This window comes from Molossus molossus, unplaced genomic scaffold, assembly GCF_014108415.1.
Source record: "Molossus molossus isolate mMolMol1 unplaced genomic scaffold, mMolMol1.p scaffold_m16_p_9, whole genome shotgun sequence".
Classification (NCBI taxonomy): domain Eukaryota; kingdom Metazoa; phylum Chordata; class Mammalia; order Chiroptera; family Molossidae; genus Molossus; species Molossus molossus.
This window is the reverse complement of record NW_023425403.1, coordinates 3,946,269-4,015,209: the sequence shown is the minus strand read 5'-3', so window position 1 is coordinate 4,015,209 and position 68,941 is coordinate 3,946,269. Positions and strand designations below refer to the sequence as shown.

At 53.8% G+C, this 68,941-nt stretch overlaps 5 protein-coding genes across 7 annotated transcripts in view; 2 read left to right on the top strand and 3 right to left on the bottom strand.

Annotated features, from left to right (window-relative positions):
- The window catches only part of LOC118622913 (zinc finger protein 596-like), a 15,146-nt gene extending 6,285 nt beyond the window's left edge, over positions 1–8,861 (top strand). For 2 of the 3 annotated variants that reach the window (XM_036250500.1, XM_036250501.1), the window contains exons 5-9: positions 2,879–2,965; positions 4,719–4,845; positions 5,558–5,650; positions 6,482–6,564; positions 7,013–8,861. In XM_036250500.1, the coding sequence (XP_036106393.1) occupies positions 2,954–2,965; positions 4,719–4,845; positions 5,558–5,650; positions 6,482–6,564; positions 7,013–7,660 (963 nt within the window). In that variant the 5' untranslated portion in view covers positions 2,879–2,953 and the 3' untranslated portion in view covers positions 7,661–8,861. The remainder of the gene's footprint in view (positions 1–2,878; positions 2,966–4,718; positions 4,846–5,557; positions 5,651–6,481; positions 6,565–7,012) is intronic. The other variant, XM_036250502.1, reaches the window with a different exon arrangement.
- A 15,049-nt stretch (positions 8,862–23,910) lies between these two features.
- On the bottom strand, positions 23,911–27,448 carry LOC118622994 (ubiquitin carboxyl-terminal hydrolase 17-like protein 6). The gene is made up of 3 exons (XM_036250561.1): positions 27,424–27,448; positions 27,106–27,198; positions 23,911–25,430 (listed from the first exon to the last, which is right to left on the bottom strand). Exons 1-3 carry the CDS (start codon positions 27,446–27,448, stop codon positions 23,911–23,913), a joined length of 1,638 nt encoding a protein of 545 aa, XP_036106454.1.
- Positions 27,449–34,108: 6,660 nt separating this feature from the next.
- On the bottom strand, positions 34,109–38,000 carry DEFB107B (defensin beta 107B). Its single transcript, XM_036250560.1, has 2 exons — positions 37,859–38,000; positions 34,109–34,251 (listed from the first exon to the last, which is right to left on the bottom strand). The coding sequence occupies exons 1-2, from the start codon at positions 37,998–38,000 to the stop codon at positions 34,109–34,111; spliced, it is 285 nt and encodes a 94-aa protein (XP_036106453.1).
- Positions 38,001–42,938: 4,938 nt separating this feature from the next.
- Positions 42,939–46,305, bottom strand: DEFB105B (defensin beta 105B). Its single transcript, XM_036250441.1, has 4 exons — positions 46,202–46,305; positions 45,848–45,889; positions 43,388–43,554; positions 42,939–43,289 (listed from the first exon to the last, which is right to left on the bottom strand). Exons 1-3 carry the CDS (start codon positions 46,269–46,271, stop codon positions 43,430–43,432), a joined length of 237 nt encoding a protein of 78 aa, XP_036106334.1. The 5' UTR covers positions 46,272–46,305; the 3' UTR covers positions 42,939–43,289; positions 43,388–43,429.
- Positions 46,306–50,466: 4,161 nt separating this feature from the next.
- On the top strand, positions 50,467–53,635 carry DEFB106B (defensin beta 106B). The gene is made up of 2 exons (XM_036250559.1): positions 50,467–50,515; positions 53,409–53,635. The coding sequence occupies exons 1-2, from the start codon at positions 50,467–50,469 to the stop codon at positions 53,633–53,635; spliced, it is 276 nt and encodes a 91-aa protein (XP_036106452.1).
- Positions 53,636–68,941: the final 15,306 nt, after the last annotated feature.

Genomic DNA, 68,941 nt, shown 5'->3' with positions numbered 1-68,941 from the left:
TGGCTGGGGCCCTGGCAGGCTGAGTTTGTAGCCTGGGCCCTTGACCTCTGGGCCATCCAGGTCTAGGAGAAATTGGTTCAACATTCTTCTGGCCTTGGGGCGGGCACTAGTACTCTCTGATGGTGATGATGATGATGATGATGATGGTGATGACAGTTTTTTAAAAATCAAATACTTATATTTAAAATGAATATATATTACATGATTTTTCTTCAAAAACAATTTGTTCTTTTATTTCTCTATATTACCATACTTCTTAAGATTATGTCCTAGCCTTTCATGTGTTAATATTTTCAAAAATAGTTAAAGCACATCCTATTTATAGGAAAATCAATAGTGAAGTTAAATCATTTATTCTGGGAAGCCCTAATATTTTGAAATGTAGGGTTTTTCAGTCTTTAATCATTAGCTAATTCCGACTAAAATAAAACTGTGGTGAACTGTTTTTCTGTTTCTTGGAGGTAATATGTACAGATTCTATATGCTTGAAAAATACGTCCTTTGAATATATATTTTAAACGCAAACATTTCTACTTTTATGGAGTCAGCCTGGTACTCACAGCCTGAAAGCTGTCAGTAGATCACGAGCCTCTTAGAAATAAAGAGCAGGATGGACCCCTTGCTTTGGCTTCTCCACAGCGTTTCCCATAACCAAAACCCATAAACAGCGAGGCTTTGGGGAAGAGATGAAGGGGCTTTTGAGACTTTTAAAAGGAGAATAATTAAGGACATAATCTGTTGGTAAAATAATAGACAAATAGATCATTGACACACAATAGAGAGCCCAGAAACAAGCCCACACAAATATAGTCCAAACAATACAATGGAGAAAAGAGTCTTCAAAAAGGGGAGCATAACAACTGGAAGTCCATGTACAAAACAATGAATCTGGCTACAAACCTTGTATCCTCTTCAAAAATTAACTGAAAATATAATAGACCTAAATGTAAAACACACAATTATAAAACTACTAGAAGAAAACATCGAAAAAAAATCTAGGTGGCTTTGGGTTTGACGTGGCTTTTTAGATTAGATCAGTACCAACGATGAGAATGTATAGGTCCAAAAGGCAAGGAGAAGATTTTGAAATATTTGTGGAGCACGGAAGAATGATTTACTTCACAAAACATAGTAGAGTTGCCAGATATGTTTGAAAACCACTAGGAGTAGTGACTGTGTTTAGACAGGTCAACCCTAGTCGTCTGTTTGAGATCATTCCCGGAAAAGGCTAGAACACGGAGTCAGGATCTTGATGGGAAAGTGGTTCATAGTCCAAGGGACGTGGGAGAAAGCGCTACCTCCTAAATGTCTGATGAGATGAGTAAGTGCTGGACAGGAGAAATGAGGGCTGCAGCCTAATGTCTGGGAGGCAAAGTCAGTCCCTGGACTCCCCATGTGGCAGAGAACCCAAGTTGGAGGGGTGATTTTGTGGAAAAGTAAGCAGAAGAGGTTTTAGTAGCAGGGTGGGGCTTCTGATTATTAATATCAAAGGTGATATTCAGGAAAAACCTAGGTATGGAGCGCCATTGGCAGAGAGGCTGAGGACCTGACCGGGGGTGGATGCCATTGGTAGAGAGGCTGAGGACCTGACTGGGGGTGGACGCCATTGGTAGAGAGGCTGAGGACCTGACTGGGGGTGGACGCCATTGTGCAGAGAGGCTGAGGACCTGATTGGGGATGGACACCATTGGGCAGAGAGGCTGAGGACCTGATCGGGGATGGACACCATTGGGCAGAGAGGCTGAGGACCTGATCAGGGATGGATGTCATTGGCAGAGAGGCTGAGGACTTGATTGGGGATGGACACCATTGGGCAGAGAGGCTGAGGACCTGATTGGGGATGGACACCATTGGCAGAGAGGCTGAGGACCTGATCGGGGATGGACACCATTGGGCAGAGAGGCTGAGGACCTGATTGGGGATGGACACCATTGGCAGAGAGGCTGAGGACCTGATCGGGGATGGGCACCATTGGGCAGAGAGGCTGAGGACCTGATTGGGGATGGACACCATCAGGCAGAGAGGCTGAGGACCTGATCGGGGATGGACACCATTGGGCAGAGAGGCTGAGGACCTGATCAGGGATGGACACCATTGGGCAGAGAGGCTGAGGACCTGATCAGGGATGGACACCATTGGGCAGAGAGGCTGAGGACCTGATCGGGGATGGAAGCCATTGGGAGAGAGGCTGAGGACCTGATCGGGGATGGACACCATTGGGCAGAGAGGCTGAGGACCTGATCAGGGATGGATGTCATTGGCAGAGAGGCTGAGGACTTGATTGGGGATGAACGCCATTGGCAGAGAGGCTGAGGACCTGATTGGGTAGGACACCATTGGGCCCTCCAAACGGGATGAGTTGGTAAAGTGTTGAGGTCTGTCATAAAACAGGTCCTTAGTTGCTTGGGGAACTTGAGAGCCGGAAGGGAGTGAGGGTCTGGAGGGCTCCAAGGAGGTTGGAGAACCCTTGCTAGTGTGTAAGGCCATGGTAATGACACCTGAGAAATTCCACAGTGCTTACCTGCAGGTGGAAACCAACATACATATGGCGTGAGTCAGGGATCTCTATGCTTTGGAATCAGGGAGGGAATTGGATAACTCTAGATGGCCTGGCCTAATTAACATACAAAGCGCAATACCTTTTGTATTCTTATCCATGAGGTTTCTGTATTTCTATTCTTTTCATTACCAACTCTAGTCGTGGTCTTCATTCTTTTGGCCCTGGGGGAGGAGGGTCCTCTGCACAGTTCTCATCGAGTGACTGCGTGTTTGTTGGGTAGGCTGGGAGTCACAGCCAGGGGGCACTGGGCTTCATGGCTGGAAGGTCTGGAAATGGTGCACCAGTCTGGGGTCTCATGTCTTCTTTCTCTGTCCCCAGCTTTGCCTGCTTCGTGCTTGGACTGTCTGTGAGTGAAAACCCAGAGAAAGTCACCCAGCAGCTGAGTCATTGACCATGCAGCCACCGGTGAGTGGGGAATGCCTCTCTACTGAAATCACACCGCTGTCGACAGCAGGGGGCAGGCTTCTCCTCCTGGCGTCCATGTCCTGAGCAGTCAGGAGTGTTCAGAGATGGGGGCTCCGGTGCAGCCTCCCAGGACTCAGGCTGTGCTGGGTCAGGAATGCCCCAGGGACTGATATTCTTGCTGACATCGTACTAATTTATCCAGCAGGTTGTGTATCTACAGAAGAGCCATCTTTTTCATTAGTAGCTTTCTTTCTCTAATTCAGTCCATGGCCTTCCCAGAAAGTAATTCATTCATTAACCACGATATGCAACAGTGGTGTGAGGGTGGCGGGTGGCGATGGAGGAGCCGAACATCACAGTCCAGCAGGGAGGCCGTGGCTTCATCAGGGAGGCCAGTCACTCACTCGGGCCCTGTGCGAATGTGACAGGGTGAGGGCCACGGAAAGTATGAGGAACCAATCATTTAATATTTTTCCATTTCAGAATTTAAGGTTCTGACAAAAGATATGTGCACTTTTGGAGAGTTCTTCAAAAGATTAATAAAGTTCTCATCATCGTTCTTGTCCCCAGTCATGCACGTTGCCTTTTAGTGATGACTTCTTTCCATACCTGGGAGCTGGACTTCACGCGTAGGGAGCGTCATTCCTTGGCTTCTGCTGAGCACGCGAGCAGGGAGAGCAGAGTAGACCTGGGAGTTTCTGAGGAACTAGACAGGTTGAAACCAGTCAGGAATCTTCTATTATCCTTTAGCTGGAGACAAGATAAAGCTACAAAGCAAACAGTGATAACTGCTGTTCGAAGTCCCAGTTGCAGTCGAGAATGAGAAGTGTCCTCCCACGGACGGGCAGGCTGGGACTGTCCTTCAGCACAGCCTCTCCGAGCCCCGGCTTGTGCTGCTGAGCATCTGACTGTTGTTTGTAGCGAACACCCGAGTCCTGTAGCAACAAGACAGACACACCTACTGGTACCAAGTCCTGCATAGACTTGTTCAGTTCTGGGGAATCCTGGAGATACCTCCAAGGACCGTGGACACTTCAGTAATAGACCCGTGCTGTGTAAGTTTACTTAGATAGGATGAACTTCATGTATCAGTTCATTGGATCTTTCAACACTCGTAACAAGTGATTAAACCCTTTTGTACACGAGGAGTCTGAGGTTCATCTAGGGCAGCGGTTCTCAACCTTCCTGATGCCGCGACCCTTTAACACAGTTCCTCGTGTTGTGGTGACCCCAATCATAAAATTATTTTCGTTGCTACTTCATAACTATAATTTTGCTACTGTTATGTCTTAGATGACCCCTGTGCAAGCGTCGCTCAACCCCCAAAGGGGTCACGACCCACAGGTTGAGAGCCGCTGACCTAGGGAATGATGTAACCACCGTCATGGTTTAAACCTGGCACATCATGGTGATTGTTCGCCGTAACGATAAGTCTAACGTTACCTGACATTAATCAAGAAGAGAGTTCTAGTTAGGAATCTTTAGGGGCAGTGTTTATAACCGTGTCTGGAAGTCATGCCGACCAGTTTTGGATGGTCCCGGGCTGTTACACCGTGCTCACGGGCAGTCCTTGTCAATGAAGCGTGTTTGTGCAGACCGCATCCGAGGGGGGGCAGCTGGGCCCTGAGAACCCAGACTCGGGCCCATCCCCCACACACCCAGCTCCTCCCCCTCCCCAGTGTTGTCATCTCCCCCCTCCTCTGCACAGAGGCGGGATTGGTCTGTCTAAAGCGGACTGTCCATGATGTTTTAGGAATCAGTGACATTTGAGGATGTAGCTGTAGACTTCACCCAGGACGAGTGGGCTCTGCTGGACACGCCCCAGAGAAAGCTGTACAGAGATGTGATGCTGGAGAACATCAGTCACCTGGTCTCCCTGGGTGAGTGTGTCAGCCTTTATGCATGTATACATGTGAGCAGGCAGGCAGGCGTTCGTTCATTCGTTCATTCATTCGTTTATTCACTCAGCAAGTATCTAGAGTAGCTTCCACAGCACGCTCCACTCTCTACCCTGATTCTTTCTTAGACCTCAGACCTATGTGGAAGTTGTCTCTTTTCCTTGACTTACACCTAGTTTGACACCCCACTAGAATGTAATCTTGATCCCCACTTAATGTCTTTCTTATTATAATCTCCAACACCCAGAGCTTAACTGGAACTCAGCGAATATTTTTGAATGCATAATAAGTTGATTAAATATTTCTAAATAATTGTTCTGTTGTAGTCACCATGCTGAGGCTTCAGAGCAGAGGAGTGTAATAACCACAGAACTTGATTATTCTTGTGGAGCTTATTGTTATCGGCATCTTTTTGAAAATAATGTTCAAGCCCCCTTGGAGACATCCCATTTGCCCATTTCGAAACAGCTGAGGGTCCTGCATTCTGTCTGAATCTGGGCATGGACTCAGCACCCAGAGGTCGCACCCCTGCGGACACGCGATCTGGATTTCTTCCCCATTTTCTCTGTTCAAGGTGACGGTGCCTGGGTGACCTCCAGTGATCTTATTCTTCCCCTGTAGCCTGTCCTGGACTTGATGACAGTGCACTTTGATTAGCAGAGGACTCAGATCCGCATACTTTCTCCACAAACAGGGTGTGGGGTCTGCAGATCCGAGCTGACTCTCCAGCGGGGGCAAGAAGAGCTGTGGACTGAAGGCGCTGGGACTCTCCCTGGCCGGTGGGCAGGTGAGCGGCAGGTGCTTTGGGAGGATGGTGCCCACTCAGTGAGTGCGCGTCCTCACAGTGCCCAGGGAAGGCGTGGGGGGAGGCACATTCTCCCCGTGCCATCACTGTCCCTGCGCATCAGCTCAGTGCGTCCTCACAGTGCCCAGGGAAGGCCTGGGGGGAGGGCACATTCTCCCTGTGCTGTCACTGTCTCTGCGCATCAGCTCAGTGTGTCCTCACAGTGCCCAGGGAAGGCCTGGGGGGAGGGCACATTCTCCCTGTGCTGTCACTGTCCCTGCGCATCAGCTCAGTGCGTCCTCACAGTGCCCAGGGAAGGCCTGGGGGGAGGGCACATTCTCCCCCTGCTGTCACTGTCCCTGCACATCAGCTCAGTGCGTCCTCACAGTGCCCAGGGAAGGCCTGGGGGGAGGGCACATTCTCCCCGTGCTGTCACTGTCCCTGTGCATCAGCTCAGTGCGTCCTCACAGTGCCCAGGGAAGGCCTGGGGGGAGGGCACATTCTCCCCGTGCTGTCACTGTCCCTGCACATCAGCTCAGTGCGTCCTCACAGTGCCCAGGGAAGGCGTGGGGGGAGGCACATTCTGTTGCTCTCGTTCTGATCCTCTCTTTTCGAGGGTTTTCCTCTCTTACCTACTGACAGCTCATCTCTGTTTTACTTTTTCATGTTTCAGCCCAGAAAGTCTTTGCTAATTGTCACTGCCCTGGAATGTGTTCCTACCTCCTAGAATATTCCCCATCAGAATGCCAATTTCTGAGACATAGGCACATGGGCTTGTACTTCCAACATTCCATTCCCCTGATGTCGTTCTGATTTTTTTTTCAATTATTTTAGGCAGGGAAAGTGCCACTGAAAAACAAGAAATGATAACCACACAGCACAGTATCAGAAAGGACACATTTATAATCCTGCCCCTGGTAAGTCTCACGGGTGTTGGCCCTGGTCATCCAAATTGAAGACCTGGCGGGGGGGTGAGAACTGAGCACAATACCCTGGTTTGTGTTAATTTGGGATTAAACTTCTTCTGAGCAAAAGTTTTGGGTAGTTTGAATTTGGTGAAGAAATTAACCTAAACTCAAAACTAGAAGCCGAGATCATGATAGAAAGGACGGCGGCACTGAGCACTGCTTGTGCCTCGTCGTGGAGCACTGGCTCCTCCAGGCGGTCTCGGCTCTGCAGCTGGGACGCGGCAGAGGACAAAGCTTGTGAATGGAGGGGGGTAAGGTGCGCTGTGTGCAGGGAACGCTGGGAAGGGTGTAATTGATACCATCACTGAAAGATGGACTTCTTACTCACGTTTGGAGAAGCGAATGTACGAACCTGTGCGGGCAGATCACTAACAGCCTTTCATCTCCTTCTCCGAAGCAGACGTCTCACCCTCCAGAGGGCCCCTGTGAATATGGTGATTTGGGAGACTTCACTCATAGCCCCACAGGGACTCAGCATCTGTTAACTCTCATGGAAAAGAAGCCCTGTATCAGCAAACAGTGTCAAAAATCCCGCAGTGACCAGTCCTGTCTGAGTCAACATAAGCAGATTTGCACCAGAGGCAAATCGTATGAGTGTCACCTGTGTGGGAAAACCTTTAGTAATTGCTCGAGCCTGAGACGACATGAGATGACGCACACTGGAGAGAAGCCGTACGAATGCCACATCTGTGGGAACGCCTTTATCCAGAGCTCCGACCTGAGAAAGCACAGCCTCACGCACACCGGAGAGAAGCCGTACGAATGCCATCTGTGTGGGAAGGCCTTCAGCCAGTCGTCCAACCTCAGGCAGCACGAGAGGACGCACACTGGCGAGCAGCCCTATGGGTGTCGTCAGTGCGGGAAAGCCTTCAGTAAGTGCTCCGCCCTTCGGCGCCACGAGAGGACGCACACCGGAGAGAAGCCGTACAGATGTCCCCTGTGCGGGAAAGCCTTCAGCCAGTGCTCCGCCCTTCGGCGACACGAAGGGACTCACACTGGGGAGGACATTGTGAATGCCTTCAGCAGGTGCTCCGCCCTGAGATGACATGGCATTAAGTGCGATGCATGTGGAGGAAACCTCAGTCAGCTGAACGTTTGCACACGCCAAGGACCCACCCGTCGGGGGGACCGTCTGGAGTTGATGGAAGATCTTGCGGACTCCTCGCTCATCTGCTGTGTGCAAAGGTAGATGGGAGAGAATCCGTTTCTGTGGCATCTCTGGCGAAACCTCCAGTCAGTGGTCTGACCGTGGGGACACGGGAACTCCCACCGGAAGCCTAGGTGTGCAGAAGTCTGCGGCAGCAGCTCTCTGCCTTGCACCAGAGAAGAGCCCTCGGTCTGCAGCCACTGGGAATGCTGTCATCCGTGGTTCCCGGTGAACAGTGAGCAAACCCCACGGGAGAACGCTTGGGTCTGTCATCGCCGTCCTTGCACCAGAGAAGAGCCCTCGGTCTGCAGCCACTGGGAATGCTGTCATCCGTGGTTCCCGGTGAACAGTGAGCAAACCCCGCGGGAGAACGCTTGGGTCTGTCATCGCCGTGAAGAGACATTTAGCCACGCTCAGGCACGGTGTGCACCAGAGACTGGTGGAATAGTCTCTAAAACAGGATGCAGGGGCCAGAACCTCTTGAGAATACCAACCAGTTATCCTTGGGAAGTGATTTGGTGGAGCTTATGAGAAGTCCTTTATTCGCAGAGGAACGCTGTGGCTCGTGGACACTCAGACTGCAGAGCACTCGGTGTCACGAAGGACAGTCTCTGGTGATCAGCCGTCACGTCAGCTCTGCAGCCCCCACGGAGGAGAGCAGCCGAAACTCACATGGAGAGACTTCGCTGCATTTCACAGCAGAAAGCTCGCTGGGGAAAACTAACCTCCAAGAGCGCCTCTACCAAACTGTCCAGGAACGGAGCCAGAATGCTGAGCAGAACTCTCCACAGGAAAACGTGGCACACAGTGCAAGATAGCGCGATCTGGGGACAGGAGATGCAGGACTTTGTAAGAAATTAGATGAAACTTCTTCAGTAGGTCATTGCTGGTGAATAGTGAACAGCAGACCCCGTTGCTGAAAACATCTGCGCTGCAGTCCTGTTCCTTACGTGCTGTGAACCTGCAGACGTGAGTCTGCGCTCCGCGGCTGTGGGTAAGTTCGGCCTGTGTCTCTGAGTCTTTCTTTCTCCCACAGCCGTTTTCACACAGCTCGCCGGCAGCTGTGCCCTGGGGGTGCCAGCAGGGACCTCACCACGCCCGTGACAGGTTCCCAGTGTGCTCCGACCCCAACCCAGCGCGGCCATGGGGCAGCGCCAGAAACCTCTAGTATAATCTGTTGGACGGGCCCTTCCAGGCCAAGCACTTTTGGATGATTTCCATGATGCTTCTGACTTGGATCAGGTCCACCCTCAGCCCCACCCTGCGTCTTACTCAGACGAGCCCTGACTTGCGCACACACCCATACCCAACTGAGCCGCTGCTGAGCTCCCCTCCGCGACCCTGGACAGAAACCCCCAGCAAGCAGAGGCCCTGACCTGCCGGACACCACATAAGCCTTCTTATCCGTTCGTTAATGCACCTCCCCCAAGGAAAAGCGGTTTCACAAACCACGAGTGATTCTGTGCGGCAGGGTGGAGACAGTCAGGTCGTGTGTGAGGAGGAGGAGCGAGCGAAGTTGCGCATCTTGGCACCTGCTGGAGAGGCGGAGCTCGTGACCAGGAAGGGACACGCGCAAGTGTCCACAAGGGTCAAGGAGCAGTTCATGATGACAGACCCCGTGGTTTTTCCACTGTCAGCCCAGGAGACTTGCTACTGGTCCTTTCTGTGACTCAGCTTCCTCTGTTCAGAGACGGAAGTAGCCTAGTGCCTTTATCTTGGAGTTGTTATGAGCACTAATGTACTGATGATTGCAGGTGGGGGGCACTTTGTGTTTGCAAATAAATAGTTTACAAATTCCCCTGAGATCTGGGTACCACTCTCATTTATCTCAATTTCACATTGAAATCTTTTCTAAAATAAAATCAGGTTGTATGATTACATATCGATCTCCTTAAGACAACATATAATTTACCCCCAAGCTGTAGTTGACTTCAGCTGTGTCCCTGGGCAAGAACTGAAGGTGAGACCTGTCTGGTGCCAGGAACCACACCCCTCCCAGTGTGTCTCCAGGAGGGGAGGGCAGGTCCCGTGCGGGCAATGTGTGTGCTGGTCCTGGGATTCCTGGGATCCATGCCAGAGGGGTTTGCCTCACTGACCTGCACGCGTACGAATGCTGAGCAGCTGCAGTGCGATCAAGGCCGTGGGGTGGACAGAGGACAATTACATACAGGTCGGCAGCTCCTGGGATGCACTTCCGCCGTGGAGATCCCTCCTGCTCTGGGCTCGGGGACGGGGTGCATGGGGGCAGCGCTTCCTGTACTTGTCTAAGTGGCCACCTTGGTTTCGAGCTCTGCAGGGTTTTTGCTGCGTTCCCACAGCCGTTTCCATCAGGTTGTACGAGTCTTTGTCTTGGCTTTTGTTTTTTTGTGGGAGAGGAGCATGGGAACCTCCAAGCCCGCCACCTTGCTGACAGCACTTTCAGTCTTGTTTTTAGAATGATTTTTTTTTTCATACCTAAAAGATGGGCATGTTCATATAAAAAATAAAATGCAGTCATTTGGTCTCCAAAATGAAAATATCAAAGAACTTGAAAGGAAGACATCTTGCCAGACTTGCCATATATCATCATAAACATTTTTTAAAGGAAGTTGCTCAGCCCAGCCTGTATGGCTCGGTAGATTGAGCATCATCCCATGGACTGAGAGGTCCCGGTTCAATTCCCAGTCAGGGCACATGCCCAGTTTGCAGGCTCGATATCCAGAGGGGGGCGTGCAGGAGGCAGCCGATCAGTGTTTCTAGCTCTCTAAAAAATCAATAAAAACGTTTAAATAATAAAAACAAAGGAAGTTGCTCATGTAACAGAATAAACCAGCCTCCTTCACTGGGCCTATCACAAGGGGCTAGTGTGAGGTGCCAGGGTTTTGGTCATGTTCCTGGGGGGCCTCTGACCATTCCCCCCACATAGGGATGGAAAGGGCCCTTGGTGTGCTGCACGGGTCGCAGCCCTCACCCTTCCTGCAGAAGGCAGCTAGCTGACCAGCACAAGGGCCAAGTAGATGGGTTTGTTTCAGGGTAGCAGCCCCATTGGGCCGATGTGGGGGGCCGGTGGGCTCTTCCCTGAGCCTTGCAGCAGAGGCGGGGTAGCAGGGCGCGTCACACTCTTGCAGACACTAGCTGGCACCAGGACAAGCTGAGGATATCTGTTTACCAGTCACTAGTTGAACAGATGAATCTGCTTTCTTGTCATATTGTACTTTCATTACTGCGCATCGGTGAACTCCGTGCCACTCACTGTGGGGTTGGGGGTTTGGTGGATGAGCACAGTGTAACCTTGAGGTGTGCATTCCTATGGTCTGGCCAGCCAAGGATCCAGGTGTACATGCAAAGAGATAAAGTACGCATGTTGGGCCTGGAAAGTCTCCTGAAAGTATCAATCAGAGTATGCTTGATAGGGCTGGGCCGCTGCCCTGAATGTATAGGATTCATGAGAACAGACAAGGATGCATGTTGGGTTTGGAAAACCGCCCTGAAAACACCAGTGGGCTTATCACCTAAGCGTGAATGTGTCTGTTATCTCCTCCGAAATCAGCCGGAGACAGCTGGAACAGGAAGTAGGCTGGGCTTGGCTGTAAGGTCAGCAGAGATACCATCTCAAGGACCTAATTACCTAGATCACCATGTAACCTAGGGAACTGCTAATAAAAGAAATGGGACTGCATCCAGAGATCTGGAGCACGTGCTCCCGCGGATGCTCCCCGTCACTCAAAGCTGTGTCTGCTTGTAGTTCATTGTGTGGTGATGACCCCCTGCCCCCCCCCCCGCCCCCGGCAGGCGGAGAGTCAGCAACCCACCCCTCCATTCTCAGGTGATCCATGGAATGAGGGTTTCTACCCCTTGTGTGTTCTCTTATGACACACATCTGCACTCAGACAAGACCCCCCCAAATAAGAAAGTGGGTCCTCAGATCCCTTGAGAATTTCCTCTTCAAAACGTGTAAGACCTGGACATTCTTCAACTTAAATACGTAAGATGCTGAAGGACATTTAGAATCATCTTTAAAACTGGTTCTGGTGCCAACTCAGGGAGAAAGGCTTCCACGCATGAGTCTTCCTAGTCCTCCAGCCAGTGACCTCCTCCTTCCTGTGCCCGGAGCCCAGTCACAGGGCTGCGTGACCAGCCTGAACTGCAGCCAGAACGAGCCCCAGGTCCCAGTCTCATCCCCCCGGGGAGGCGGTCTGGGCGACCCCTGCGCTGTGCTCACAAGATTGATGTCACCGCTCCCGGTGACATTCAGAAGATCCCTTCCTCGTGTGTCTGCCTGAAGATGAACTGCACAGCCGTTCCCTGGGGAACACTAGCCCGGGGAAGGTCACCCACGGGGGTGCCTGACCACACGTGTGGACAGGCACCCGTTTCCTTAGTCCTTACTGAAGGGACTATTCCTAGGGGTTTTCTCACTTTAAAGATTGCTTTAATTAAAATGTTAGAAGTCCAACGAGATTAACTAGGAAGCAGTTACATTCTCCCTGTGGCCGCGGGGCAGAGCCCTCACCCCCAGAGCAGCAGGGCTGACGCAAGCCGACTGCGCCGTGTCTGCAGCCTGAAGACGCGTCCGCGAGAGGAGCCGGCAGAGCAGGTGCCAACGCGCCTGCCAGTAGATGGAGGGCGACGGGATAACAAAGTAATCACGACACTGATACAGTGATCAATTAAAACACTAAAGCGTGATGGGATATTCCAGTGGTAAAGTTCAGTTCCATTAATACAATTTACATAGTGTATGCTGATACCAGTAATGCTGAGTTCTGCAGTAATTATTGAAACTAATCCTTTATTAATATAAAACCAGTATTAAAAGTAATACATTATTAATGTCAAATTAGGATAGACTATTAATATATTCTACTTTACATTACCAATACTGTGTTAGAGTTTGATAAAATGTATATTTGATAAATTTTTAGTGGAATGCTCTCGTTTTCTCAGTAATATTTATATGGAAGTTATGCAAGGTATTATTTAGCCAACAACAAAAAATGATGTTTCTTCAAGTGTTGGCATTTTCTGCTTGATTTTTTAAATGACTTTATTTTTCTCAGGTGGTTTTGGGTTTACAACCGAACTGAGAGGAAGGTGCAGGTATTTTGCCTCTGCCTGCTGCCCGTCCCCCCATTCACTGTCTCCCCATCACCAACATCACTCAGCAGGGGGGCCTGTCTTACTAAGGGTGAACCTGCTGCCCGTCCCCCCATTCACTGTCTCCCCATCACCAACATCACTCAGCAGAGGGGCCGGTCTTACTAAGGGTGAACCTGCTGCCCGTCCCCCCATTCACTGTCTCCCCATCACCAACATCACTCAGCAGAGGGGCCGGTCTTACTAAGGGTGAACCTGCTGCCCGTCCCCCCCATTCACTGTCTCCCCATCACCAACATCACTCAGCAGAGGGCCTGTCTTACTAAGGGTGAACCTGCTGCCCGTCCCCCCCATTCACTGTCTCCCCATCACCAACATCACTCAGCAGAGGGGCCGGTCTTACTAAGGGTGAACCTGCTGCCCGTCCCCCCATTCACTGTCTCCCCATCACCAACATCACTCAGCAGGGGGGCCTGTCTTACTAAGGGTGAACCTGCTGCCCGTCCCCCCATTCACTGTCTCCCCATCACCAACATCACTCAGCAGGGGGCCTGTCTTACTAAGGGTGAACCTGCTGCCCGTCCCCCCATTCACTGTCTCCCCATCACCAACATCACTCAGCAGGGGGGCCTGTCTTACTAAGGGTGAACCTGCTGCCCGTCCCCCCATTCACTGTCTCCCCATCACCAACATCACTCAGCAGAGGGGCCTGTCTTACTAAGGGTGAACCTGCTGCCCGTCCCCCCATTCACTGTCTCCCCATCACCAACATCACTCAGCAGAGGGGCCTGTCTTACTAAGGGTGAACCTGCTGCCCGTCCCCCCATTCACTGTCTCCCCATCACCAACATCACTCAGCAGGGGGGCCTGTCTTACTAAGGGTGAACCTGCTGCCCGTCCCCCCATTCACTGTCTCCCCATCACCAACATCACTCAGCAGAGGGGCCTGTCTTACTAAGGGTCAACCTGCTGCCCGTCCCCCCATTCACTGTCTCCCCATCACCAACATCACTCAGCAGAGGGCCTGTCTTACTAAGGGTCAACCTGCTGCCCGTCCCCCCATTCACTGTCTCCCCATCACCAACATCACTCAGCAGGGGGGCCTGTCTTACTAAGGGTGAACCTGCTGCCCGTCCCCCCATTCACTGTCTCCCCATCACCAACATCACTCAGCAGAGGGGCCTGTCTTACTAAGGGTGAACCTGCTGCCCGTCCCCCCATTCACTGTCTCCCCATCACCAACATCACTCAGCAGAGGGGCCGGTCTTACTAAGGGTGAACCTGCTGCCCGTCCCCCCATTCACTGTCTCCCCATCACCAACATCACTCAGCAGAGGGCCTGTCTTACTAAGGGTCAACCTGCTGCCCGTCCCCCCATTCACTGTCTCCCCATCACCAACATCACTCAGCAGGGGGGCCTGTCTTACTAAGGGTCAACCTGCTGCCCGTCCCCCCATTCACTGTCTCCCCATCACCAACATCACTCAGCAGAGGGGCCTGTCTTACTAAGGGTGAACCTGCTGCCCGTCCCCCCATTCACTGTCTCCCCATCACCAACATCACTCAGCAGAGGGGCCTGTCTTACTAAGGGTGAACCTGCTGCCCGTCCCCCCCATTCACTGTCTCCCCATCACCAACATCACTCAGCAGAGGGGCCTGTCTTACTAAGGGTCAACCTGCTGCCCGTCCCCCCATTCACTGTCTCCCCATCACCAACATCACTCAGCAGGGGGGCCTGTCTTACTAAGGGTGAACCTGCTGCCCGTCCCCCATTCACTGTCTCCCCATCACCAACATCACTCAGCAGAGGGCCTGTCTTACTAAGGGTGAACCTGCTGCCCGTCCCCCCATTCACTGTCTCCCCATCACCAACATCACTCAGCAGGGGGGCCTGTCTTACTAAGGGTGAACCTGCTGCCCGTCCCCCCCATTCACTGTCTCCCCATCACCAACATCACTCAGCAGAGGGGCCGGTCTTACTAAGGGTGAACCTGCTGCCGTCCCCCCCATTCACTGTCTCCCCATCACCAACATCACTCAGCAGAGGGGCCGGTCTTACTAAGGGTGAACCTGCTGCCCGTCCCCCCATTCACTGTCTCCCCATCACCAACATCACTCAGCAGAGGGCCTGTCTTACTAAGGGTGAACCTGCTGCCCGTCCCCCCCATTCACTGTCTCCCCATCACCAACATCACTCAGCAGAGGGCCTGTCTTACTAAGGGTGAACCTGCTGCCCGTCCCCCCATTCACTGTCTCCCCATCACCAACATCACTCAGCAGAGGGCCTGTCTTACTAAGGGTGAACCTGCTGCCCGTCCCCCCATTCACTGTCTCCCCATCACCAACATCACTCAGCAGGGGGGCCTGTCTTACTAAGGGTGAACCTGCTGCCCGTCCCCCCATTCACTGTCTCCCCATCACCAACATCACTCAGCAGAGGGGCCTGTCTTACTAAGGGTCAACCTGCTGCCGTCCCCCCATTCACTGTCTCCCCATCACCAACATCACTCAGCAGAGGGGCCTGTCTTACTAAGGGTCAACCTGCTGCCCGTCCCCCCATTCACTGTCTCCCCATCACCAACATCACTCAGCAGAGGGGCCTGTCTTACTAAGGGTCAACCTGCTGCCCGTCCCCCCATTCACTGTCTCCCCATCACCAACATCACTCAGCAGAGGGGCCGGTCTTACTAAGGGTCAACCTGCTGCCCGTCCCCCCATTCACTGTCTCCCCATCACCAACATCACTCAGCAGGGGGGCCTGTCTTACTAAGGGTCAACCTGCTGCCCGTCCCCCCCATTCACTGTCTCCCCATCACCAACATCACTCAGCAGAGGGGCCTGTCTTACTAAGGGTGAACCTGCTGCCCGTCCCCCCCATTCACTGTCTCCCCATCACCAACATCACTCAGCAGGGGGGCCTGTCTTACTAAGGGTCAACCTGCTGCCCGTCCCCCCCATTCACTGTCTCCCCATCACCAACATCACTCAGCAGGGGGGCCTGTCTTACTAAGGGTCAACCTGCTGCCCGTCCCCCCCATTCACTGTCTCCCCATCACCAACATCACTCAGCAGGGGGGCCTGTCTTACTAAGGGTCAACCTGCTGCCCGTCCCTCCCATTCACTGTCTCCCCATCACCAACATCACTCAGCAGAGGGGCCTGTCTTACTAAGGGTCAACCTGCTGCCCGTCCCCCCCATTCACTGTCTCCCCATCACCAACATCACTCAGCAGGGGGGCCTGTCTTACTAAGGGTGAACCTGCTGCCCGTCCCCCCCATTCACTGTCTCCCCATCACCAACATCACTCAGCAGAGGGGCCTGTCTTACTAAGGGTCAACCTGCTGCCCGTCCCCCCCATTCACTGTCTCCCCATCACCAACATCACTCAGCAGGGGGGCCTGTCTTACTAAGGGTCAACCTGCTGCCCGTCCCCCCCATTCACTGTCTCCCCATCACCAACATCACTCAGCAGAGGGGCCTGTCTTACTAAGGGTCAACCTGCTGCCCGTCCCCCCCATTCACTGTCTCCCCATCACCAACATCACTCAGCAGGGGGGCCTGTCTTACTAAGGGTCAACCTGCTGCCCGTCCCCCCCATTCACTGTCTCCCCATCACCAACATCACTCAGCAGAGGGGCCTGTCTTACTAAGGGTCAACCTGCTGCCCGTCCCCCCCATTCACTGTCTCCCCATCACCAACATCACTCAGCAGGGGGGCCTGTCTTACTAAGGGTGGAGCTGCTGCCCGTCCCCCCATTCACTGTCTCCCCATCACCAACATCACTCAGCAGGGGGGCCTGTCTTACTAAGGGTGGAGCTGCTGCCCGTCCCCCCATTCACTGTCTCCCCATCACCAACATCACTCAGCAGGGGGGCCTGTCTTACTAAGGGTGGAGCTGCTGCCCGTCCCCCCATTCACTGTCTCCCCATCACCAACATCACTCAGCAGGGGGGCCTGTCTTACTAAGGGTGGAGCTGCTGCCCGTCCCCCCATTCACTGTCTCCCCATCACCAACATCACTCAGCAGGGGGGCCTGTCTTACTAAGGGTGAACCTGCTGCCCGTCCCCCCCATTCACTGTCTCCCCATCACCAACATCACTCAGCAGGGGGGCCTGTCTGACTAAGGGTGAACCTGCTGCCCGTCCCCCCATTCACTGTCTCCCCATCACCAACATCACTCAGCAGGGGGGCCTGTCTTACTAAGGGTGAACCTGCTGCCCGTCCCCCCATTCACTGTCTCCCCATCACCAACATCACTCAGCAGGGGGGCCTGTCTTACTAAGGGTGAACCTGCTGCCCGTCCCCCCCATTCACTGTCTCCCCATCACCAACATCACTCAGCAGGGGGGCCTGTCTTACTAAGGGTGAACCTGCTGCCCGTCCCCCCATTCACTGTCTCCATCACCAACATCACTCAGCAGGGGGGCCTGTCTTACTAAGGGTGAACCTGCTGCCCGTCCCCCCATTCACTGTCTCCCCATCACCAACATCACTCAGCAGAGGGGCCTGTCTTACTAAGGGTGAACCTGCGGCACGACAGGCCATCGTCACCCAGGGTCCAGAGTGGTGATTCGTTCTGCACAGTCGGCAGGAAAGGGCCCCCACGACCAAGGTCTTTAAACATCCAGCCTTCACGTCACTGCAGACACCTTGTATCTGTGGTGGGAAATCCAGAGACCTCATGACTTGGACAGTTATCGGTGTAACATTAGAAAGTCATGTTCAGTTACTAAGAGTGTTTTAGAGAAAATGTGAAACACCACTAAGTGAAATGGGACATCAGAGAAGTGATAGTTAGCGCATATTTATTTATTTTTGTTGTTCAGATAGAGCAGGAGGGAGAGAGAGGAACAGAGAGAGAGAGAAACATCGACGTGAAAGGGACACATCGAGTGGCTGCCACCTGCACAACCCAACCAGGGCCGGGGACATACTGCAACCGAGGTACGTGCCCTCAGCGGGAACCGAACCCGGGTCTCTCCGGACCGCAGGCCGACGCTCCAACCGCTGAGCCAAACCGGCCAGGGCGTTAACGCATATTTAGAGTTGGGAAAAATTTTCACCAGAAACATTTTGGGTGGCATTCAAAATTCCAGCAGATTCCATCTGAGAGAAGAGGAGCAAATTGAACAATTGATAATGAAAAGAAATAGACCAACATGGGAATGCAGCTTTGTATCATTTCCACAGCAAAAGTGACTTATTTTCACACGGGACCCAGGTAATTATGACTTGGGAGGGTGATTCTGAGCGTTGACGGTCCCACCCTGTCCAGGTGAGGGTGGGCTCGGGAGAGTTAAGGTGGGTCAGTGTGGAACAAGCTGGGGCAGGCAGCCCCTGGGACTCGGGGTGGGCAGGTGGAGGCCCAGACAGCTGGGGGAATTCCCAGGGGTTCCTGCTGCCCAAGTTAAGGGTTCCAAAGGGCGGGGCCAGGGTTCCAGGGTCACCATGGGGGACAGATTCACTAATAATAGATGGAAGATAAATAGAAAGGTCACTGGGCGTTCAGATACATGCACATCCTACAATGCAGACACTACCCTGAGTGCCCACAGGACCCAAACCGGACATGCCCAGCCTATGCGGATCCAGTGGGGATGCGATTGGTCAACTTGCTTTGGAGGACATGACGCTCCTTGGAGTGAAGTAGAAAATGCCCCAATGGGGTGATTCTCTTTTCCTTTCCTCTGTGACCTTTAATAAATCCTTGACGGTGTCTCCAACTATCCACGGCCAGATGAACAGTGGAAGAGAGACGGATGAGAGAAGCAAGTGACAGCCACCAGAAGAGGCTACAGGACAAGTCTCAGTTCATGTACATGCACCACAGGGAAAGACTGTGACCAGCGGTGACACTGAGCACCCTGTGTCCTCAAGGGACGACTCAGGGACAATGACTTGAGCCCCGGGCAAAGGGCAAATTGACCCAGTCCCAAAAGGACAACATTTCCGCCTCTCCCCTGGGACCTTCCCGGAACAGAGCGCTGCCAGGAGACGGGAGACCAGGGTCCTGTCTGCAGCGAGGGGAGGAAGAGGAAGCGATTTCACCGGGACCCAGCTGCAGTTGGAAACGTGAAAAGCTGCAGAGGTGGACCACGGTGTGGACGGGCTGATGCCACGGAACTCCGCACTCCCCGCATCACTGCATGTTTTATCTCACACCCGTCTCACCACCTTAAACAAGGCAAAGTGCAGGAGGAAATAGCAGGTGTACCCACAAATACGCCTTTCCCCTCAGAAGACACGCATGCATAGCAGTGAGAACACGGTCCATGTGCCATGAAAACACCTTAAAATGCTAAAGGACCAAAGTCTACAACACTTCCTTCCCAGGGGACATGCTAATTAGATGCTCCCCTCCTACCATCATGTGACCTTGAACCAGCTTATACCTAGGAGGACCGGAAACTTCCCCAGTGGCCCTCTGGCATCTTGAAGGGTTCACCTCGTCCAGGGGAGTGTGCCCGAGGGTCTACACATCTAGTAGCCCACCCACAGTCTGGCTGGGCGTGCCCGAGGGTCTACACGTCTAGTAGCCCACCCGCAGTCCGGCTGGCCGTGCCCGAGGGTCTACACAGCTAGTAGCCCACCCGCAGTCCGGCTGGCCGTGCACGAGGGTCTACACGTCTAGTAGCCCACCCGCAGTCCATCTGGGCATGCTCAAGGGTCTACACGTCTAGTAGCCCACCCGCAGTCCGGCTGGGCATGCCCGAGGGTCTACACGTCTAGTAGCCCACCCGCAGTCCGGCTGGGCGTGCCCGAGGGTCTACACGTCTAGTAGCCCACCCGCAGTCCGGCTGGGCATGCCCGAGGGTCTACACGTCTAGTAGCCCACCCGCAGTCCGGCTGGGCATGCCCGAGGGTCTACACGTCTAGTAGCCCACTGTCCCACCAGACTCCCCTTACTCTCAATGACATGAGCTTTGCCAAACAGCCACTGTTTTAAAAATGATCAGAAATCGTAGGAAATGAAAACCCATCCAGTGTGACATATTTTTCAGAATTTTATTAACATCGAACAAAACTGGTAAAACAGAACTTTAATACAACCCTTCATAGCAAAAGGTAAAAAGTCATGGGAAGCCTCCCCAAGCCGGACTACAGGTGGGTTACTAGACGTGTAGACCCTCAGGCACGCCCAGCCGGACTGCGGGTGGCTTACTAGACGTGTAGACCCTCGGGCACGCCCAGCCGGACTGCGGGTGGCTTACTAGACGTGTAGACCCTCGGGCACGCCCAGCCGGACTGCGGGTGGCTTACTAGACGTGTAGACCCTCGGGCACGCCCAGCCGGACTGCGGGTGGCTTACTAGACGTGTAGACCCTCAGGCACGCCCAGCCATACTGCGGGTGGGCTACTAGACGTGTAGACCCTCAGGCACGCCCAGCCGGACTGCGGGTGGGCTACTAGACGTGTAGACCCTCAGGCACGCCCAGCTGGACTGCGGGTGGGCTACTAGACGTGTAGACCCTCGGGCACGCCCAGCCGGACTGCGGGTGGGCTACTAGACGTGTAGACCCTCGGGCACGCCCAGCCGGACTGCGGGTGGCTTACTAGACGTGTAGACCTCGGACACACCCAGCTGGACTGTGGGTGGGCTACTAGACGTGTAGACCCTCGGGCACGCCCAGCCGGACTGCGTCAATGGACACACTGACGATGCCAAATACATCTCGTGTACCTATCAATGGGATCAGCTCTGCCCACGGGGACTCACTGGGTGAGCTTCCTCGGACACATGTCCCTGGGTCCTGCTCCAGGACCCACACGGTGACTGTTTCCCGAGGCCAGGGCGCTGGGACCTCCACAGCTCCCCTCACGACGTAACGCGCAGTCATGTCTGAGAACCACACCGGTGCGGGTCAGAGCCGCCCTCCCTCCGCCACACGCCCCCCGTCCCCACGCGGGTCAGAGCCGCCCTCCCTCCGCCACACGCTCCCCGTTCCCCACCCAGGAACGCGCAGTTGGCTCACGGAGGCCCTGTGGCTCTGTGGGAGGCTTTCCCGAGAAGGAGCGTGTGACTGCTCCTTCCTCCTGCCCGTGGGGAACAGTCCCTGGTGAGACCCTCCATGGGGGCATTGGCGTACACTGGGGGGCTCTGTACATTTGCATCTCTTACAAAGCAGTGGATACCGCTATTAGAACCCTGAGTACTATGTCATTATGTTCACTTTGACCATGGTACTCTCCCATGATTGAGGGTGGGCCACCTGACGGACAGTTGTGGTCACACGGCACTGAGCACAGTCCTGTTCCTGCGGGGGGCGACTGCGTCCCAGACACAAGTGCACACAGCAAGTCCTGTTGAGACGACGTAACCTCCTGGCGTGGTGCCCAGGCTGACGTCCGATGTTTCCGCGACCCCTCTGGGAAAGGCACTGTCCCACACATGGTGGGGAGACTCCAGGAGGGCAACCCGTCCTCTGAGCAAATGGAAACACTTCCAAGCACTCTCCTGCCCCATAGAGGACACGCGCTGGCCTGTGAGCCATAGAGCGACCGCTAGGACACTCCTGTCCCTTACGAAGTGGTCAGAGACGACTGTGCCTGGAGCGCCGGCGCCAGCACAGAGTGAGGCCGCCCTCCCAAACCGCGGAGGCGTGGGAAAGGCCCCAGCTGAGCTCTCAGCTGCACCAATGGAGCTGGCAGCCAGGTGTGAGAGCTGATGGGGGTGGGGCTGGGCCCACCTGGTCCCTGCAGTCAGGGCTCCGGGGCCCAGGGCGCTTCCCGCCCTTCTGTGGGAGACCTGCGCATTCAGCCACCTTGGGACATGTTGGAAGCTGAGTGTCCGGAGGAAGCCAGATGGGGGTGGGCCCCTCCCCTCTGCCCACTCGGTTCTAGGAGAGGGACCTGCAGGGGACTTGTCCTGATCACAGGGCTCCAGGGCCTGACTCTCCCACCCCTCTGTCATCAGGAACACGGACGCGGTGCAACCCAGGGACCTCAGGGGTCACCACCTGGGCCACAGTCACCCACCTGGGGGATTTCCTAATCTCATTTCTGTCCACTGAGCTGATTATTAGTACCGCTACTTAAATTTTTTTCTGTCACCAGGGACATTACTTAGGGTCCTTGTCACTACACTGATGGTCACTGTGCTTAGGAACGATTTTTGTGGTTTTGGCGATTAAACACTGAACAGACCTCTGGGAGAGAGGCGTCCGGTCTTCCAGAATGTTCGAGGTTTCCCGCACACACGGCCGAGTCCAGCCGTCCTGTGGTTTCGAAGCGGGAGCCAGGCCGGGCCCCGTGGCTCATTTGGATGAGCATTATCGCTGCAGAGACACACAGCAGATGGAAATAACCGGATGAAGCTCAGGCAGGAGCCTGTCCCCAGGGCCCTGCTCTCCTTCCCAGGGGTCTCTTCTCAGGCCCAGCGCCTCCTTCCCGCTGTCCGCGCCTCACCCAGGTCTTCGGCTTCCCTGACCCAGCGAACGCCTGCTTCGGTCTCCGCTCTGCTCCGGGTCCGGGTCCGCTGCTGGGCTTCCTCTCCCTGAGCCAGGGCGATGCCCCTTCCAGAGGGGTCACCGCTTCCCTCATGTCCCCCGCCAGGCCGCCTGGCCCCGCCCCTCTCCGCCCACGGCCCTCCCACCGGCTCGCTCGCCCCAGTTCGCAGGGAGCCAGCCACCCTCTGTGGCTTTTCCCTCTCGGTTCTGGTTCCTGACCTTCTGACTCTCCTTGTCTGCCATGCAAGGCCCCAGGCTGCTGCGGGGCCTGCGCTTCCTGCCTCAGTTTACCGACCATGGCTGGGCCCCTCCAAAGCTTGGGCCCCACTGTGGGCCCCACTGTATTCCCCTCCTCGCAGTCAAGGACACGCCCTCTCCAAGTTGCAGGAACAGCCCTTAAGGCTTCGCCTTCTATACCTGTCCCTCCTTTGGGGTCATTCAGCAGCTCGGTGCCCTCCAGGGCCCCTCAGCCCCTGCCCCGTAGGAATGAAGGACCTGCCCAGTCTCCTGCCTCTTCCCCCGCCGTGACCTGAGCCTGGGAGCTTTTCTAGGAACCAGAAATAGGATCCCAGAGGATGATCCAACCTGAAGAAAATAAATCCACTTTAAGATTGCTGCCTTTGGCCCTGGCCGGTTTGGCTCAGCGGTTAGAGCGTCGGCCTGCGGTCCGGAGAGGCCCGGGTTCAGTTCCCGCTAAGGGCACGTACCTTGGTTGCAATTTGTCCTCGGCCCTGGCTGGTCGTGCGGGTGGCAGCCACTCGACGTGTCCCTTTCACATCGATGTTTCTCTCTCTCTCTCTTCCTCCCTCTCTATCTGAACAAAAAATGGAAAAACGTCCTCGGGTGAGGATAAAAAAAAAAAAAAGATTGCTTCCTTTGGAAAATTTCATCCTTTAAAAATTTACAGAAAACTTTGACTTTGCAAGTTAGGTACACCCAGAATCTGAACCATTACCCAGGGTCACGCTTCTGTCACCCGACGACCACTCTGGGTAAAGAAGAAATTCTCCATCGGGCCAGGGCGTGGGGGTTGCGCGGGTGGGAATGTGTGACCAGTCTTACTTATGAGTCCACACACCAGACTGTGACCTCTTCCCTCTCGACGGCCAGAGCATTGGATTTCCGCGATCTCACTGTGAGGGCGACACGAGAGATAAGCCCAGAACCCCTTTCTGGGACATTGGACGAGAAAACAGGGCTGAGTCCTCGCTTCCTTGTGAAGGGGGCGGAAGCAGACACCACACCGTGTCCTTAGAGTGAAATGGTAGGTGGCCCACTGGCCTCGACTGGCAGTTCAGGTCCATGCTCCATTCTAACAGCTGGAGGAAGAGAGGTGCAGAATCCCACCCCTGGGCCACATCCCCCCACCCAGGTTCCCCAGGCCACCACACCCAGGACCCACCGAAATACATAACACTCCCCATCCCTTAGAAAACTGAAAAAATAAACTCCATTCTCCACATCTTTCAAAAGCACTCTTTATTCAATAGTTGAATGTAATTACATTGGTTCACATATATTCATCTTTGCAAAAATCGCATATCCCGGGTCCCATCCACCACTGACCCTCACACAGAGATGCTGGAAAGTCCGAGACCCATCCCCAGTGCGTGCTCCGCAGCAGTCACCAGCCTCCAAGCACTGCTGGGGTCATAGGGACACAACCAGACACAACCAGAGACCTCTGGCCCTTCTTCCTCCTCTTGTGCACCCTGGCCCCTGCTCTGGGACCAGGGACAGGGCCCAGAACATGGGCCCCCTGAGGGAGGAAGTCCCGGGCGGGATGGTTGAGCAGGTGGCTCTCCCGCCCAGGATGACTGTGGGTGGAACCGGCGTGGTGTTTGGACTGGTGAATCACCACGGCGTTGGTGGGCAGGGCTCCGTGGACCTTCCTGAGGCTGAACTGAGGCTTTGGTCGGGCTTGCCCCTGGAGCAGTCTCCACTCTGCTAAGGTGATGTGTTTGACTGACATCTCTTGCACAGGCTCCTCCAGCACAGGACCCGCGAGGTTGGAGTGACTCTCAGGTCCCCGTTGTCTTGACCCCTTGACTCTGCGCTCAGACTCGCGGCCTCCGGGTTCTCCCGAGACGAACGCAGTCCCAGCGTCGCCCTCCTCTTCACTCTTGCGGACATAAAAGAGAACATAGGCACGTTGGCTCAGGGCAGAAGAAACGTCACAGGCGGTCACCTGAGCGTCATCCATTTGGAACCACCGGCTGTCCCCGGCTCTGACGTAACAGAAGTAATGCCCACTGTCACAAGCCCGGCCGGCGTGGACCAGCACGGCACAGAGCTCATACAGCAGCGGCCCTGCGCTCCGCAGACCCAGGTGGGGCCGCAGGTCCAGGCGCTCTGGGTAGAGCACGTCCTTGTGCACCTTGCTGCCTGTGGGGTCCGAGAACCGCTTCAGCACCAAGAGGAGGACCTGGGGGGCCGCGTGCAGGGTCAGCGTCTTGGCGGCTGGCACCTTCTCCATGCAGACGCTGCACTCATAGGCGTCGGCCCCGTCCAGCTTCTCGGGCTGCCCCAGCACCCCCAAAGCCTGGGTCACACTCTGAGCCCGCTGGATGTCCAGGGGGATGTCCAGGAAGGGGTCCAGGGTGTCCGAAACGCCGTGGCAGGTGAGGCATTCGATCCGAGATCTCCAGTAGCCTCCGAATGTCTGCCGGATGAGGGTGGTGTCCTCGGAGGGCCGGTCCAGCGGCGTGCGCCCACGCAGGCAGGCCTGCTGCATGGCGTCCAGCAGGAACAGGAGGAACTCGTGGGCGTCCTCCTGCTTGTGCCTGTGGAAGCCAGTGAGCAGTCTCTGCGAGGGCTGGATAACGTCTCCAGGATGCAGGCGGGCCCGGATCACGTGAGCCTCCATGGCACACAGGACACAGGCTGTCTGCTTCGGGCAGGTTGCCCCGTGCTGCCCGGACAGCATGGCGCTGGCCAGAGGCGGGGTGTAGGTCAGGCACTGCAGGGCCGCGTTCACGTAGCAGGTTGTCCCCAGATTCGAAAGCCCTGCCCCGACCCCCCAGGGTCTCTTCCAACTTACAGGGTTCTCGGGGGGAGCCAGACCGTCCTGTGGGCTGTGCGCGGGCTGGGATGGGGGCAGGGGGTCCTCCGGTCCACAGGGTCCCCGGTGGACCTCGGCACCAGCTGCACAGGACCAAGCAGAGGTGAGCCGCGGAGAGACACGGAACTGCGACTCATCTTCCAGGTGCAGAGAAGCTGCCCCCATGTCTCCGGGGATGATCTTCAGGAGTTTTCTCGCCGGGAAGGCTCAGGTGGAGAACGAAGCTTCCCGAGCCGGGTAGGTCTCCAAATGAGGGCTCCGCTGTCTCAGCAGCCCTTTTATAGCCCATCAGGATCACCAGAAGCAGAGCCCACCAATCAGCTCCAAGCTAGGGGATTAACGGTGAGGGTGTGGTCACTCCTAATCCGAGACACCTACAGACCCCTTTCAGATACTATTACTGGAAAGAACTCAAGAAAAGACCATCCCGAATTTGGACCAAACCCTACTTGAAATGACTGGTCACTTCAGGAGAGAAAGCGAGGCAAGTTTGGGCAGAGACGCAGCGAAGTGGGCCTTTCCCGTCCAAGCAGACCCTGGAGTTTGCTGTCCTGAGCCAGGCCCGCCAGGAGCCACCCGCAGCTGGGTGAGGTCAGGATTCTCCGAGAGCCTTCAGACAGAATGGGGCCCCTTCATCTTGGACTTCTGACATCTCCTCTCTAAGACAACACATCTCTCTTCTTTTAAACCACTCTGCTGTGGCAGTTGGAGAAGGAACCTAATGAGTTGAGTATGGCGTCATCATTAAGATGTCTTGGATGACATCTATTTTTCAACATGACTGATGGAAACGAGATCAGTTTTATTATTGATTTCAACAGAATCTTAGGTAAGAAGCAAAGAGTGTGTACAAGCTGGGGCCATAAAGAAAAAAGCCACAGCTAATCAAAATGTTGGCATGCATTCTTTGGCTCCGGTATTTACCTCTGCAGTAACACAGACATACTGTTTGATTTAAATTACACGACAGCATCCACAAGCCCCATTCCATCCCTAGCATGATTGCAGGTAGCGCCTCCTGGCGGCGGTTCCTCTCTCTGTCCTTCCCAGACCTGTGGAAGTCCAGACCCCCGGGTCAGCATCCCACAGAGGAGGCCGCAGGAGGCAGTCTCGCATGATGCTCCAAGACCAGCAGGGGGCATCAGTGGCCGGCCCGAAAGGTTCAGATGTTTCTGGAGGACTAGGAAAACCCAGCAGTGGCCTGATCAGGTCAGCAGGTCTCAATCTCCTTCCTCGCAGAGAAGCAGGAGCATTTCTTGAGCCGATGAGGGGACGGTAAACATTTGGAGAGACTCAGGGGAGCCCAGGGCCCCGGTGTTGTGCCTCTCTTTGGGGCAATGGGGATCCTGGGCTTTGGGCTGTGGTAGAACATCTGGAGGATGCTCAGGCAGCTGGTCACGCGTCTGGCAGCCTCCCCAGGGTGGCAAGAGCAGTTCCTGAGCCGCAGCGGGCTCCCTGGGAGTCCCAGGTCTGCACAGGACGCTGCTGCCCCCAGGAGGGCTCTGGGACATTTCCCTACAGACCCAGCCACCTGAGGACACGCTCCCCCGGGCTACCTGCCCGCATGGCTGGGTGCATGCTTCAGGAGGGGGACAGGGAGCAGTTCCACAGGCTGGCCCCAGGAGTGCGGACCCAGCGCCACAGGGCAGACTGCAGCCTGAGTGTGCAGGCTGGTCCGGGGAAGCATCCGAACAGGCTCCAGGACTTCACCCATTCCTCGTGAGCAGAGACTGAATTCAGTGTCACACAGCGACTCACCGAAATAGTCCACGATAAGCAGCATGGTACTAACGATGATGAACACCAGCAGCAGGCAGAGGGTGGTGACCCTGATGTGACCCTGACAGCAACCTAAGGAGAGCAGAGTGCAGACTCCCCGAATGTACCACCGGGTACCCATACCATCCTCAGGGGCTATTTCAGACTCAGAGCCCTAGATATCCACAAAGGAAATTATCCACCAGATGGGAACCAGCAGCCGATACCATTGCAAAGCAACCAGATGAAGGGATGGGTGACCTTGGGAACTGAGTGCACGTCCCAGGAAGGTGGCATAAGGAACAGAGGTGGAAGTACCTAGTCTGTAGCCTGCCAACGACATGACGCCCATCACACCCCAGAAGTTTAGCCAGTAGGTTCTCAGGCCTGGGTACCCTGCAAAGAAGGTGGGAGCAGATCCACACCTCACGTTCAGAAGTTATGAATGTGGCTGACATTAAGCCATCCAAGTTCCTTCTGCTGTCCCTGCCATCAGATCCCTGGGGCCTGATACCTTCCTCTGAATATCAAGGTTTATGGTGGTTGGAGCGTGATATCCTCTCTGTCTGTCAGACATGCAAGGAGTCCTCTTTGGAGGACCTAGAAAATTCTTAGGTCGCTGTTGTTGGCGGACAGTTGCCACCCTGTGTCTCACAGTGCTGCACAAGTGTTTTATGGAACGAGGGGACTTTTAGCTTTTCCAGGGACCCTGGCTTGCTGTGAATGCCCAATGGTGCCTCCAGGTTCTAAGATGAGGTAGAAAATTCTAAAGAAAATTCTAAGAAACTGTTCCTTGGCCCCCTAGTAGACTTAGAAAATATTTTGCTGCCGTGGCTGGTATGGCTCAGTGAATAGAGTCTCAGCCCTGGCACCAAAGAGTCCCAGGTTTGATTCCTGGTCAAGGGCACGTACCTGGGTTGCAGGTTCGATCCCTAGACCCACTCGAGGTCATGCAGCAGGCAACCAATGTGCCTCTCTCACATCAATGTTTCTCTCTCTCTTGCTCTCGCTCTCTCCCCCTCCCTCCCTTACTTCCATTCTCACTAAAAAATATCAGTAGAAAAAGTATCCTTGGGTGAGAATTAACAAAAGAAAATATTTTGCTAACTCTGGCCACCCAAGGACACACTCCCTATGTCGTCCAGCTTGTCACAACAGGTCCCCGGGTCTTGGAAAGGAATTGGAACTTTTATCAGAGGCTCCGTGGACTCATGAGAATACTGTTTGTCTCACTTTTTGGCAAAGCTGGTTCTTGGGTTCTGAGCTGAGGTACAAACTCTCCGACATTTCTGGGAAGTCTAGACTGGTCCCTAGGCTCCCAAGGATACGCAGAAAGCTTTGTTGTGGTTCTGGTCAACCAAGTTTGCCTTGAAATTGACCCAGCTTGCTATCTAGAGACTGTTTCCAGGATGGGGTTCAGAGAGGGAAAATCAGGCTAGCCAGGCCACTCGCTGAGTTGAAGAGAGGGCGTCTGGTAGAGCAGATTCCCGGGGCAGATGGAGCTGCGTGGAGAAGGAACTCGAGATCTTGGCGTAGGCCCTGCCCCTGACCCTCAGGGTACACACACAAGGCTCCTTCCCATCTCCCCGAATGTCCTAGCACAGGTCAGTCTTCAGCACGGACATTGTCGTGATTGTGATACTGCTCAGAGCTGTGCCTCAGCGTCCCTTCCCTAGTCAACTTCATCGTCTCCCGAGAGTTAATTATTCTCTTGTTTTCAATATACTCTTTTTATATGTCCTCATTCTCCTTCAACCCTCCACTCTCTGCCTGTCGTCTGACTCTCCTCTGAACGGTGCCTCCTCCTTCGGTATGTCCATCCACGTGGTCTCCTGGGAGAGCCAGTTCCTGGAGGTTCCTGGACCCCATGCCCATGACTTGCCATCTGTGTGTGCTGCTCACTGTCACTGCGATGCTCCCTCCCTGGGGGCTGGGAATTCCACGGCAGTGTCCCCTCGACTCCCCTGTTCCTCCACCATGCGGGTCCCTGCTGCTGCTGTACCTATCTGCCACAAACTGTCTTCAAACATCAGCATTTTTTATTTTTTTACAGTTTTGAAGGCCAGCAGTCCAAAACAAATGAGTCCTATGGGACTAACACCGAGGCGTCAGGGGAGACCAGCTCCCCTCGGACTACAAGGTCACCTGCTTTCTAGTCTTTCCCAGTATCTAGAGCAACACTCTCCTCCCTGCATATTCTCTGTTTTGTTTTTTTTCAAATCATCACCAGAGGATATTTTTTCCATTGATTTTTTTTTTCTTTTTTTTTTTTTTTTAAAGAGAGAGTGAAAGGGAGGGAGGGAGAGAGAGAGAGAGAAACATCGTCAGTGAGAGAGACACATGGATTGGTTGCCTCCTGCATGCGCCCTGACTGGATCCAGGAATGGAACCTGCAATCCAGGTACGTGCCTTTGACCTTTGACCGGGAATGGAACCCAAGACCCTTTGGTGTGGGGGCTGATGCTCTGACCACTGGGCCACACCGATCAGGGCATCTCTGTTTCTTACAGGTTTGTTCTTACTCGATGGAAATACTTCCCTGCAGTTTTCACAACGGACCCTCGTTATATCCTTTTAAACCTAATAAGTTTGCTGAGTAAAATGATAGAACACAGAAGAGAATTCTACAGAATGACTTGATGGCAGACTTAACAGACTCCTTCAGAACGGGACGGACTTCTCCATCTGTGTCTGCAATGTCCGCACACCATCACCACCCTTCCCATTCTCCTCCCCTTTCCAATCACTGCCACGAACAGTTCAGCACCGTGGTTACATGTGTGTGCACGCCCATGTTTATTAAACCCAAAGGCCCTGCTCCTCAGGAAAACCCACACAGTTTATTTCGGGGTAGAGTCGTATCGCTCTTCTCTCTTGAACATAGTTGGCCAGAAGTTTTAACTCCGGGCCTGTTCCCTTTCACATTTCCAATCACTTCCCCCTCCCCAGGCTGGGAGTCTGGAGGGAGCAGCTGCGAAGCTGGGTGGGCAGGTGACCGACACGCCCAGGCCTGGTGTCTGCCCTGGATGCGAAAGGCACCCTAGTGGGAGAGCGGGCTCGGAAGTTCTGTGTAGGTTCTGTTCGGGAAGACCAGGGCGGAAAGGCAGCCAAGAGCCAAGGGCTGAAACTAAGCCCTCGGGACAGGCTCAAGCCCTAGAGATGAGCAGCGTTGGGTTCACTCCCTTGGCTCAGTGTGATCCTTACATGTCGGTCCCCGTCACTTCTGTGTGAGGACACGGAGCCTTGTCGCCCCTTTCTCTTGCCAGATTTTAGAGTCACTAACTCTTAGAGAACTAAGCAGAGGAGTTTGGGAGATAAAGAATCATTAAGTTAACGCCCCCTTTTCCGTTACTCAGATCCTGGTCAGGTTCAGCAGTGGAGTGAATGTGGACCCAAGCACCTGGAGAGTCTCTGCCTGCACCTTAGCGAAGTCAGTCTGTACCTGACCTGGTGGTTCACACAACCAGAGAGATGAGCAGGGTTCAGATGCCTGCCGTTCTCATCACTGACTGTGCCACGGGGCCCCTTCTCAGCATATAGGTCCTGGGGATTGTGTTTTGGGTGTAGGATTTTCTCAAGCCCTCAGATTCTCTGAACTTATCAAGACTGTTATAAATGTGGTTTTGTGACCTGAGACTTGGTTTGTGAAAGAACGCGGTGGAACGAGGCGGTGCAGAGTCTCCAGAAGTGCAGGTTTATTGGGAATCAGCCTGCTGGGCTACTTCTAAGGAGAGAGTAGCAACCGGCTTGTACAGACCAGGGATTTTAAACTCAGGGCTGGGGGGTGGTCGGTCGTTCAGCCAAGGCGATGTGGTCCTCTTTGACTGGTCGGGCCTGGGGTCTCCCAAGTTCTTGATTGGTTGGGGGCTGGGATCTCCTGAAACTTGTTTTTCTTGTCGAGCAACCGTTTGCAGTTTTGGGTGGGTTAGGGTAGTTACGTCATTTCGTTCCGCCTGACTGGAGTGATGGGTTTTAGTTTTCTGGAATGAGAGGCTTAGGGAAAGGTTAAACAATAAGAGTGATGGGTTTTGGTTTCTTGGAATGAGAGGCTTAGGGCAGTAATATGGAAGTTAAGAGCTAACAGTTTGAAGAATAATAAAATGGCAAAGAGAACGCCAATAGTTTCCGTGGACGACAGTGTCTGTAGAGACAGCAGAGGATGGCTTTGCTTCTGTCCGCAGCTCACTAGGGCTGGTGGAATGCCTTTGGGTAATGAGGACTTTTTAATACCTGTTAAGGATATCCAGGGACAGAGGGGTCCCATACAAGCAGAATGGTCTTCAAGGGAGGACAGAGAGTCCTCGACATTTTGGATGCTAAGTTCTCCAGAATAATGGAAGGAGCAGTTTTGAATGACAATAATCGTCAAATGGGAACAAAAGCTACTGATTATCTTGGCCATAAAATGGAAATGTATCAACAACCATCCTCAGTTTCAGTTAAAGTGATTTCGGAGAGGTTGATAAAGCAGTTGAGCAGTTGGCTTAAACGAGGTCAGGACATTTTGTCTGTGAACTCTCCCTGGACGCCAAGAACTCCCGTCAAAGCCCGTCACCCCCACCCCTGTTCTGAACTCCCCAGTGCTCCCGTCAGCTGGTAAAAGTTGCCACATGCTCTGTTAGTTTGCTGGACACCTGTCTATCCTCCCCACTAAAGTCAGAGCTTCTGTCCCTTGAGGTGAGCAAGAAGGCCACCCATTTTGTTGCTTCAAAAGTTCAGATTCTGAAGCTAAGAGTTCCCAACATGAGAATGTTAGAGCGGAGCCCAGAACACTGATTTGCAGGAATATTCTACCTAAATGCAATCAATCTACCTGAAAACATTGACTGAGATGACCTCCAAGGCTACTTCTAGCTCTGATGTGTTAGCATTCTAAGCATTCATATAAATCGGAGTGCAAATCTTATACTTAGATTTTGTGGTTGTACAGCGGACGTGGTGCGTGGGGGGAGGTGTTTTCGGGTATTCATGCAGGCACACATGTGAAACACGAGGAGGTGGAACATTTCTTTATTCCTTGTAACATCCAATCCCCAAACCGTAAGTAAACCTTATAGTAGGACAGTGACAATGAGGGTGGATTAGTTTCACAGAGCAATCAACAGTGAGGGCTGAGGATGATGAGGGTGTGAACGTGAACAATGTCCGAGAGCACAGAGAAGAGAGGGAAAAAATGACCATACTGTTTACGAATATTGATGAACAACTCATGTAGATTTATGTGATGAGTGAATTGTGTGATTTAAGAGGGAATGTACACATTCCCGAGTAAGCTATTTTTAACCCGAGTGTCTGAGTAAATGATAACAAGGTTTACTAAGATCTAGAATGTTCAATGAAGGTCAGTTGGAGAAAATGATGCATTGTGATACAGGCAAACTGCTTTCGGAGTGCCGTTTAGCAGTCCACTTTGAGGAAACCAGTAGCCTCCTAAACATCAGCGAGAAGTTAGAGCTAGAAGTTGGTGTGGAAGTTTTATCCCACCAGCTCCCTTCAGCACACAGAACCCACACTGGGTATTTGAAACGGGGAGGGTGTCATGCGAGGAATTAGTTACACGGGTCCTGGAAGGCTTAAGGTGCACAGAGATGAGGAACCCCAGGATGAAGTCACCACCTGTAGGCCTGGGGAGCAAAAGGGGGCAGGCCCTGTTGGGGGCGGGGGCTCAGAATGCGGCAGGCCGGCTGGCACCTGTGGGCACGGGGCAGGGCGCCGCTGGGCACCACGTGAGCGAAGCTCACAATCCCGCGGACGGGGCCTTGTGCGCCCGGCTCAGCCAGACGCGGTGGAGGCGCCCGCAGCCCGCGCTCAGACCCGGAGGGGAGGGCGCCCGGGGGCCAGGGCGCCAGGCAGGGCAGGTGACAGCGCCACGGGTCCCCTTACGGCCCAGAGGACGGTCTGGGTGCCGCGGGTCCTCTGAAGCTCCTGGGGCGTCTGCCCAGGACGCTCTGAAGCCGGAGCCTGGGCCCAACCCGGAGCCTGGGCCGAACCCCTGCTGCCACCGGAACACGCCCGCCCGGGAACCAGAAGTGGGGGGCTGTGCGCACTACCGATCCCGCCCGCACTGGAGGCGCTGCCCAGCGAGGGGCCGGGCCTGGCAGGGGCTGCTGGTCTGCGCCCCCCGCACCTCGGGGCTCCCCGGGCGGGCTTGGACCCGCCAGGACGGACCCGGCAGCCAGGCTGGGCGGAGCAGAAGCAAGCGGCGGGGAGGGGCAGGAGTCTGAGAGAGGCTGAGAGCACCTGACCACGAGGAAGGAGCGTCTCCCCAGACCTGTGTCCTGGGCACAAGCGGGGCGAGGGGCGAAGCTGAAGCAGCGGAGCACGGTCGCGAGGGCCAGGGGGGCGAACCCCGCCCGCAACACCGGCTGGCCGGGGGTCGCTCGGGGAGAACCGGGACCAGAGCTCGTGGGCCGGACCTGGAGGTTCTCACCCCGTGGCCCAATGAGGGGGCTGCCCGGTCCGGGGCCAGCTTCAGTGTTGACATGGGCCTGCTTCTTGGTGGAACCTGGCATTTTAGATCAGACAGCGCGTGGAAGACATTCTAACAATCCGCGGACGAAGGGGAGGAGGAGGGGTGTGCGGTGCTGTTTCGGGGGCCCAGTTAGTCCGTTTAGTAATTAGTTCAGTCTCCCCGGAGCACAGATATCGGAAGGGAAGGACTAGCGCACACGTGTTTGAAGACAGGACTTGAACTTTACTAGTCAGTTCACGGGGGCCACAGTTCAACCCTTCCATTCCTCCTATTAATCTTGATTCACTAACTCACTTTATTAATAAAAAATTCACTAGGCCCCCTCCTAGGAACTGCAGGTGACAGGTGAACAAGACCCAGTGCCCCCCACCCCAAGCTCATCGCCTGCAGCACCATAAACTGGACAGGACGTCACTTTAGAGAGCCCACAATCCGGAGGTCAAGGTGTGACCCTCCAGAGAGGGTCGTGCGTGGAGATCGCGGTGCCGGCGTCTCTTCACCATCTTCCCGTCTGCAGCTGCTCCTTCGTGGTTAATTTCTTTCCCTCTTTTTACAGCAGAACGGTGTCATTTCGCTTCTACAACCCCCCAGCTTAGTTTCGAAGGACAGGCATTCGACTTCACAGCGACCGGACATCCTTTGACAATGTATTTGCCTTATAACTGCTCCCCTGGCTAAGTGAAGAAAGAAAGTAGTCTGCGGTTATCCAGTACTTAATGACTGCGAGACCAAACCACATCGCCCAGGCCAAATTCAGCTTTCCCCATTCCACATCCCCAGAGACAGAGTGTCAGTCTCCAGCAAGCGGGTGCCACCTGAACAGCCGTGTCTGGGCTCAGGTCCCTGTACAGTCTGTGCTGTGTCCTGACTTGACGTTCACTGAGGAAAAACCAACAAGCAGATCTCCCTCTGTTATAATCATTTCTAGGATACAAGACCCAGAATGTTTCTTCCTGGGAGGAAAAGGATCTACTTTGCCATTTCCGTAAACAATGTCTTCCAATGATTGATTGTTTCATGTCTCCACACTCGTCATGTAGCAACAGGTGAAGACTGCTATTTCCGCTGTAGGTAGAGCAATGATGAGCACTATCCACAGGCATAGGGTTGTGGAGTTTGGGGTCCAAAACAAAAGGGAACATGGCACTAGCCTGCTCTGTAAAGAGGGACAACGCAATGGTGTCCTTGGTCCAGGTGAGCAAATTTGGAGTGACATAGCAATGGGGGTTCATCAGAATGAAGACACTAAGCTGGAGAGAATGAAGATATTCCAAGAGAGGAATGATGGGAAGATACGGACATTACGTATTCTCAGGAGAAATGGCTGAAAACACTGGACGTTACCCTCAACAGAAGTCACGTTTGTTCTTGGAAACAATAACTCTGGGAGGGAAAGGGTGCATATTAACTGTCACATGTATTAGCTAGGACCGTGTTGAAGAGATTAAAATTAGGCTTGTTCACGTCCAAGCTAGGACTCGGACCAATGGAAAGGAATTGCGAAGACGTCGATTTCCACTCAAAGTAAGGGGAAAATGTTTAAGTAATGCAAAGTTGAACCGGGGATATTGTGAGTTATAGATCACTGAAATGTATCAGGCATCAGGGCGATCAGCTGATGGGAAACATGCATTCAGCGTTTAATTATTGAGTCTGGCAGATGATACGAACACTGGCAAGGACAATGAAAACAAGGCAGTGATAATAGTTAACTCTATCCGAGCACCGAGGGTGTGTCTGGCCCTGTTTAAGCTATTTACTTCAACACAGAGGTTGTGGCCCTGTTTGGTTTGGCTCAGTGGTAGAGTGTCGGCCCGCGGACCAAAGAGTCGTGGGTTCGATTCTGGTCAAGGTCACGTGCCTCGGTTACGGTTCATCCCCAGCCCTGGTCTGGGTCCTGCAGGAGGCAACCAGTCGATGTGTCCCTCTCATGTCAATGTTTCTTTCCCTCTCCCTTTCTCTCCCTCCCATTCTATGTGAAGATAGAAAAATATCCTTGGGTGAGGATTAAAGAAAAACACACACACACACACACACACACACACAGAGGTTGGGAAACCGTCCCCACGCAGTTATTTTTCCCTTCAGACTTTTAGTGATAGGGCCCCTGGGCTTTAGCTGGGCACGTGGATACTTAGCCGAAGGTGTCAGTTCCTGGCTCCCCGTTTCTGTGCGGACCGATGCTACAGGAAGGAGAAGGGACAAGCTGCTCTCTTAGTCTTTTTCACCGTGTTCTTTACTTACCTTCCAGCTTTTCTTGTTAGAGCACCTTTTTTTTTGTTGTTCAGATAGAGTGGGGATGGAGAGAAAGAGAGAAAAACATCGATGCGAAAGGGACACATCGAGTGGCCGCCACCCGCACAACCCAACCAGGGCCGGGGACAAACCGCAACCGAGGCACGTGCCCCCAGCGGGAACCGAACCCGGCTCTCCCCGGACCGCAGGCCGACGCTCCACCGCTGAGCCAAACCGGCCAGGGCTTGTTAGAGCACCTTTAAAACCAGATCAAATTGGCTCCATAGCTCAGGGGTTAGAGCACTGGTCTCGTAAAACCAGATAAAATCATCACCTGTGTCGGATGGCGGAGATGACCTTCCTCTTTCATGCTGACCTGACTTGAGAGACAAGAGCCCACTGCCCAGTCTAGCCCGCCTACCTACTTTTAGACTTTGACCCAGGGAAATATATTGTCTTTCTTCAGTCTCTCTATTTTAAACTTTATTACAACAAGTTGGCCTTCAATTGCTGTAACAGGTGTATGAATCACATAGAAAGGACATTGTCATTACCATCTATAGAAAGGAGCTTGAGTTCACACAGCTCATGAGGACTGGACGTGAGATCAACCTCAAATGTTGGCATAATAGTCTGTGGCCGTCACCTCTTATACTGATGGTTAAGCTCACTTCCGATGCTGAGATTCTCTGTGGTGGCCGTGGTGGCGGTCATCCTGCGTTGTGCCCTCACTGTGCTTATTGTGGGGCCCCTAGTGTGTATGAGCTGAGTTAGGGACAGGGAGCTCTTAGGAACTAGAGTCCTGGTGAAAGGAGGTGGAGAAGACAGCTTCCGACGGGTTCCCCAGCCTGCCTCCATCATCGAGCCTCCAGGGAAAGGGACGGGAGCAGAAGCTAAGTAACCATTCTACAAGCGAGCCTTTGGGGTACGAGGGCATGATTCTCGGCTCTGGTCTTCACTTCTAGTCCTGACAGCTGTCAGAAGTGCAGTGCTAATCCCTCCTCCCAGGAGGCCGTTCCTGATCCCACAGTGAGAGCCAACGTCCGCACCGATGGCTCCTCCTCAGATTTCGCATCTTCTGCGAGAACCGTTTGGTACCTCGGCATCCGTACACCTTCCTGTTTCAGCATTCACTCTGTCTTAAATTCATCAAATGCCTATGTATTGTCACAGGCAACTGATTTTAGACCAACACAGAAATAATAGACCAAGAAACTTCAAGCAAATTAAGGGCCAAGGCCATGCTCCAATTATAGTTCTACTTCTGTTTGACCTGTCTTTACTACAGTTCCCAGAACAACTTCTCCTAAGTGGTGGGCACACATTCAGTACCTATTGGTTTGTGAGGCCCGCGTGCGTAATAAATGAGCGTGGGGTTCAGGGGCCACACAAGGAGAGTCCCTCCAGGGGAGGCTTCATACCAGGAGAAAAGGACTGTTGATGAGGATGGACAGCAAAGGTTCTTAAGGACAGTCTAGCTGAATTGAGCAAATAGAGACCATTTTCAAAGGACTCAGGAACTTAAAAGCAAACCAGTCAAGATGTTAGTGGTTTCAGTGATACAGTCTTCCATGGCTGTGTGCGAGCTAGAGAGGCCGGTATCCTCTAAGGCTAGGAGGTTTGGACAAATCAGGGAGACATGGGAAAACAGACTGCTCTGCACCTGTTGTCGCAAGTTTATGTCATGGAGGCTGTGCTTCCCTGAATTAGCGAGTGCGTTTGGACCTTGCGCTGAGACTTCCTCTCCTCTGGCTGATCACATTGGCACATCTGGGCGGGGGTCACCCAGGAGGGAAAGGCTCTGGCGGAAAGAGGTCTGAACCCCTGGCCGAGCTTTTAGAGAAATGAAGGGCATGCCCTCTGGTTAGAGACGGTCGGGGTCAGTGTCATCCACTGTTTTGTGTCTGAGCTCGGGGAAGGATTTCCAGTAACTGGCTCATCTTGGGCTCTTTTTTTAAATTACGGGGTAAGTCATGTACTTTCCTAACAGCCAAGCTGTCTCCTCACAGACTGCTGTCCTTACATTCATAAGGATGTCCCTCTTACCTGAGAACATCGGAGCAAGGAGAACGAGGACAGCGACACTGAAGAGAAAGACTCTCGTGGTGCCAGGCGTCGGTGGGGAGGGGTGACGGAGGTGCCGGCGCTGGGGCCCCGCTCTCTCAGCAGGAAGGCTGATTAAAGCCATTTCTGTGGCTCTGACAGAGCGACAGTCAACTTGGGTTTGCCGTGTCCATTAAGAATAAACTGTTCTTCATGCCCCATTGAATGCTAGGTGGGCGGACAGATCAGATGTTACCTACAGAACATTTATGAGAGAGGAAGGCAGAGTACCCCGTCTTCCTGCCTGGAATGCTCTAGTCTGTGTCTCTGCCAAGCTGTCTCCTATTTTCCCCTCAAGCCCCATCTCAAGCACCAGCCCCTCCATAAGATCGATAACTACCATTCTTTTTCTTCTTATCTAAGAGTTTATATGCAACCTACACTCTTACAGAGTTCGCTGAGCGGTTACTGATTAGTGCCTAGAATAATCACTGTTCAAAAATCGACCAATGCAGGGCAAGTTGCCTACCTGCACCCCTCTCATGCTGCAGAGGAAGGAACCCCGTCCCCCTCCCCACAGAGGACAGATATAACAGTGGGGTTCACTAGGTGCCATATGACAGACACACTCAAGCAAAGACAAAAGCGTATACTCTGTGCCTGAGACAGAAGCTATGCCCACACAAGGTGACAACCCTGGAGCAGGCCGTGTAACCTCTCGATCTCTTGGTAAGGAAGTGGTCCAAGCCCCCACCCCATTCTGTGTAGCTGACTACGGGTCAAAAGACTGCAAGTTTGAGAAAGCCCTTCCCAACTAAAATGATACAAGAAAATAGCATGAACACCTCTCTGCTAACCAGTCAACAACGTACCCAAAATGGAAAAACTCCTTCAAAAGTTCAACTTACCAAAATTGACACAAGAATTAGCAGAACATTGGAACATCTCTTTATCTTTTTAAGAAATCAAAAAAAAATTTAATTAAACAAAAGATGGCTTCTGCTTAGAATGTAGAAATGTGGAGGGAATAAAAACCACATTCCCACATCAACCAAAGACAGAGCAACGTGCAGGGGGAGAGCAAATGTTCAGAGTTTCTGGAACTTAGAAAGCTGTTTCGAGGCAAACACTCCCCCCAAGTCTAAGATAAGACAGGAATCTCCGAGGGAAGTAAGACATGAGCTCCCTTAGCTGAGGTAGAGTCCACCAGGCTCCGGCCCAGAGGATTCAGGTACGTCTGTGAAGAATCACTAATAGCGAGTGTGGACTGGAAAGACGACATAATGCTCCCGGGCCACGGGCGAGGGGCGTGCGCGCCAGATCCCCGTTCTGCGTGGGCCTCCCTGGTGCTCACACGTGAGAAGGGAACTGAGCGGACGGTTTTGAGAAAGCACCCCTCCCGGTGCGGGTGGGGGAAGCTGTAAGAACCCCGGGGAGAAGGGCACCAAGCTCTGCGTGAACCCTTCTCCCACGAGGAATAAAACGCCTGCAGCTCTGTAGACGGGCCGCAACCACCTCCCCGTGCTTTGCGGGCAAACACCCATCGCTGGTTAAAAAAATTGAAGCTGGGAAAGATGTTTAAAACTGTTACTGGAGGAAGACCCGTCTGGAAATAGGTTCTTCCACGGTGTCGCAGAAAAGGAATTTCAGGCACACACACGTGAAGATTTCAAGGAATCGTGGCGAGATTTATTCGAGCCTGTGGGAAGGCTGCCGGCTGGCGGAGGCGCCTCTGGGCACTGGGCTGGGAGGGGGTGATCATTGCCCCGTGCATGCCAGGCCCGCAGCCTCAGCCATAGTGGGTGGCTAGCTCCCCAGAGGAGGGAGCCCAGCTTCTGGGACAACACGCCTGAGGTGGGCTCACCCTGGCCCCCAGGGCTGACCTTGGGCACCTCACTTAACTTCCGTGCACGTCCTCAGCCAAGGCTTCGTGGTGCTGGGCCCCATCGGCGCTGCACCCCAGTCTTGCCGCTACCGAGGGAGGGGGCTCTGTCAAGTGTCCCCACACTTCACTGGGCTTGGGAGAGAGCAGGCTCTTTCAAACTGTCCAGCTCTTTCCTGGATTTTCCTGGGCGTGCGTCCCTGTGGTGACCAATCTTTTTACCAGATTGTGGCCAGGTGTGCCTCCTCCCCTTCCCGACCCCCATCCTGGCTTCCACTGGGCACGCACACAACAGAGGCCTCTCCCCACCGTCTCTCCTCCCCCCACGTTCTTCTGGGGGGCTGACCAGTTGCTCCCCAGGTGATAGGAAAGGTGGTCGTCCCTCCCTGTGACAGTGACTCCCGCTGTTCCCTGGAATGTCTGTGACACTGCCCGCCCCGACAGAATCCGGCTCGGCCAGTCTCTCCTCCCTTTGTTAATAACTCACCACCTACGGTAACTAGACCAAGTCACAATGCACCTCCGCGCTTGGCACAGGGAAGCTTGTGCCTGGGGCCATTAGCCACGAGGCCCGGGGACGGTCACTGAGAAGGACTGAAGCGGATGTCTTGTCGAAAAAATATACACGCCAGAGAAAATGGAGGGGCTTCTTTAGAATCCCCCAGAGAAGCCCCCTGAACCTGGTTCACTCTGTGGGCCTTTATTAGTACTAGTTCATTCTTTTCACTTGTTAGACATCTGGTCAGACTTTATACTTAGTTTTCAGCCGGTTTGGGTATTTATGTTGAAGGGCCCCACATTTTGCCATCAGAGGCTGCCGTTTAGGGATATTGATTTCAAGTTGTTTATGAAGAAACAGACTCAGAAAGAACCATGGATCCTCCTCACTTTTCTGCCCAAGATATTCAGACAGAGAGCCCGGCCTCAGACAGAGTCCAGTGACTTTACCTGATTTGCATTGAGTGTGGCAAAAGGGAGGACTCAGCAGAGCCTGGGAGCCGGACACCCCCGCCCCGCGGTGGCTCCACTGACTGGGGGGATTCTCCTGCCTCTTCCTCCGTCACCCACAAAGCGGCCCTTCTCGCATCTGAAATCTAACGCTCTGTTCCCTGTTTTCGCCTTTGTCCAGAACGTCTTCTGCTCCTATTGCTCAATGTCTTTGGAATGTTCGTGCTTATATGAATTCCCATGTGCATGTCTGAAAACTTTTTTTCCCTCCTGTTAATCCTCCTCTGTTAATCTGATTGTTGGCCCAGGTAGAAGATTTTAGACGGCGGGAGGAAAAGTTTTCACATTTTTTTAGCTGCCACAATGTCTTTCTAGAAATATATGCATTTCATCCAAGTTATCTAAAATGTCGCTTTACAGTTGTTAGCAGTCTTGCCTTATAATACTTTTTATTTCTGTAAGGTCATGGTCATGGTCATGTTCTATCTGATTGTAGGAATTTGAGAGTTCTCTTTCTTTTTTCTTGGTCAGTCTAGTTAGAGGTTTGCCTATCTTATTGATCATTTTAAAACACAAACTTTTGGTTTTATTGATTCTTTTTTTTGTTTGTTTTCTTAGTCTCTATTTCATTTGTTTCTACTCTAATCTTTATTTCCTTTCTTCTGCTTGTTTTGGGTTTAGCTCTTCCTTTGTAGCTTCTAAAGGTGGAAAATTAGTTTATAGATTTGAGATGTTCTTTTAAAATGCAGGCATTTGCAACTATAAATTTCCCCATAAGTGTTGCTGGTGGATGTGGGGTTCTTGGGGTATCACGAGAAAAAGCATTTTCAGGGACCCCCAAGAGAAGATGAGGTCTGGTGGTAACATGTATTTGTGATGCAAAATCAAAAGGATGCCCATCTCCATCTGTCCTGCCATGGAAAATCAGGGCCAGAAATAGAGCAAATGTCCAGAGACCCTGTGCCATATTAAAGCCGGGTTCAGTCCAGCATTCGGCGAGCTTGGCGTGTGTTCCTGGCTGCAATCCACTGCTCGCTGCTTACCTGCCTGTGCCGGGGTTTAGAGTCTGTGTGCCAGTGGCCCTGTGGCTGGGAGGGACGTGTGGCTCCCAAGGACATGGACCAGGAGCGAGAGAGAGAGAGAGAGAGAGAGAGAGAGAGCACTTTGTCCTCCGGGGGTTTCAACCAGGAGCTTTTCAAAATAACCCATCAGCGTGCCGCGCTTGGTGGACTTCCCAGGGCAGGGTTCCGAGGTAAGCCTGCTTCGGGGAAGCTGGGCACGCCGTCCGTCAAGGCTCCTGGGCAGCTCCTGACCTTGCTCAGTTTCCTGAAGGTCAATATTCTTTCCGGTTGATCTCCTATGAGCTTATGTCAATTCCCCTCTCCCAGGGCTACATTCTAAAACCACCTGCTGCTGCGTTCCTTTGCCTGATGAGTCCCATTATGGGGGACTGTTTCAGCCCAGTGACCTTGAGTAGCATCGACTTGGTCCCTGGGAGGCACACCCCTTGCCCTGCCTAGAATCAGAAGCTATTCCACTGCTGATTTTCCCCCTTGTCCTGCCATCCTGAACAACTCCAACCAGACCTCGCTGCCTGCACGTATTTTCAGGTGTGAGTCCGGCACGCACACCACAGGGTGGCCCCCCATCTCATAGGGTCGGTGTGAAACGGATGGTTTTCTCACCCCCCCCCCCTTTCGGGGCAGCGTGAAGTCACGATCCCAGCTCACCAGTAACATTTCCCAAAGAAACCCTGTCCTCTGCCTTCTTTAGCTTCCTGTTATACCCTCAGGTGTACACAAAGGTAAGGGTTTCCAGTCACAGTGTGTGGTCAACTTCTTGGCTCTTCTTGCATTTGTGGTCTAGCGCCTCTGCTGGAAGGTGCGAGTTAATGATGCTCGATGTTACATCTTCTCCCTTTTGCGAATTCAGCCCAACCTGATCAGTCTTGCTTTGTATTTTCATTCCCTTGCAGTTATTAAGAGGGGCCTTTGAAATGACACTCAGAACCAAAAAGGGGAGTTGGGATTAGCACAATAAGGTCATTGCTACAATTTCAAAATTCAGGTATACTCCATGCTGAATATTTCAAATCGGTCTCTAACATTTTCATTTACTGGCGAGAAGAAAAAAAGGCAAAGTTAGGGTGTGGACATGAACCGAGTAGGTGTGAGTGGTTTATAAATACACCATCAGTACTGGAATCAAAAAAAGGACAATAAGGTGGTCTACCAAGAAGTGGTGTGGGTAGAAGTCATTTATTGTCTTCTGTAGAAACAGAGCTCCATTATCACAGATGGTTTTCTGTTTTGTGAGAATTGGTACACACAGACAGGTGCACAGAGTGTGGCGGTGGTGTGTGCAGCCTTCCCTGATTCAGCTGTGACCCTCTGGGTCTCAGTTTCTTCCAGTGTCCATGAGATGACACCATGCACCGCAGAGGGAGACCTCGGGCCACGCGAGCAGAGCGTGGGGAAGGGGTTCATCGGTGATGACATCCTCCGCAGCTATGCAGTGGTAGCATCTGGTTGAAATTGAGGAGTCACTCGCGCCTTCCAGCTATTAGGTACCCACTCACGTCTGGCTTTTTTTTATCAAGATCATCTTGAAAAATAAGCAAAGGCACAAAACAAAGGGAGAATGAAATGAGAAGGACACTCGCTCACTGCACGACTCTGTTAAGCTACATAACGTCTCCTGACCTTTGACTATCGGGGGCTCCTTCAGAGGGGGCGCCGGCCGGCTCACACCCTCCGTCGGCAGCAGAAGAAGTTCAACTTGCAGCCTCCGACCGCCTTCTCGTCCTCGGTGCACACCCTCCGGCACTTGCCCCGGCCCAGCATGCACGACTCACACGCAGCGAAATCACCTGGCCGAGAGAGAGAGAGAGAGAGAGAGAGAGAGAGAGAGAGAGGCTCGGGGGCCTAGCCTGGGACTCTGGGAATGGGGAGGAGGTCAGAGGCCACCAAAGGGGAGGGTTTGCGTTTATGGTTATAGAGGGTGTTTTCACGAACCAGCGGAGATTTTTCAAAGAGCTCTCTGCTTTTTGCAAAATGGGGTTGGAGAGAGTTTGTGTTTAAGCCGGAGGGAGGTACCCTCCCTGCTCCCCTCGGGCTGCTAACCCTGCGTGGCCAAGAGGCTTCGTGATGAGAGCGGGAGGGACACTGTGTGGTCCTGAAAGATCCCTGGAGAAGGAGTGAGAGGTTTGGGTTCAGTTCTGGGTTGTCTTTGCATCAAAGGAAAATTCCTTCCTTCGCCTCTAGGGGCAGCATTTATGTGAAGCCCTTGTTTTCGTTCCTGTTCCCCTCTTCCCAGTAACCTCGGGCACTACTGACCCTCACAGGGCTCCTTCTCCATCCTCAGGGGTGCTTCCGTCTCCACGCCCCTCGAGTCCCCCGCCTCACCACCTGCCCCTCTCTCTCCGAGGACTGCTCAGCAACACCCCAGCTCGAGCGGGCCCACTCCTGGGTACCACCCCGAAGGTTGTTCGTATTCGTGCTCAGTGTCGCTTATGTTGTGTTGGAACTTACTGTGTTCACGGGGGACTACTTTGTCCATTTGTGAAGTCCCCCGTCGGAGTCAAATCCGTTCCCCCAGCCGAGCCCCTGCCCTAGCAAGCCGGGGCTTCTATCACCCCCTCTTCTCCTTGACACAGGGCACGCGTCACACCTGGACACAGGAGCTCCAGTCGCCTCTGACACCAGGTCTGGGGACGTGGATTCTGACCTACTCTGACTGGACGTGCGGGCAGACAAACTCGAGCGTTCTACTGAAGGTGCCCGTCTGCCCACAGCAGATGCCACCACGGGCCCCTCCGCCCGATAGCGAGATCGCAAACCCCTCAACTCCCGGTTCTCTGCTAGCTCCTATTTTATCACTTTCTACTCCTACACCCCGTGGGCTTCCTCGCCCCGGAGCTCCTGCACTCGCATCCGCCACGCTGTGCCCGCCCCTCCGGGCTCCCGTCCTCACCTAGATCTGCTCTGGTGCCTCAGCCTGTCTGCTTCCCAGGGCAGGAGAGGGTCCATTGTCGCCTTCGAATCAGACGAGACGTGAAATGAGCTGGTACCCCTCATCTGACCCGCTCTTCCCGATGCCAGGATTACCTCGAGGGGCCCATTGGCTGCAGAACGGGAACACCCATTCTCCCGCCGTCACCCCGATAACTCTCTGGGTGTGTTTGTATGAGGGCTTGGCCCAGGCAAAATGAGTCTCTGTGACAGCATCTGTGCTTTTCAGAGCGTGTGGTCGGGTCACTCAATGCGCAGGCAGCGGCTGAAGACTCTGTATGCCACCTCTGCCTAAGGGTTCTGCTGGGCTGGGCACTGTTCTGCCTGGTTGAGGACCACAGAATTAGAACACGATTCTGATGTCCTCAGCTGGAAGCGTGGCTTAGCACCTATTACGTGTGGCCCCGGGGCAATGTTACTTAATATCTCATCTAGGTCTCTGCTCTGTTATCTGTAAAATGGTGGTCATCAGAGTACCTACCCCCTAGGGCGGTCTTGAAGATTAAATGAGATAATCCCCAGAAAGTTGTTCATAGACCTCCTGGCGCATAGCAAGCACTCAAAGACTAGTATCAACCTTAACTTGTCTCACTCTGAAAGTCTGTCTAACACTTGCAGTTACCCAAGAATATTTCTTCCTGTTCCGTGTATGATATGCTCCCTTCCTGTGCGAGACCACCTCAAAACAAAACAAAACGAGACGAAATGAAAACCAGGGGGCTCTTTGCTAAGAGCAGCTGTGTAGGGGGTGTTCACCGAGCAAGCCTCGCGCCTTCACGCGACCCCGCGCAGACCGGTGGCGTGCACTGGGGACACACTTGGCCGCACTTAGGAGAGAGTCTGTGAGGGACGGATGAGCACGTCCCAGAGCGAAGCTAATGGCCGGTTCGGGCTCAATCCTGGGGCCTCGGTCTAGAGACCACCGGGAGCTACGGGAGCAGCCACCAGCTCCAGATCTCTGCGGCCCCCCAGCGACAGAGAGCTCCCTGTGAAATGGAAAATCCAATATGACGCTGGGCGCAAGAGGAAGAGAAGAGTCCGTGGAAGCTCAGGCATTCTGTGTTCACTATTCCCGGTCACGTCCTTGTCCCCAGAAGCCAGAGACAGGCCAGCGCTCCTGAAAGTAGCCCGCACCCAAAGGGTTTAACTCACCTCCTGGGAACGGCTGGGAATACTCCAGTCCCGCCTGGCACCCTGCAGTCAAAGCAAAGCACATTGGAGGTGAGCATCAATGTGGGGAACAGCCTGTGGGAAACAGCATCCCAGCCCCCAGCTCCTCGGCCTGCGCTGCAGACTTGTCTCCTCCGGGAGCCTCGCCCTGCTGGAGGCCAGGAAGACGCTGTTAGAAGGAGGCGAAGGGGAATCGCTGTTTGCGCTTAGAAATCCCACAGCAAGTTCAAGAGCTCGCACGGGAGGCCCCGTGGGGCTGCCCTGAGTCGGAGGCTGGCGGGAAAGAACCGCCGCATTTCAGGCTCGGGCCATCCAAACCCCACCCGTTCCCCGTACCTGACGGACACTGAGTCAACAGGAAGAAAAGGACAAGGACAAAATACAACATCTTCCCGCTCGGGGTCATTGCTGGTGGCAGACTCGCCGGGTGTCCCTGAGGGGACGGGAGCTCACTCCTATTTGAAAAGAAAGCGACCGGCTCGCGGTCAGTGAAGTGGATCAACAAAGAAAGCCCGTTTACATGCTCCATTTCCCAGGTTCAAGGCGGGCCCGATGGACAACAGCCCTCGGCCTCGGTCAAGCCTTGTGTTTGGGGGATCTGGCTGGGGCGGTGGGAAGAACACCAGGCCAGGAGCTGGAGAAGCCCCCACAGCTGTGCCCTCCTCCCCCAGGGTAGGAGCAGGCTCCTTCTCTACCAAATCCGAACCGCCCACCTTCCTGAGGGGGACACGGGTCGTGTGCGGCCTCCCAGGCGGCTGCGAGGCTCTGCTGTGCTGACGGGGCAGACGTGTTCCAAAATCTGCGATGCTCCGAGCTCGGCCAGGTGAGCTACTGCTGTCCATTTGTTTCGTCTCTAAATGTCACAGGAGTAAGGACGGGCAGCAACCAGGGCAGCGCTGAATCCCTGGGCACCAGCCAGCACTTCTAAGTCATAATCACACATCCTGCGAACTCATCGGAAGCGCGGGTGTCCGACGTCGTATTCGGCCCCTGCAGTGCAGCGGACCACCCAAGCCTGTGCCTGTGCGGTGCTCTGTCCTTCGTTTCCGGAATGAAAGCAGGACCAGTTACACGTGCACACTCTGACGGCAGCCGGGTTGATGTTTTAAGCAGATAACGTTGAACAGATGGTTGAATTGTTCAAACTTCACTCTCCCATTCGTACACGGAGGATGTAACAACGATGCCTCCGCAGGATACCGGAGAGAATGTGCTGAAACAGGGGTGCAAAGTGCTTATCAGAGTTTCTGGCCAGGGGGACCCCTACGACATTCACATCTCTCTGTCCGATTGGAGCCCAACTTCTCTGGAAACTCTGTCAGGCCCACTGATTCCTACAGAACTTTCCTGGCCTGGAGAAATTTGTTTCCATGTCTTCTTCTTTTTTCCATCTTATTGTTGAAGTATTACAGATGTCCCCCCTTTTCTCCTCATTGACCCCTTCCTCCCAGTCCCACCCCACTCCTGCTTTCCCCAAACCATTGTCTGTGTCCTTGGGTTGTGCATATTTCCATATAAGCTCTTCGGTTTATCTCTTCCCATCCCCCACCCTCCATCCCTCCGAGGTTTGTCAGTCTGTTCCCTACTTCCATTCCTCTGGATCTATTTTGATCGACAGCTTATTTGTTTATATTATTCCACAAAAAAGTGAGATCATGTGATACTTGTCTTTCTCTGACTGGCTTATTTCACTTAGCATAATACTCTCCAGGTCCCTCCATGTAGTCTCAAAGGATGAGAGATCTTTCTTTCTTACAGCTGCGTAGTACTCCATTGTGTACATGTACCACAGCTTTTTTATCCACTCATCTACTGATGGATACTTGGGCTGTTTCCAGATCTTAGCAATTGTAAATAGTGCTGTTATGAATATAGCGAAAAGGTTAGTAATGTTTTATTATATTTTTTAATTTTTAATCTTTATTTTTGTTACAGATGTTTCTCCTTTTTTACCCCATTGACACCCTCCTTCCCATCCCCCCCTCTGCCCCTTCCCTGGCTTTGTTGTCCATGTCCATTGGTTATGCGTACATGCATATAAGTTCTATGATTTATCTCTTCCCACGACCCCCACCCCCCTTCTGAGGGATGTCAGTCTGTGCCCTACTTCCATGTTTCTGGGGCTACCGTATTCCTCAGACTGTTATGTTCATTATATTCAGTATATAAGTGAGATCATGTGGTATTTGTTTTTTTCAAAGTTAGTAATGTTTTAAAGGGTAAAGGTAAAAGTTTGCAAAAGGTGGAAACTGGAAATTGTGCTTGCATGACCTTTGCTCAGCCTTCTGTTGAGTACGGATAAGGATTATCCGGATCATCCGCAAGGCAGTGGATCACCCAGCAGATGGCGGACGAGATACCAGCTCAGCCCTACTGCGAAGTGGACAGTGGGCCAGACAGAGGACACCAGCGGGAACTGCTGGAAGCTAGAAGTAGGGTATATAACCGGCACCCCAACCCTGACTCCAGGCTGAACCCTTCTGGGCGCATGCAATAAAGCCATTTTGCTCTACACCGGCCTTGTGTTGTGGATGTGACCTCCCGCTGGCTCAGACCTGCTATATGGGGGTGCACATCTTCTTCAGGCTTCGTAGGGTATATTCCTAGTGGGATCACTGGGTCAGATGGCAGTTCAATTTTTTTATATATTCTCACCTGAAGATATTTTCCCATTTATCTTCAGATAGAGTGTGAGGGAGACAGAGAGAGAGAAACATCCCTGTGAGAGAGACACAGTGATTGGCTGGCTGCCTCCCACACAACCCTGACCAGGGCCAGGAGGAACCGCAAGGGCGGTACCTGCGGTTGAATCTGTGATCGGGGCCAAGGCTCTACCGCTGAGCCAAGCTGGCCAGGCCCCAGTCCCATGTCCTGATTTTGAGGACTCTTGCTGGTGTGCCGACTAACAGCCACCACGTCCCGGGGTCTGCCAGCAGCTCAGCGTGGGCAACACAAGCCGATCCCTGTGGCAACTGGCAGAGCGGAGCCGGATGGGTTCAGGGTTATGCTCGCCAGTGCGGGTGGCACACAGCCCTGCCCCCTCGGGTTTAATGCGTGCTCAGGGCGCTGAAACTGTTTTGTCTTTGACCCTGTGCTTTGTCACCAAGTCCTGCGGGACGAGGAGCGCTCGGGGCCTTGAAGCTCAGCTCCCGGACCTTCCCGCGTGTCTGTCCTCCCCTGCAAGAGGGTCCCCCAGTACCCCGCCGGGCTGGGCACCCCCAGCCTCCAGAACGGGGAGAAAAGGATGTTTGGAGCGGAGAAGCCGCTCTGGGCATTTTGCAGCAGCAGCCAGAGCGGACGGAGACCCGCATCGGGGTTTGGAGAGAAGCCCCGGAACCTGGCCCGGAGCGCGAGTTCACCGCCCTGGGAACGCGCCCTCGTCCCGATGGTCCAACCCCGTCGCTGTGTGCACCCCCCTCCCTTGCTGTCACAGACCCTCTTCAGAACAGCAGAGATAAATGAGAGAATGAGGGAATGAATAAGATAACTAAACCGTGTGGAACTGAGACTCCCTGGGAGTTTGTCTTTTGTTGTAGATTTAAATCTTTTTAAGTGACGTTTGGAAGAGAATGGAGTGTCATTCTTCACTGGAGCAGTCATCATTTATCAGCAATATGCACACAAAAAACCTAACCAAAATGCCATGGTCATCAAAGCTAAGGAGAGATGGGGCGCTCCCTAATAGTCTTTTCAAATAAAAAATGTTCAGTTTGGAATAATTGTAGATTTACTGAAAAGTTGCAAAGATAGTACAGTACCCTCCCCCACCCAACTCTAATGTAGCACCCGTGGTCATGATTATTCATGTGAATACCCGTGGTGCCTGTTCTTAGGTAAGATTTTGAAGGATGTTTAGATTGACATACATATTTAACAATTAAACTACTATACCACACACACACACACACACACGAAATCTCATAATCGAACGTCCCATTAGCTGACAGCTGCCCAAGGAGCTGACTGAGAATTAGCTGAGATGACGTGTGTGACATTTAAAGTGTCGGCACACAGCCCTGGCCGGTTTGGCTCAGCGGTTGGAGCATCGGCCTGCGGACCAGGGAGTCCTGGGTTGGGTTCCTGCTAGGGGCATGTGCCAAAAAAAAAAGAAAAAATTAATGGTGACATATGTGCTCCGTAAAGCAATTTGCCAAGTGTGTGCAGCTAGCTCAGAAATGCACGAGCTGGAACTCACTCCCGCCGAGTCCTGGGCACGGCTGTGCCCACACACGCTGAGGGGCACACAGGTGCCGTCCGCTTACATGTGAGTGAGTGGCTGCTCAAGCCCCCGCTGCCAGACTCCAGCGCTTTGGTCCCTGCTGACTCACACATCTACGCTCAGGCATCCGTGCACACCCTGCTCTGTCCTCCCTACACCCCCATTTTCTTTTTTGGGAACTTTCCAGAATCAAAAAAAAGAAACCCCGACGAGCTGCCGGCTGCCCCCCACCGAGGCGTGTGGGCTGGATGCAGCAGAGCACAGAAATGCTCCGACATGCCTCACCGATCAAGGTGGTGTTGAGTCTGCAAAGATGGATAAACGTGGGCATGTGCTTCATTTCTCACGGACGCGGAGCTGATCTCTCAAGACCCTGCAAGTCATGAGGATGTTCCTCTTTCTCTTTGCTGTTTTCTTCTTTCTGGCCCCAGGTAACATGAGCACGTTTGCAGGAAGGGTGTCAGAGGTGGTGGCTCAGACACAGGGTCTGCCTGAGGGAGGGTGTGGCCACGATCCATGGACTAGAAAAGCACCCTGGGCCGTGGCCCTGCAGGGGACGCTTGCTCCAGGAGGTGACATCCCCTGTGCCTCTTCTGTAAATTCTTTGCATTTTCCATTATCGTCTGGGACAGGATGTCACAGGTTTGCAGAAATACAGATAGGCCAGGAAGGATGCCTTTTTATTTTTTTTTCATTCATCTTTAGACAGAGCACGGGGGGGGGGGGGGGGGCGAGGAGAGAAATATCGATGTGAGAGCGACACATCAAGCGGTCGCCACCCACACGACCCCAACCGGGGTGGGAACAAACGGCAATCGAGGTACATGCCCTTAGCGGGAACCGAACCCGGGACTCTCCGGTCTGCAGGCTGATGCTCTAACCGGTCAGGGTAGGAAAGATGCCTCTTGATTCTTAGTCTCATGCTCACTAACCAAAAGGAAAATCTGCAAAAAATGAAAAGCAAGGTATAACCATCTGTGGATCTTTTAAAAAAGAGTGGTGGTAAAAAGGATGACAGGTAAGAAAAGAAGAGATGGGCGACAAACAAAGCGGAGCGTGGGGACACTGCTCACTGCCATGGCAGCCGGTGCCAAGCGCCTGTGCCCAGCCCTCTGCTGTGAGCTGCACTGTGTGGCCACCGCTCACACGGGGCGATGCACTTGGTTCTGCAACGTCAGTGCCCTCGAGGGAAGGTGCCTGCCTCCAGCTCAGTGATGTTCAGCGTGTCCCTTTTGGTTTGGAAAGTAAGGCTCAGAGGGGCTCAGCAGTCACGCCGAGTCCTGGGGGTACGCAGGAGTGAGCCAGGGTTTGAGCCCCGCTCTGTCTGTCCTCAGCCAGAGGATGGATCCTTCCCAGTCAGAACTGCCCCCCATGTCCTTCTCCTAGGGACCCCCAATGGCGCTGGCGGAATCCTCCCTAAAATTAAAACCCAGGACTAGACTCACCCCGGTTCTAGAGAGCAGGAGAACAGGCTTTCCAGAATTCACGAGTCCGGGCTCGTAGCCGACGGCAGTGAGACCCGAGCGTGCTCAGAATGTTCAGCCGCCGTGCACGCCTCCCTGCGGGCGGATGTGCGGCAAGCGGGTGGACGCGGACGGTGGCAAGGCTGCAGGGGAGCGGGGACTCCGTGGGCCGTCCATTCCGCTGGCGTGGACGCGCACACTGGGAACGGGCCAGGGCGTCATTTGCAGATCACGCGTGGAGATGGAGTACATCAGTATCTAAGTAAATGGAAGTTTGCTCAGGGATGTGTCTTAGGTGCACAGAGCTGGAGTCACACTGACCGCTGGAGGGGTGTGTGCGAGGATCCGCTAGGAGCCGGGTGGGCACACTCTCTCTTTCCAGAGCCCTTCTCTTCCTGGACCGTCACTGTCAGTTGAATCCAGGACAAGGACTGTTGTCAGAGTGAGGTCCATGCCTCTAGCTTGAGACGGCCTGACGAGTTAGGAGGGTGGAGAGACTGTCGTCCCCTCCGGTGGGCGCCCTAGTTCACTGAGCTGTCAAACCCTGGGCTGTTTATTCGTTGGACTATCCGTGGATGCGAGACGGAGTGTGACCAGTCACCTGCTGGCACCCCTCTGGCTTCGCCTATGTCGATGTTGCATGTTGACCTCAGTTGCAGTTTGTGCACCTCTGAGCCTTCCATTACAAACACCCAAAGCAAGCATCTCGAACATGCGGACTCCGCGGTGTCGTCGTCCTTGACGTGAGGCCGGCTGCCCTGTGATCGCTGCTGACCAAGTCCGCAGGCCAGAGCCGTGCTCTGCGCAGACCAGCAAGGAGGAGGCTCGGAGAGCCCCCTCCCCTCCTCGCTCTCGAACGCAGCTGGTAGGAGTGGAGGAGAAACCAGGCTGGCTCTTTCTGAGCAGTCTCTTCACTTCACTCCACCTCAGTAAACATTTTTCTTTTTCTTTTCATCCTCACCTGAGGACATTTTTGCATTCTTATTTTCAGATAGAGTGGGAGGGAGAAAGGGAGGAATAGAGAGAGAAGCATCGATGTGAGAGAGACACATCGACTGGTTGCCACTCACACGACCCCAACCAGGGCCGGGGACAAACTGCAACCGAGGTACGTGCCCTTAGAGGGAACCGAACCCGGGTCTCTCTGGACCGCAGGCTGACGCTCTAACCACTGAGCCAAACCGGCCAGGGCTCAATAAACTTTGTTCTTCTATATATTTATTCTGCTTTTATCCCAGTCTCAGGCCGCCCCCCAATCTCAGGCTGGGCTCTCCCCTGCCCTCTTGGCACTGTGAGGGTATGTTAGGGGAGTCCCTAGCTCTAAAGGTGTTTGGAGGAACCACCTGATAACTATCCCAACAGGTTTTTTGTTTTTTTTTTATCCTCACCCGAGGACATTTTTTCTATTTTTTGTTCAGATAGAGTGTGGGAGGGAGAGAGAGAGAGAAACATTGAAGTGAAAGGGACACGTCGAGTGGTTGCCACCCACACGACCCAACCAGGGCCGGGGACAAACTGCAACCGAGGTACATGCCCTTAGCGGGAGCCGAACCCGGGTCTCTCAGGACTGCAGGCCGATGCTCTAACCGCTGAGCCAAACCGGCCAGGGCCCGACAGGTTTTGATGAATGAACAATAGCATCAACTTCCCAAAGTCCCGCAAACACGGGAGACCCATCTGTTCTTCCTGGTCTGAAAACCAGTAGAAAACCTTCCCTCTCGTGGACTGGTAAGAGGAGGCACCATGCCAACTCATAAAGCGTCCTCACTAACTGGTTCTCTGCCTGCCTCTGCCTGGCAACAGGGCAAAGCTGAGACATGAATTAACGTGGGGGCGGGGGGGGGGCTCCTTCCTTGTGTAGCCAGGAACGCGTTCTTTGATAAGAAATGCTACAAGCTTAAAGGGAGATGCGTGAATTCTTGTCAGAAAAATGAAGAGCTGGTTTCTCTCTGCCAGAAGTCTCGGAAATGTTGCCTGCTTCTCCAGACATGTTCCAAGTCCAAAGAAATGATGCTCATTGATGACAAGGTTCCTGGGAGCACCACGGAAGGCCCAGCCACCTCCTCTCCTTACCCGACCTTTTTCTAAGACACCTCAATAAAATGACTGCCTGGCTGCTAACACTGTTCAGGTGCTTCACCTAGACAGGGAGCACAAGGGGCTCACCTGGATCGTCCCTTCCTCCTGCATTCTTCTTCTTTTCTTTTTTCCTGTAAGAGAACTGTCCCCAAACCATCTCATATTTCTTTTAAAAGGGGACTCCAGGAGTCTATAAACAAACCTCTAGCTTGTTCCCAGGAAGTCAGCCCCAAACAACCTGTTAAGTCAGACAAATGATTACGATAGACAGATGACACAGAGACAGAGAGATATAGACATAGACATAGACATAGACATAGATATATGGATAGAGAGATAAATGAACATACATCAGGATGGATAGTTATATTAGTAATAAATAGATAGATAGATAATCTACTTATCCAACACTCTGAGGTGTCACACATCTGTCTAAATTAATATCTTGACTCCATGCCTTTAATTGAAGACAGTTAAGGACAGCCAATACATTTGTTCTCTTATCTATAAGTCTGGATTCAAGTTTGCTGATGGGCAGAGGAATCATAGATATCTAAAATAAAACACTTATTTTTTTTTTCCCCTGCCTGATCTTTCCAGAATTAAGAAACTATTATTTATTCTTCTTTTGATATCAATATAATTATTTTAATAAGTTTAATAAGAATAGGTTCTCCTTGCAGCCAGACACAATTAGGAATGCTGATTATACCACCAAGGCTTTGAGTGAATGTCATGTCTGAGAATGAGGTGCCTCGAACCCACTCCAAAGAACGAAGTTCACTTTGTGCAGCCCGGTGCCTGGCTTACAGCTTCCCGGCCTTATAGGGGAGGCTGTCCCTGGCAGACCCAGGCACCGGATGCTATCCTGGGGCCCTCCGTGCTCAGTTTCAGTGATTCCCCACGAAAACCCGCTGCCAATGCCCTGCCTCCCCTCCTGGGGTGCAGCCGGCCACAGCTTCCTTTGCTATTTCAGTGACAGGTGACCTTGACGCAGGCAGGATCTGCGGCTATGGGACTGCTCGCTGCCGGAGGAGGTGTAAGGCCCGGGAATTCAGGATTGGCATGTGCCCCAACATCTACCCATGCTGCCTGAAGGGGCGGGCACCCGCACTGACTCTTGCAGAATCCCCAAACCCACTGGTGCCCAGTCCCTAGACTCACCAGCAGCTGGACCCACAGCTGGGACATCCGGGTGCAGCCACTGACCCACTGACCACATGAGGGTTTGCTGAGAGCTCCCCTCTGGCCCAGGCAGGGCTAGCAGAGCCCCGAACACGGGACCTGGGCCTCCTGGCCCGCGCGGGCCTCCTCTGGGCTGACAGGGAGTTAACTGTGATGCAGGTTAACTCTGAGTTTCAACACTTTCAAAGCTTAACTAAAAAGATGTTGAATCAGCCACAGCCTAAGTGAACATCATTTTGCTGTTGTTGTTTCGCGTGAATTATAGCAATGGATCTTGATAACATTGGTTTTCTTTTCTGATCATAAGTTCTGCTCGGCAGTAATGTATGTCTTTTGTTCTTTAACTTGGAAAGTAATTGAAAATTAAGGACAATTTGTTTGGTACACACTATAATTCAAAACATCAACGTCTGGGGAGAAAAAAATTATCAGTGATGAAAAGGATGCAGACTTAGGGGCTGAACCAAGTGGGTGTCTGTGAGGGTCACATCCAGCAGGCGGCAGCAGAGAGCAGCATGGTCTGGGCAGTTGGGTGGACATAATACTCATCGGCCCTAAGGAACCGGAGTGACAGGACCTCTGACCTGGCCTTCCCGTCCGAACTGTATTTCAGGGAAACCAAATAATTTAGAATGAACAGCTTCTCTCTACAAAAGTAGCCCAGCTGATAAATGAAGTAAGAATAGAATGAGAACACCACTGTTTTGCAAAGACCAGGGAAAGAATGATGTAGCCCATAAATGTCAATAGCCACTGAAGGAAACAAGAATGACCGCCTGGTATTATGTGCCTCCTAACAGGCGTACACAATGCCACCCATGCTCTGTCAAGCTGACCTGTGCTCTTTTGGCCCGACACGGTGGCACAAGAAAATGTCTTGGAGCCATCACCGCCCAGCTCGTCCCTGGCCAAGCTCCGCTCCTAGATCATTTCCAAGAACACCCCAGATGCCCCATCACTCCCTCAGGAAATGCTTGGGAATATATGACTCAGAGAAAAGGGCTCTTTTACAAAACAGAATCACAGTGCTGCCTCCACACCTGGAAACAAAGCGCACACTCACTTCTTAATATAACTTAACAGCTGAGGCGTGTTAAACACCCTCGTGTTCCAGAAGGGCCTTCCTTCATCAGAACTGCTTTCTGGGAACTGGTCCTAACAGGTCCGCGTGCTGCCTGTGGCTGTTTGTCTCTAGGGCTTGTCGTAGGGATGGTGTCGGACACCTGCCACCCCCCTGCCCCGTGCTGTGCCCAGGATCAGTCTCTAATATCACCACTGCAGTCACGGCCCCGGGGAGGCAGCACCCCAGACTCTGGAGACAGAATATGCCGGGGTGGTAGTTATGAAAATACCGCTATATGTTGATTCATAATCCATCACTATTAATATCTGAATATGAGATGAGGCTCTCTCTTTTTTTTTATCCTCACCCGAGGACATTTTTCCATTTTTTGTTCAGGTAGAGTGGGAGGGAGAGAGAGGAACAGAGAGAGAGAGAGAAACATCGACGTGAAAGGGACACATCGAGTGGCTGCCACCCGCACGACCAACCAGGGCCGGGGACAAACTGCAACTGAGGTACGTGCCCTTATCGGAAACCGAACCCGGGTCTCTCTGGACCGCAGGCCGACGCTGAGCCAAACCGGCCAGGGTCCTCTCTTTTTTTTTTTTTTTTTAGGGAAAACGAACATCTGTAGAAATAAGTTGCCCATATATTTTAAAACGGGCATCTTTTATCACAGATCCCAAATGTACTTCATATAGACAAAACTGTAGGAAGTAGCTCTGACCAGGACACAGAAGTGTGAGAATGAGGAATAAGAGAAATATCCATCTGAGTCGAGGTAACAGCAGTTTCTACGTGCCGTCCACCTTCTCTGACATCCAATTGCCGGGACCTGGGTGACTAATGCCCCTTATCACGGGCCCCCCATCTCTGTGTCCTCTCTGGATTGGGAGATTTCTGATGCCTGGAGGTAGGAGGATGCCCACGGCGCTGATGCTGTCTCTGGCCGGCACCTCGGGGCTCCTCTGTCTCGAGCGCTGACTGCGGTGGGTCCGGCAGTGCCCGCTCTGTCCGCAGCCCCAGACCTTCACCCTTCACCTTCTTCTCTGCCCAGTCTCCGCGGTGGCTGCTGCCTCCCTGCCACCCGTGTCCACCTGCCCAGAGACAGTCTACGTACGTCCCCTGGCACGAAGACGTTTTCTCTGAACCGACACGAGCTGTGCGAGGGAGGCACCTGGGGAAACCCCTCTGCGAGTCAGCGATGCTGTGCCGGGCGTGTGAGTGGCAGCCCTCGGGCCCGAGCCTACGCCTGTCTTATGTGCCTCCTAACAGAGGTGCACAATGCCACCCGTGCCCTGGGTGAGACAGAACAGGCTGCCCCGCCGGCTGCGTGCCGGAGACGTCGCCACCCAAGGAAACGTCACGCCCGCAAGGAGGAGCCGCTGGAGGAGAGCTTGCTCACTAACCACCGAGGGAGAAACCCAGGCTCGGCGTGGGCATTTTCTACAGCAGACTCGAACCGAACCCGAGGCCTCGGCAGCCAGGCGTCTGGGGAAGAACAGAAGAGGGTGCATGAAGGAGAGTCACATCATTCAAATCAGAAGGGGGAGGATAAAAGAGACGACCGAGTCGCGGAGAAGCCAAAAAGTCAGGGGGAGACTGAGGGAGAGGCCAGGAGGGAAACATCGAGGGGACCTCTGGGAAGGCGCTGTGCAAAGTCAGGTCACACTGAAACATTGTTTCCCTGCTCGACACTCAGATGGGGATTTCATGTCAGTGACATGTATGTAGCCTCTTTCCTTCTGTCTGCTCCTCTGGCCCGGTGCTTCCTTACTCACAACCCACAGGGCGCTCAGGCGTGGTCTTCGCTTCCGGAGGGCAGTGGTTTGGTGTCCCTAGCACCGGGGGTGGGACGGTGGTGTGTGGGAGCCCTGTGTGACCGGACCTGACTCGGGAACAGCTCTTCCCCAGCTCCAGGCCCACGCCGCAGCTCAGCAATAAAGGGAGCCCCATGCCCCCCCCCCCCCACACACACACTGGGAACGGACTGGCTCCCGGTCCCCGCGGCCACATGAAGCCACTGCTCCTGCCGTGCACCCTTCTCGTGGGCCTGCTGTGTCCAGGTACACCGGGCTGGGACCTGGGCCGGGGCCAGGGTCTCTGCACTGCTCACTCCGGGGCTGGGCCACAGGCTGGGGGCTGAGGTCCACGCCCTGGGAACACATCTTCTGGTGCAGATGTCAGGCGAGAGTCTCCTGCCGGGGGGTCCCATTGACTCCGACTCTGCTGATGCTCTGCTGCCCGGGGAGGCTCCCACCCGAGGCCACCTGCATATCCTGCCAACGTTCCCTCCCACTTACGGGGAAGGACAGTCCCTACCAGGAGAACCTTACATTTCAGGGGGCTCACCAGCCACACTGGTGATGCCCTAGGGGAGAGCCAGCTCAGCCTCCATGTCAGGCGCCACGCTCACCTCCTTCCGGTGTCCTCGCTCTCTCCCCACCCCTCTGCCCCTCTCTCTGTCCCTTTCTCCCTCTGCCCCTTTCTCCCTATGTCTCTCTCTCTCTGTCCCTTTCTCCCTATGTCTCTCTCTCTCTGTGTCCCTTTCTTCCTATGTCTCTCTCTCTCTCTGTCTCTTTCTCCCTATGTCTCTCTCTCTCTGCCCCTTTCTCCCTATGTCTCTCTCTCTCTGTCCCTTTCTCCCTATGTCTCTCTCTCTCTCTCTCTCTCACACACACACACGCACAACACTTGCCCCCTCCCAGCACACTCCATCCACACTTCCCTGTCTCCTCTCAAGCAGCTCCCTGATCTGTGATCACCAGTGGAAGAGCCGCACGTAGGTGACGCATATGCCATCTGTGAGCTCAGACCTGTGCCCACACCCTGGCACCACCACACAGCCAAGGGAACAGACATCCCCAACACCCCACAGTGTCCTCCTGGCCTTTGTGTGTCTGCTTTTCCCTGATAACGCTCGACCCGAGACCACCTCTTAACAAGCCTGGAGCTGCACGCGCCCCGCTCACGCCACAGGCCCTGCTGCAGCGGGTCCGGGGACTGTCCCTGTCGCACGGCTGAAGCGCTGTGCTCACTGTGCAACAGTCCCCATGCCCGCCCGCCCTCCACACTCACTCCCTGGGGAGCACCTGTGCCCGGCTCACGGGGCTGCACAGAGGGCTCTGAAATCCTCTGCCCTGTGTTCACTCTTCACAGGGCTGTCCAGGGCCCCACATGATAACCGCCAAGGCGCCGAGGGTCCCAGCGCCCCCAGGGAAGCGTCCCGCGGACCGGGAGCCGACGCATCTGGTGCGCTACGTCACCAAGCAAAACGCTACCTCTTGCCGCGCACGCCCCCTTACCGGGGTAAGTTACCTGTGACTAGTGCACCCCCTCCGGAGACCTGGCAGGGTGAAGGATGGGAAGGTGACTGTGTCGTGGGCGTGGGCTGAGGGGGCTGAGAGTGAGGACGGCCTGTGTTTCCCAAGACACCAGGTGGGCGGCTCCGGCTGCCCCACCTGTCCGAGAGGTCGTGGGGGGTCTTCCCGCCACCCCTGGGGCTGGATCACAGAAGGTCTAACACCTGGGAGCCAGCGAGGCCGAGTTAGGCTGTCCCCGTGCCAGGGGAAGGGTGCCTGCGCAGGGACGGGGCGGGGCGGGGCTGGCGGGGAGGGGCGGGGCGGGGCGGGGCGGGGCTGGCGGGGCGGGGCGGGGCTGGCTGAGAGGCCCAGGGGTCATCTGCTGGACGGAAGGAGTGCAGGCGAGAACGAAGGTCCAAGAACCCACAGCCGCTCTGCTGGGCCTAGCTTCAGGCCAGGAGGACATCGAGGGGATGGTCATTTACAAGATGCCCTGAACCCCAGATTCATTCCTGACCCTGAAACAGGAAAAAAACAGGCGGGAAGCTCAGTGGTTAGAGAAGGAGACAATGCTCTCTCTTAGCTGCCATTTCTCTGGATCGGGAAAAGGCTGCCGTGATTTCCTGCGTGGGCTTAATACTTCTATCTATGTCTAGAGAGGCACCTTCTGTAGGAGTATAGTTTAAAAATAAATGACTGAGAAAGTAAATTCCTAAAACACTTAACTAGCCACGGAGAGTCTGCATCGACCTGGCTGGGCTCATCTCAGCCACGTTTCCCACCGCGACCCCTCCTGGCGCTTGGCCGACCGGCTCCTGGGGGACGGTCGCTCTCTCATCTCTTTGCACACCACGTGGAACGAGTCATCCTTCGCTCGAGACCACACCTAGGTGCTTTATCCACTTAAATCTAACCTTCCCTGGGACCTTTCCTAGTTGTTCCCTGAGCTCCCGAGTCACGTCGTGAGACTCTGCTGTGGATTGATGTTGAATTTAAATATCTGCTTACATGTCTGTTTCCTCTCTGCACTCTGAGTCCCTGATCCGGAGACTGTCCCCTGACTCTGCCGCAGGGTGTTAGAACGTCCTCAATGATTGTGCCCTGAAGGAATGAGGACATGAATTCAGTTACCAAACCAGTGGAACCTTGTGGGTTCTTCTTCCCCCTTCTGTTCTATTCTCGTTTTCCTTCCTGTGATAGGTCCCGTTCTCGGTGTGCGTAGGGACCCTCACTGAGACTCGTGGCAGCCTAGTGAGAGGAGAAGCAGACTATTCTGTGTACAAAAGGTGACCAAACACAGTGAGACGAACCTTGAGTCTTCACCCCGCCTCAGTGTCAGACAGTGGGCGTTGAGGCGGGGTCTCGCAGGAACCGCTCTGGGAAGGCCACTGGAGCTGAGCAGGAAGGGCATGGGCCCTGCTCCCGTCACAGACCACAGAAGACACCCTTCCGCAGACTCTCTTGGAGAGCTTGGGTTTGTGTCTCCTACTGGATGGGGCGACAGTGGACTGGCGTCTCCTCTGCCTCCAACATCTAACAGGTGGGAGGTGCTCAGGTGCGCTCTCCACATGGCTGGTGCAAAAGAGAGGTTGGGGCTGCTTTGAAACGGGCCTGTGTTCCAAAGGGTCCAGGGAGGCGGAGGACCTGCTTTCTGTGGTCTAGATTTGGGCTTCATGCAGGAGTCACCTTTGGCCCTGTTGAAGAGGGACACTGTTGAGGCCAGGAGGCATCATGATGACATGCCTTAGATGTCCCCAGAGGCTTCGGGGCTGAGGAAGGAGCCAGGAGCAGGGGGAGATGTGTGCAAGGTCAGCTCGGGATGTGTGCAAGGTCAGCTCGCAATGTGTGCAAGGTCAGCTCGGGATGTGTGCAAGGTCAGCTCGCAAGGTGTGCAAGGTCAGCTCACGATGTGTGCAAGGTCAGCTCGGGATGTGTGCAAGGTCAGCTCGGGATGTGTGCAAGGTCAGCTCGGGATGTGTGCAAGCTCGGGATGTGTGCAAGGTCAGCTCGGGATGTGTGCAAGGTCAGCTCGAGATGTGTGCAAGGTCAGCTCGGGATGTGTGCAAGGTCAGCTCGCGATGTGTGCAAGGTCAGCTCGGGATGTGTGCAAGCTCGGGATGTGTGCAAGGTCAGCTCGAGATGTGTGCAAGGTCAGCTCGAGATGTGTGTGTGCATGGTCAGCTCGGGATGTGTGCAAGGTCAGCTCGGGATGTGTGCAAGGTCAGCTTGCGATGTGTGCAAGGTCAGCTCGGGATGTGTGCAAGGTCAGCTCGAGATGTGTGTGTGCATGGTCAGCTCGGGATGTGTGCACGGTCAGCTCGGGATGTGTGCACGGTCAGCTCGGGATGTGTGCAAGGTCAGCTCGGGATGGAGTCCGTCAGTGGGAAACTGGCCCCGTCCTCCTCGTCCTCCTGTCCTCCGTTTAAGCCTTGGAGGTATCAGACCCCAGTCCCCCAGCCGCGGGGAGAAGAGAAGAGTCCTCAAGGAAGAGAGCCTGTTGCGGATCACCCCCATGCCCTGCCTGCAGCAGCCCAGAGCAGTGGCCTTCAGGGAGGTCGTGTGGGTTCGCTAGGCCTCTGTCGCTCTGTTCTTACCATTTAAGGATCAGCTTGCACCAGGAATGTGACTTTCCTCTAAGGAAAAGTGATTGACTTGATCTCATGGGTGTGTGTGTATGTTGGAGGGGTACACAGGGATATTTCCTGGAGCAGAAAGAAGGAGAAGGTTAAATGAGCCAAGGTTGACACCTCAGGAGGGAGGCTGCTTCTAGTGAAATCACCAAGTTCAGGGAAGGACGACAGGACAAAGACCACTGGCTGGGAGGTTGACCTTGAACGCTCTCCAGATGGTCTAATGACCATGATCCCCCTGCTGGAGACTCTGAAACACACCACTTCTGCAGCCCCTTGATGTTCTGCCTATGTCTCCAACGTCGGCGTAAAAACAGCTAGTGGGACACGTGAACCTTGGTGGAGAACACGGTCCAGGAGGGCAGGGATCACTTGCGTTCACTATGCCAAGCCCAACCTAGAACAGGACGTGGCCCATTGTGGGTTCTCAACAACTGAGTACACGGTCAGGTAAATTGGTTTGGTTTCACACAAAAAGTTGCTCGACGGACATTTTGTTAAGAACTTGTCTTTATTGTAACGTGACACTCATAACCTTAGACCATGGTGTCTTATGAGTTACTGTGGCAATCCATATGACCAAGACCTTTCATGAGTAATAATAATAATATGTATACACTACTTGCTTTGTGCTGGTGCTTGGGTATAAAATTTCCGTTATGCAAGATGAATAAACTTTAGGGATCAGCTTGCAACATAGGCCTGTAAGCGAACAATGTGGTGTTTCACAGTTAAGATTTTGTTAAGAGGGTAGATTTTTTTTTTTTTTTTTTTTATCCTCACCCGAGGATATTTTTCCATTTTTTTTGTACAGATAGAGTGAGAGGGAGAGAGAGGAAGGGAGAGAGAGAGAGAAACATCGACGTGAAGGGACACATCGAGTGGCTGCCACCCACACGACCAACTAGGGCCGGGGACAAACTGCAACCGAAGTACATGCCCTTAGCGGGAACCGAACCCGGGTCTCTCCAGACCGCAGGCCAACGCTCTAACCGCTGAGCCAAACTGGCCAGGGCAAGAGGGTAGATCTTATGTTGAGTGTTCTTACGACAAGAAAAACAAACAAACAAAAAGACTTAAGGAAACTTGAGGAGGTGATGTTCGTTCATTACCTGGGTTGTGGGGACGGTATCATGGGGGTATGCATGTATCCAAACTCATCACATTGCATACAGTCACTAAGTCCAGGGTTTTGTGTATATACTTTTTAAAAAGATGGATGGTAAGGAAATAGTTTTAATTGATTGACTGATTCATTAGTCCAGCCAAATCATCCTAATGCATGCTGGTAAAAGAAGTGGGGACGGCAGGGGGTACCCCCCTTCGCATCTGGTTGGTCTGCAGGCCGGATCTCAGACCGGTGGCAGAGCCTCCGGCGGTGGTCAGAACACCCTGGGCGTGAGGTCCTCCGCAGCCAGGCCCTTCACCCATGCTTTCTGGTGACAGCGCGCCTCGGTTTTCACTGTGTCCCTCTATTTGTTTAGCACTTGCCCCTTGCTCTTGTCCACTAGTTATCATCAAAATACACTATTTCTGAGAAAACTAATGTTTAATCTTTTCAATACTTGAGCTACGAAGTGAGCTCTCAGTCACCTTCGTCCAGTGACTTGGCACGTGTTCCGGGGACCCAGCCACCTCCAGGCTCTCCCTCCCAGCGAGCGAGGACGTTGTTTTTCAAATTCTTTAAAACGTTACCCCCCACCCCCCATCCCGTTCACCGGGCCTAGCCTAGATAGCCCACCTCCCGTCCCTGGAGGACTCAGTCCACTTCCTCGGGGACCTCTGCTCTCGTGTGTGTGTGACCGGGCCGTGTCCCTTCCCAGCTCACCTCGAGAGTCCTCCTCTGTCCCCTGGCCTGGCAGTGCCACGTTCGCCTTGTAGCTCATCCGTCCCCCCCCCGCCCCCCACCTTTCCGGCGGCCTCTGAATTCACTGCTCCTCTCCCAGGGAGGGGGAAGGGGACGGGTCAGCCCCAATCGAGGGTCTGATTTGTGTACTATCAGAACGGTTGCGCGGGAATGTGAGCGCATACACCAGAGACCCCTGCCTGCCAACCACTGCTGTCCTCCCCACCGCCCCGCCAGCTCACAGAATCCTGGGGATGGTCGTGACGGCTAACATGGGATATTTCTCTATGCAGAGGCTGGACCGGATTACAAAGTTGTCAACTGCAGGGCCAGCGAAGGCCTCTGTCAGGAATACTGTAACTATATGGAGATACAGCTGGGGCTGTGCTACAATGCGAAGGACGCCTGCTGCCTGCCTCAGGCCTGAGGCTGCTGGGATGGAGACCGAAGCCCCGTCCGCCGCGTGTCCTCCCGGCCACGGCCCCGAGCAGGGAGTCGCTGGGCTTCGTCACCTGTGCCGGGAAGTCGAAACATTCTCCTGTAGAAAAAGATGATAGAAACGGGCTACGCATGATCCCATAGACATGCTCTCAGACAAAGTGACTTGATGCGAGATGTACAAAACCTTCTCAATCACACAATTGTTGTGGGGGATGCGGATGCAATAAACTTTCCTAGGAGAGCACGCAAGTCATTCGTTCTTTGCTGTTGAAAATATTTCCTGAGTCTTCTCGTCACTGACAAACACAGTGAGGTGAGAATATGCTATGTGGGGAGAAAAACACCAAATAAACAGAAACAGGAAAAGGCCCCGTGCCCTGTGATAGGGGTATATCCGGGGCAATAGCTCTTTCTGAAATGGAATTAAGGAAGGACTCTTGGGGACACTTGCATGCGATTCGGGAAGACGATCAGGAGCGTGTTGGGTGGAAGGGAGAGGCAGCAGCCCAGGTGCACGGTGCTGTCGCAGGAAAGCAGGGGACAGGGGCAGTGGTTTGCCAGGGAGATGCGTGAAGAGGACTAACCGCAAGGACACACGAGGCTGATGTGAGAACGGGGCATGAACTTGCCGAGGAAAAGCATCACGCTGCAGCCGTCGGACTGTTACACAAGAAGAGGTGGTCAGGGCTTTGAGGAAGCGGCTGCGACAGACCTGCCAGCTCAGAGTGTTTATCCCAACAGGGCAGGGGGACTGGACCGGAAATGCGTAGGAGTGGAGGCAGGGCCGGCAGGTCAGAGGTGACCCACGGGTGGAGCCCGAGGACACCATGTAGTGACGAGGTGGAGAGAATGGCATGAAGAGGGACCGACGCGGGCGGGGAAGGGGTGACTGAGAATCTGAATGGACGGGTTTGGCGACAGAGGAGCAGGAAGGGCCGGGCGGGGAAGAACTGTGCTAGCCCAGGCAGCTCCTCCGGGGGAGGACCATGGCGAAGGCTAGACGGGCTCCGGACACATTGACCTTGAAGGGCTGAGACACTCCCCCATGGATTCCGGGGAGAGGAAGAGACAGGAAATGAAAGAGTTAAAGTCACTTACTTGTAGGTGGAAATGGAAAAATTTGACCAAGCCTTAGAATTTATCTATCGCCCGGGGATAGGTTCTGGGGGCAGGGGGACCCTGTGAAGAACACTAAGGGGTAAGTGAGCCCAGAAAATGAGGGGTACAGAGGGCTCTGAAGGGCGAGGAAGGAGGGAGCGTGGCGGGATGGGAGAGACTACAGGACAGAACGCGGCGCCGGAGACAGCTCGAAAAGGGCCGGAGAAAGGGGGAGGATGCCCCCTGTCCCCAGGGTTGCTCAGCTACGCCAGGCCAGACACGGGCACCCTGGCCCTCGGTGGAGGGCCGTCAGCTACATCACCTTGGACGTGAAGCCTGAGGATGTCAGTATCTTGTGCGTGAAGAGAGCGAACATTGACCAAAGGGCCTTTTCTGTCTGTTCGTGGCTTTTGGTTTTGGTTTCTTCGGTGTGAGTGTTAAAACAGCGATGACGTGTAAGACCGAAGTGGGGGTCCGTGTGCATGTGAGGAGACGCCTCGAAAGGAAAGCACACGGTTGAGGTGATGGAGGAGAAGTTGGAGAAACCTGAGCTCTCCCTGCCAGAGTGTGGGCGTGTGTCCACCCCCAAACCCCCCCCACCGGTGCCCCGCTCCCACCCCCTGGCTCTTGCCACTCACCCGCAGTCAGCCCGCCCTGCCGCAGGGACTGTTCTCCAGCCGGGAGGCTCAGAGATGAACACGCCCTCCCCAGGGAGCTCCCGTTCCAGCTGCGGAGATGCCCATAAGCAAGATGTGGATACATTAGAAAAAGCAAAAATAGGATACATTAGAAAGTGATCGGTGATACAGAAGAAGTGGCCAGCAGGGGATACAAATTGTCAGGCAGGGGCAGGAGTGGGAAGAGGTCTCCCCGAGATTTTGAGTAGAGACCTCAAGGAGCTGAGCGGTGACCCCTCTGTATTGCGTGGTGGGGGGGGCAGTGGGCATTCCGGGGGGAGGAAACCACACAGGCCAGTGCCCAGGAAGGAGCGCTGGTCATTTGAGGACCGACAAGAGCAGGCCAGTGTGGCTGCCACAGAGGGAGCCAGAGGGGGGTGGGGGTCGGGGGGGGGGAGACATTCTATCATTTTAGTTGCATTAAGAAAGCTCTTAATTTAACAGAAGAAAGACTTCCCTGGGCATTAAGGTAATAAAACAGCCACGCATGTCACCTAGAGAGATTTTGGAACCGACTTGGGGATTCACGAGAAGCAGGTAAAAAGTGATTTTTTTCTACCATTTTGCGGTAAGTTTTGCAGTTCTGCTTGGATGACCCAACGGGCTGTTCGGGTCAGTTCTGGGCCAGTGACACTCAGTTACACTGTGTTGTTTTTTTCACAGGGGTGCAGGACCCTGAGCTAGGACGAGGCGTTATGGACACCAGGTGTACCCCTGTGGGAAGAGACCTTTAGCCAGCAGGTGGCTCTGGGTCATTGCAGAGCTGGTCCTAGCATGCCTGACTGCTCCCATTCCTGCTCCCAAGCCCACCACGCTCACACAGTGTTCCGTCCTCCCACTGCACCCCCAGAGCCTTCAGGTGCTTTGATCCCTCTGACTCATCACCCCCCAGAGCCTCGCTGTCACCAGGAAGTCTATTTCCTCCTTGGTGCCCAAGACCTGTGGGGCAAGGCAGGGTGGGCAGGCTCAGTCACTCAGGTCCCCATTTGGATGCTATGACTTCAATAATGGCCACATCTAGGCCACACCTAACGTTTTCCTCCTGGGCGCACATGGTGGTCACTGCAACCCTGCAGGCTTGGCTGACTCTGAGATGGCACACCTTCACCTCTTGGGTCCTAGGAAGACACCTTCCTGGACCCAAGGACCCCTTAGTAATAAGAACACAGATGAGAATCAGTCTGTCCCAATGAAGAGAGACTGCGTTTATGAACACACCGTCTGCCTCTTGGTAGACCAGAAAAATTCCCGGGGAGAGGAGAGAAACAGTAAGACGTCAGGGATGGAACTCGATGAATCATGTTCGGTCTTTGTTTGAGGGAATAAAAACAAAAGAACTCGTGTGGATTCTCTAAGAGGAGTCAATGGGAAGATATTGTGGTGAGAATCCTTAGCTAAAGAATAAAAGCAACTGCCCCCAGACCACGCCAGGTGGTGGGGACGCCGTTTATTATGTCCCTTGGTCTAAGCCCAATGGCTGTGTTACTGTAAGTCAAGTGGCTGGGAACTCAGCACGTGATCTCACCCTCTGGTCAACAGAGAAATAGCTCTTGGTACAGACCATCAAGACATGTCCCTGTGGCTGTCAGGGAGGTGTGAGGTGACCCGGGCGCAGGGAAGGCTGGCGTGCTAATTTCTCCAGGAGCGGGAAGGAGGGTGTGAAACACCCGAAGGGTAAAATAGACCCACGGTGAGGTGAGAGAGGCTTCCTTCGGGGGAGGAAATGTAAGTACGAATGTGAGGACCACTCCCGGAGGGGAGAGATGAGCTGGCCCCTGCTCGACGCTTGTAAATGGCAGAGTGATGTCAGGAGCCAGCAGCACCGGTAAAGCCACAGCGTTGAATGTTGAAGGGCACAGTCTCGTTTTGTGTCCTCAGGACAGGGAGTGACCTTTGCAACAAGGACACACGAAAGTGGTTTTGAACATGGCTATGTATTATTTTTACTTAAAAAAATTTTTTTTTTCTTTATTGATTTTTAGCGAGAGAGGAAGGGAGAGGGAGAGAGAGAGAGAAACATCGATGAGAGAGAACATTGACTGGCCACCTCCCGCATGCCTCCCCCCTCCCCCCCCCGGGGATCAGGCCCACAACCTGGGTCTGTGCCCTGACCGGGAATCGAACCGGCGACCTCTTGGTGCAGGGTTCGACGTGCAGCCACTGAGCCACACTGGCTGGGCGAACAGGGCACATTTAAAGAGAAAATAGCACCTGGCATTCATTTTCTCAACAACAACAACAACAACAAAAGGCAATCTAATACAGAAAACAAAGTAAATTGTACGATATTTTTGAAAATGGCATTTGGATGAAATATTTTGGGGTTCCTTGAACATTGTAGAATGACTTTCTCTTGCAGCACGAGCGTCCTCTGGCCTGGCGAGGGCTGCGGAGGCGGGTGCGTCCCCCCGCCCCCCCGGCACGCCGCTGTGCTCTGGCTCTCCCGGGACCCCCGAGTTCCACGGCGTCTCTCCCTCTTCTGTTTACACCTCAGCTAGGTCATGAAGGCCGCTGACTGCGGTTCTCGTTTCGTTGGTTTAGCTGAAAGTTAGTGAGCCTATGAGCTGCTCGTTCCAGCGAAGGGCATGCACCTCGGTGGCAGTTTGTCCCCGGCCCCGGTTGGGTTGTGTGGCTGGCAGCCAGCCGATGTGTCTCTCTCACATCGGTGTTTCTCTCTCTCTCTCTCCCTCCCTGTCTCCCTCCTGCTCTATCTGTGAGTAAATGCAATAAGTAAGTAATTAAATAAAAAGTAATGAGGCTTGAACTCGGGAGGACATTCCAGGCAGAGGAGGAAAAAGACTCCGAGTGGAAGCCACTGGAGAAGGTGAGACGTGACCGTCAGAGGGGGACCGTCGTCTCGAGGCTGAGTTCCTGGAAGGATCACTCTCCTGGGAGGAAATCCCGAGGAATGCTGCTTCCCGGGCCCGAGGGAGGGCAGGGGCGGTGTCATTCTGCCTTCTCGTGTCCTCACGATGCACTCGCTCCGATGAGCAGATGTCGTCTCTACAAGACGTGAGACGGAATCGCTTCTGCCTCCGCAGCCTCTTCTCCAGGCCCAGCTCTTCCGCTCAGT

Bases quoted from the DNA above. Each gene is read 5' to 3' on its own strand.
- DEFB105B (XM_036250441.1), bottom strand. From the start codon at position 46,271: ATGACCCCGAGCGGGAAGATGTTGTATTTTGTCCTTGTCCTTTTCTTC. The intron at 45,890-46,201 runs GTACGGGGAACG...CTTTGACTGCAG, and splicing joins GTTGACTCAGTGTCCGTCAG to GGTGCCAGGCGGGACTGGAG. The intron at 43,555-45,847 runs GTGAGTTAAACC...TCTCTCGGCCAG, and splicing joins TTCCCAGCCGTTCCCAGGAG to GTGATTTCGCTGCGTGTGAG.
- LOC118622994 (XM_036250561.1), bottom strand. From the start codon at position 27,448: ATGTCGTTGGCAGGCTACAGACTAG. The intron at 27,199-27,423 runs GTACTTCCACCT...TGCTCTCCTTAG, and splicing joins GTTGGCAGGCTACAGACTAG to GTTGCTGTCAGGGTCACATC. The intron at 25,431-27,105 runs GTGAGTCGCTGT...GGTCCTGTGCAG, and splicing joins GCTTATCGTGGACTATTTCG to CTGGTGCCGAGGTCCACCGG.
- DEFB106B (XM_036250559.1), top strand. From the start codon at position 50,467: ATGAGGATGTTCCTCTTTCTCTTTGCTGTTTTCTTCTTTCTGGCCCCA. The intron at 50,516-53,408 runs GTAACATGAGCA...TTCCTTGTGTAG, and splicing joins TTTCTTCTTTCTGGCCCCAG to CCAGGAACGCGTTCTTTGAT.
- DEFB107B (XM_036250560.1), bottom strand. From the start codon at position 38,000: ATGGCTTTAATCAGCCTTCCTGCTGAGAGAGCGGGGCCCCAGCGCCGG. The intron at 34,252-37,858 runs GTAAGAGGGACA...TTCTTCACTTAG, and splicing joins CCTTGCTCCGATGTTCTCAG to CCAGGGGAGCAGTTATAAGG.